Below are 72,089 nucleotides of genomic sequence, written 5' to 3'. Positions count from 1 at the left end.
AGAAAAGGAAATAAAAGGAATCCAAATTGGAAAAGAAGAAGTAAAGCTGTCACTGTTTGCAGATGACATGATACTATATATATAGAATCCTAAAGATGCTACCAGAAAACTACTAGAGCTAATCAATGAATTTGGTAAAGTAGCAGGATACAAAATTAATGCACAGAAATCTCTTGCATTCCTATACACTAATGATGAAAAATCTGAAACTGAAATCAAGAAAACACTCTCATTTACCACTGCAACAAAAAGAATAAAATATCTAGGAATAAACCTACCTAAGGAGACAAAAGGCCTGTATGCAGAAAATTATAAGACACTGATAAAAGAAATTAAAGATGATATAAATAGATAGAGAGATATACCATGTTCTTGGATTGGAAGAATCAACATTGTGAAAATGACTGTACTACCCAAAGCAATCTACACAGTCAATGCAATCCCTATCAAACTACCACTGGCATTTTTCACAGAACTAGAACAAAAAATTTCACAATTTGTATGGAAACACAAAAGACCCCAAAGAGCCAAAGCAATCTTGAGAACGAAAAATGGAGCTGGAGGAATCAGGCTCCCTGACTTCAGACTATACTACAAAGCAACAGTAATCAAGACAGTACGGTACTGGCACAAAAACAGAAAGATAGATCAATGGAACAGGTTAGAAAGCCCAGAGATAAACCCATGCACATATGGTCACCTTATCTTTGTTAAAGGAGGCAGGAATGTACAGTGGAGAAAGGACAGCCTCTTCAATAAGTGGTGCTGGGAAAACTGGACAGGTACATGTAAAAGTATGAGATTAGATCACTCCCTAACACAATACATAAAAATAAGCTCAAAATGGATTAAAGACCTAAATGCAAGGCCAGAAACTATCAAACTCTTAGAGGAAAACATAGGCAGAACACTCTGTGACATAAATCACAGCAAGATCCTTTTTGACCCACCTCCTAGAGAAATGGAAATAAAAACAAAAATAAACAAATGGGACCTAATGAAACTTCAAAGCTTTTGCACAGCAAAGGAAACCATAAACAAGATCAAAAGACAACCCTCAGAATGGGAGAAAATATTTGCAAATGAAGCAACTGACAAAGGATTAATCTCCAAAATTTATAAGGAGCTCATGCAGCTCAATAACAGAAAAACAAACAACCCAATCCAAAAATGGGCAGAAGACCTAACTAGACATTTCTCCAAAGAAGATATACAGACTGCCAACAAACACATGAAAGAATGCTCAACATCATTAATCATTAGAGAAATGCAAATCAAAACTACAATGAGATATAATCTCACACCAGTCACAATGGCCATCATCAAGAAACCTAGAAACAATAAATGCTGGAGAGGGTGTGGAGAAAAGGGAACACTCTTGCACTGTTGGTGGGAATGTAAATTGATACAGCCACTGTGGAGAACAGTATGGAGGTTCCTTAAAAAACTACAAATAGAACTACCATATGACCCAGCAATCCCACTACTGGGCATATACCCTGAGAAAATCATAATTCAAAAAGAGTCATGTACCAAAATGTTCATTGCAGCTCTATTTACAATAGCCCGGAGATGGAAACAACCTAAGTGTCCATCATCGGATGAATGGATAAAGAAGATGTGGCACATATATACAATGGAATATTACTCAGCCATAAAAAGAAACGAAATTGAGCTATTTGTAATGAGGTGGATAGACCTAGAGTCTGTCATACAGAGTGAAGTAAGTCAGAAAGAGAAAGACAAATACCGTATGCTAACACATATATATGGAATTTAAGAAAAAGAAAATGTCATGAAGAACCTAGGGATAAGACAGGAATAAAGACACAGACCTACTAAAGAATGGACTTGAGGATATGGGGAGGGGGAAGGGTAAGCTGTGACAAAGCGAGAGAGAGGCATGGACTTATATACACTACCAAACGTAAAATAGATAGCTCGTGGGAAGCAGCCGCATAGCACAGGGAGATCAGCTCGGTGCTTTGTGACCGCCTGGAGGGGTGGGATAGGGAGGGTGGGAGGGAGGGAGACGCAAGAGGGAAGAGATATGGGAACATATGTATATGTATAACTGATTCACTTTGTTATAAAGCAGAAACTAACACACCATTGTAAAGCAATTATATTCCAATAAAGATGTTTAAAAAAAAGACAAAAAAAACACAATACTTTAAAATTCTGATGAAAAAGAAAAAAGAATCTGCCTGCCAATGCAGGGGACACGGGTTCAATCCCTGGTCTGGGAAGATCCCACATGCTGTGGAGCAACTAAAGCCACGAGCCACGTGTACTGAGCCCGCATGCCACAACTACTGAAGCCCATCTGCCTAGAGCCCATGCTCCGCAACAAGAAAAGCCACGGCAATGAGAAGCCCGCGTGCCGCAACGAAGAGTAGGCCCCGCTCCCCGCAACTAGCGAAAGCCCGTGTGCAGCAACGAAGACCCAACACAGACAATAATAAATAAATAAATAAATAATAAATTTATTTTAAAAAATCCTCATCTGTAAAATGGGCATGATAATCATACTTATATAATCATATAGTCCGTGAGTGCTTGGCATAAAGTCAGCATTCAATCAAAGTTAGGTATCATCATTCTTGTGGGTCAAGCAATTTCCTAAGTGTTTTCCACACATTATCTCATTTGATTTTCACAAAAGCCTTATGAAGTTGCTATTGTTATTCCCATTTTACAGATGAGAAAACAGTCTCAGGGAGGTTATACAATTTCCCAAAGACGAGCAAAGACAGTTATTAGCAGAGTTCACAGCTCCTAGTCATTGGGTTAAACTGCTTCCTCTTTATAATTTGAAGATAGATTTGATTTTTATAAATGGCCATAATCAAAATAACAGGAATAATAATAATCCCTTAAAATTATGTAAGACTTTACATCTTACAAGGTGTTTTCTCACTTGAGCCTTCTGACAGAATGTTGTAATGTGTATTTGTTGTTTGGTTTGAAAATACTCAATTCTGCAACAGAGAAAAAGAAAAAAATTAGATATGTGAAATTCATAAAATATGTTAGAAAATATGGCATGTGTGTATTTAACATAGAAAGGGATGGAACGATCAAGAGATACCTAATATTTATAAGGCACTAAATATTCATGAGGCACTTATATATTACATAGAAGTGATATATAAATATGCGTGAGTCCTATGAGGAGCTAATATTCTGGGTGTGCTACATATACATGAGCAATCAATATTCATGAGACCATAATTCAGCCACACACTGATTGACACCCATGCTGGCTCATGCGTCCTCTGCAAGCTCATGGCTGAAACTCATGGCTGCTTAGCAGGTGAGCTGCAAGCTACAGCTATTAGCCTGGTGTACTTGTCCTGTCTCTCCAATAGTTTAAGTGTGTCTTCTTGGCCAGGGCACTTTCCGTTTGCGAGCCCCTTAGCTCAAATCTCAACTCTGGTCCTGTAACCAAACCACCAGCGGGGAAGGCTGATGTGGCAGAGAAAGAGACAGGGCAAATGAACACTGCCTACCCCAGGATTCGGTGTGTCCTTCCACCCTGATCACACCCTACCTCAGAGTGCTCATCTCTTTCCTCTTGCCTCCACTATGTGTTTTACATTGATTTTATAGTCCACGTGATTCGACATCCTAATTCGCTTAGTGAGCCTTTCTGTTCCATGACCTCTGGTAGGGTGTACCAGTTTGCCTGGTAGTGACCTTAGAGGCTACCACTGCATCATGGTAATTTCCCACGTGATGAATGATGGGAGATAGGTAAGGATCATGCTTCCCACTTTATGGATAAGGAAATCAAGAAATATAGAGGATGTGTGACTTATCCAAGGACACACAGCTAATAAGTAGATTAACTGGAATTAATAACACAGGTTTCTCCAACTCCAAATCTAGTTCTTTTTATTCTAAACAAGTCCACATGCCAAAAAAAAAAAAAAAATCAGAAGGTACTATAAAAAATGAAATAGATTTTCCTTGTGGGCCTCTAAAGAAAGTTTGCAAAGAAAAATTCCAAGGCTGTTCTGAGCAGTGGTTCCTGGGCAGAACAAGACATCGCTCTAGCAAAGCCCTTATTTTGATGACGCCACACTCACACTCATGCTTGTACTGGGAGCAACCTTAAAAGGGGCCTGTTGTTTAGATTTACAGCCACCCTTCCTCTGTTCCTCATTGATTCTGTAAACACAGCCTCCTTATGTGCAAGACCCCCAGCCAACAGGCGCATGGAGGCTCTGATGCTATGAGGAATTATGTCCAGAAAGAAAGGAGGCTTGAGCCAGAAAGAGTTCAGTCGTCTTCAGGTCCTTCCCAAAGCTGGATCCCTTGCCAGACAGTATCACCCTCAGAGATTTGACCTGTTTGCTCTGGCTCTTTTAACTGTTGACTTTTGAATCAACCCTAGGTTGGCTCGGGTATGAAACTTGCTTTCCTCAAATTAATAGTTACTTGAATAAGCACTTTTGTTCTTCCTTCCATTCCCTTCCTCACTACCTTTGAAGCCATGTGTAAATAAAGGTTGCTGGCCAAAAGGATTTGGGGGCTGTGACTAAGGCTCTTGGGTAAGGACCATCTATGTCAATTCCCAAGCTTTTGTGGGAGACATCAGTCTTCTCAGGGGAGAAAATGGGTAAGCCACAGTGAAACCTTGCAAATAATTTTCAGCAGTCATTAGGCACCCCAAATGTGTAATTTTTTCTGCAAATCTGCGCTGGCTTTGCTCTTGTTTCCATTTCATCATAACCATGTTACCTCCTTCAATTGCTTTCAAATCCCTAGGTTAGAAAAACATCACAACCGCTATTCATGGATATGAAGAACTCAAGGTACTAACAAGGAAAATGGACACAATACAGTCCTGTATTTTTTCAATCATGTTTTTGTGCATGTGTTTGAATGTGTGCAGGCACACATAGAGACAGCAAGAAAAACATGTGGAAGGAGAAATAACAAAATGCTTAAGTGTACTTACGGAGGAATTATAGGTAATTTGTACTTGATTTTTTAAAATAACTCTCCATATTGCTTAAATTCTTATAATCATCTTTCATTGCTTTTACCATTTAAAAAAAAGCTTGTCTATTTCCTTTCTGAATAGAAATAACAATACTTAACAAGGTCTTTATTGTTATCAAGGAGTTTTTTAAAGCTAAACAATCTCAGCTGAATTTCATAACATCCCTGGGAAGTCAGTATCATCTTTATATCCATTTTATAGATGGCTCAGACACCCTGTTGTATCCAAGGTTACACAGCTACTAAATAGCAAACTTGAGAGGCAAAGACATATTTTTGACGTCAAAGCCCATGTAATTTCCACTCTGCCATAGCTGCTCTCTGTAAGTACTTTCAGCCATGTGTCCCCAGTTTCAATCAACAATTGTTCTCTGGAATGGCACTCTGGAGGGGTGCAAAGATAAAAATTCTGCCCCTCCAGGAATTCACGGTCCAGAGCAGGGGTTCTCAGCCCCAGTTGCTCACTAGATTCACCCTGGGCCAATTTTAAAACTCTTGATGCCTGGGCCAACCTCAGATGGTCTTTAAAACTCCTCAGAAGATTCCAAGGTGCAGCCAAGGTGAGACCAACTGGTCTACCAGGGAGCTGGCACATCCGTAAGTGCACAGATCCACCAGAGACAATATATATACTCAATTATGATAATTCACTGTCTTGTTTCCAGTAATTGCTTCCTTCCTGGCATTTTATGGGTACTTGGCACATGGATCTCCTTGCATGGATGTCACAACAATTGAAGACTATAAATGTAAGGCTATGTACTATAAACAGGTTTTAGTGTTTATCCTTGAAATTAGTCAGAAATAGCTTTTACACTCTCTTACTGCAGTGTAGTTGGGCAATGTCGTGTAGCAAAGAGAATTCTAGATGTGGGGCTCTGAAGACAGGTTTAGTCTTGTCTCAGGCTGTAAAAACTGTGATTTGGGACAAGTCACTTCTCCTCTATGGGACAAGTGTCTTCCTCTATAAAATAAAAGGGTTGAACCTAGGGGCAGGACAGGAATAAAGATGCAGAAGTAGAGACTGGACTTGAGGACACGGGGAGGGGCAATGGTAAGCTGGGACGAAGTGAGAGAGTGGCATGGACTTATATATACTACCAAATGTAAAACAGATAGCTAGTGGGAAGCAGCTGCATAGCACAGGGAGATCAGCTCAGTGCTTTGTGACCACCTAGAGGGGTGGGATAGGAAGGGTGGGAGGGAGACGCAAGAAGGAGGGGATATGGGGATATATGTATACGTATAGCTGATTCACTTTGTTATAGAGCAGAAACTTGCCCACCACTGTAAAGCAATTATACTCCAACGAATCTCTTTAATTAATTAATTTTTCAAAAAGACACAGGACAAAAGCAGCAAGGCCATAGCAAAATGCAAGAAAATTCGTCTGAAAACCTTAATTAAAGAAACATTGTTTTTTCAGACATTATCAAAGCCTGACTATATCATTCACAGATTACATAAAATGTCAAAAAACAACATATTCAAGTGATGATCAATATGCCTTGTTTGTAATTTATAAATAATAACATAAAAAAAATAAAAGGGTTTAATTAGATGCTGTCTGCCATTCCTCTAGCTCAAATTTCCCATCATTCCCTATCATGTAACCCTAGATTGCCAAAAAGCAGGGAGTCCAAGATAGACAATGAATTTAAAACCTACCTATTTTGGTTACATATTGCTACATTATAAATCACCTCAAAATCTAGTGGCTTACAACAATGGTTTCTTATTTCTGATTCGGTGGATTGACTGGGAGGTCCTCCTGGTTTCACCTGGGCTCACAGGTGCAGCTGCAGGCAGGGGGAGCCAGCTGAAGCTGGAACATCCAAAAGGGTTTACTCAACTGCCAACTGGGCTGGCTGTGGGCTGGAGAGCCTTCGTTCTGCTCCACATGACCTCTCATGCTCCAGGAAGATAGCCTGCACTTTCTCCTAACATGGCGGTCTCAAAATTCCAAGAGGGTAAGAGTGATACGAGTGTAAGCTGCAAAGCCTCCTGAGGTCTAGGCTCTGGAACTCCCACAGTGTCACTTCAGCCATAATTATTGGTCAAAGCAAGTCACAGGATTAGCCCAGATTTTAAAAGAAAAATTTTAAAAAAGGTGGAGCAATAGATTCCACCTCTTGATGAGAGAGGCAACAATGAAGTTGCAAAGTGGTGTGGACACATGAAGTATGATTCATGGGTGGCCGTTACCATAATAACCCTCTGTGGTATTTTTGCCTGGAGGTGCCATATCATGTAGTGGTTAAAGGCACCGTCTTTGGACTCAAACAATATGGTTTCATATCCTGCTGCTTCCACTGACTTGTGATATAGGTCAAGAGACTTAAATCTCTCTGTGCCTGTTTCCTCGCTGGTAATTTGACAAGGATAATAACCATGCCCACCTCGTGAGGCAACTGTGGTAAATAAATGTGATTATGTCTGTAAAGCCTAAAATGTGTCCTAAAAGCTCTCTGTTCTTGCTACTGCTCCTGGTTTTCTACAGGAGGTGAGGGAGCTGCTGCATCCCTCAGGTTAAGGCAGCAACCCTTATTCCCCTCTTTCCCAACATCACATGGGTTAGACTGACTGTAGTCACTTGTTGCAAACCTGAGGGGTTAAAATGCGTTTGGTACTGGTTATCACTGAGCTCATTCACATACAGCATCTCTTCTGGGAAAGGTCCAGCTCCGAGTACTGATCTTAAAACAAGGAATGTGACTTTTGGCCTCAGCGGGAGGCGTGTGTTTCTGGCATGAACAGCTCTTGTTCTCCCATAGCCCCTGACTCCTGACTACCTGGCTGAGTGCAATTCCAGGTGAGAGAGCCCTCTGTCCCTGGGAACCTCAGCCCCACCTGCACAAAGCATGCCACCACTTGCTGACCTTGGCTCTCACTTGGAGGGCTGAAAGGGCCTTCAAGCCACTGGTGTGGGCCAGCCTGCCGTGAGGTGCACAGGCTCCCTAAGTCAAGATTTACCTGTGACTTGTTCTCTGGGATATATGACCTAAGTTTTCTCCAAGGCAGTTTAACTATACTCAGCAGTCTGACTCGGGGCTTTGGAGTCAGACAAACCTGGGTTCAAATCCCTATACTGATACCTACTAGCATCATGACTCAGGGCAAGTGGGATAACCTCACTCAGCCTCAGTTTTTTCCTTTGTAAAATCATCTACCTTACAAGGTTGCTGTAAAGATTAGAAATATGTATATAAAGCACTCAGCTCAGACTCTGGATATTAGTAGGATTAAAGTAGATAATTTGTTCAAAGTGCCTAAGAGCTCAGGGTACACAACAGGTCCTCAGAAAAAAATTCTTTTTTCTTCGCTTTCAGTATCAGGGTGAATCTAAGCCTGAAGATATTCATTTATTAATTTACTCAACAAACCACTGCAAATGCTGTGAAGAATACAAAAAGAGAATACAAAAGTATATCAAATTCCAAACTGGAAGCCCCATGAAAGCAGGGGTCCCACCTTTTTGTCACTCGTTGTCTAAAAGGTATCTAGGACAGTGCCTGAAACACAGTAGGTATAAAATAAATGCTTCTTGAAAGAAAGATAATCTAGTCTCTGCCATCCCTGAGTTTGGATTTAAAGAGAAGATGAGGAATATACATAAATAACTGCATTTTCAGGTTGACTGATTCAAGTGATCGGAGAGGAGCAATGGTTGTGGAAGAAATTCCACCCTCCTGAGGGTTAAGGTAAGGCTTCAAGGGAGAGGTGCATTTAGAATGAGCTTTGAAGAATGGGAGGATTTCAAAGTGCAATATGGGAAAGAAGACTGAGAATAAAAAGGAAGACCACGTTTAACCTATGGCTGAAATTTAGAATTGAAGTTGTAAGTGTTTATATGTCTGTAATTCAGAAAGGCCTCAGAAAACCTCTCATTATCTGATTGTGTTGTATTTTCCCATCTCTGGGTGGTATTCCCAAACTATATTATAAAATATCTTAAAGGAGTTCATTGTATTCTGACTGGCTTAGAGACAAAAAAGCTCATTACATAAATTGAATATTCCTAAAATTCTCAGGAATAAAGGAAAGTGAGCCTGAAATACTTTCAATGTGGAAAAGAAAAGGTATTCTTATAGAAAAAAACTCAGAATTTTTTTAAAAATTCAAGTTCTCAAGATGTAGGTGAATCTTTGGCAAACAAGACTAGGTCAGTAATTTCAGTTTAATAAAATAGCTCTGTTTTCTCTGAGTTAAAGTTAAGCATGATACAAACATACGTTCTTTACTTTACATAAATATCTTCTTCCTAAGCTTATCCAGAGTTACTGATAGAGCAGGTTAGCATTACTTCTACTAAATATATAGAATTTTTCTAAATTTAAAATTTTGTTTAACCATATCGGATCATTATTCTGACAAACTTTATTTCAACAGTAATTGAAATTACATCAGCTTGAAGATAATTTCCAAGATCTTTAGGTAACTTAAAACCTTGGACTGATACTAAACTGAGTTAATTAATAGATATTCATTAGATACTAAGATCATTTCTAAGAAGATACAATACTGAAAAAGTGTCACTAAGTATAATTTAAGATTGTATACTTTTGCTTCCTATTTTTATATGCTATGGAGAGGGTATATGTACATATTTGGGTCTGTTAATGAATGTGTTTCTGTTTTTATCACTTTGAGAAGTTGTGATAAAGGGGGTGCAACAGATATAGAAAATCGTAGAAGGTTCCTGAAAGGCGATTTAATTGCGGTCAGAGCTGGCTACATTTGTTGGGTTTATTTATGAGATTTTCATTGTCTTTGAGCTATTTTACACCTCTCTATAAATTGTAGATGATGAATATGCAAACTCTGTCTTGTCAGGTAGAGATTAATTGACTTCCTTCTTCTGCTTAGAGAAACCAGTTTTGGTACCTTACCTGCAAACTGAACCAGATCCTGTTTCCTTGCCCAAACTGTCAATTTTCCCCAATTTCTCAGTCTTCCAGATTCCTTCAATATCTGGCTACAACCTTCCAAACTAACTTTTCCAATTTATCTGGCTTCTGCCTGGTGGCATTACTGAGAACTATAGCCTGACTGTCCATATCCTTCCTGGGACTCTGTTGCCTTGCAGCTGGCCATTTTCCCCAGGACCTGAAGAAGGCCTGGAAGCTGAAGCTCTATGGCTTGATATAAAGCTCGAAGGACTCACCATTGCAGTAGACCATGCATGAGCCCGAATTCTCTCTGGACAAGCCACTGTCTGGATTACTAAGTAAGGCCGATGAAATACTTGGGTCACGCATGCCCTTATATGAGGGGTAACCTTGACTGTGGAAAATACCACCACCAAGAGCATTGACATCCTAGCTCAAGAGCTTCAAGAAACTCAAGGAGCTGTGCTGCATAACTGGATGTTTTCCTCCACTGGCCTGTTGGAATCCACTGGACTGGTTACCCTTAGAGTTCAACTCCTGGTTCTTTACTTTAATACAACCTTTTATGTTACTGTTTCCCTTTTTTCATTTTAAGCATACTTCTCTTAAGATGCCTGATCTCCAGGACTCTAAAATAACCAACTTTTGCCACCACTTCTCTGCAGATGGTTGAACTGGTTTTGCAGGACTAGAGGCAAAAAAACGTCCTCGAGAGACTATTTCTCAGACCCTGCTTCACTCCATTCAGGGGTTTATAAATTACCTCTGAGTTGTTCAGTGACAAGTGATATTCATTCATTTTGAACAAAAGGGCAGACTGACAAATGTTGAACTTTACCTGAGCCCTGTGCTCTCAGAAAGCAGAGCTGGCTAAGAAATTCCCCTACACCTTTGTTCTCTGAAATCCCTCCTCTCTTTTGTGTTCCAAGAAACAGCTACCAGCAATGCTCTCCCATGTACTAAAAGAAGACCCATCTCTATCCTTCTTCGTGACTCTTGTAAGACTGTGGATGACCCCCTTGTTGACCTGCCTTTATTAAAATCCCAGACCCCCTTCCCTTTCTTAGAGAACTTTCTCATTCATGAACATTCTCCCTATTGCAATAGCTTGAATAGAATCATCTCCTTATTTGACAAACTGTTTTGTCTGTTACACTTTCCAATTTAAAAAATAAATAAAGATATAGGAGGCTTTTTTCCTGCCTTTGGAACAGTTGTGTGAGAAGCTGATGTCTGAGACAGTGACAGCCACCTCCAACCATGGCACAAGCCTGAGGATAGCCGTCCACATGCTGAGGATGACAGAGGGAGAAGTGGAAAGTACCTGGGTCCTTGATTATTTTGTTACGTTGCTGAAATAGTCAATCCTTTTACTCCCTGTCACTTCCGGACTTCTTGTTATGGTAAGTAACATACAGTCTTATGTTTTAAGTTATTCTCTGTTGGGTGTTCTGTTCTGAAGCCCCAAATACCCCAATAGGATGCTTGTTGGCTTCAGGAATAAAGAAAACTTGTGCCCAGAAATCTTGAAAGGTGTTTGTTTGAGAAGAAATGACTGCTTGTTATGTGTAGGCTGTAGAAAGACTCAGTTTCCTGTGTCCTTCTGTGGCACTGGAGTTGTAGAATCATTCCTGAGAGGCCAAGACTGCCACAGACCCAAAAGAAGCTTTCAAGTGTGAATGAAGAATGATTCAAAGGCAACCTGTGTGGATAGATGATTGAGAACCCAAAGAGCTGTTGGACACCTCAGCAGATGCCAGCACAGGTACATAACCTCACGGATCAAATGCACTCTGTACTTCCCCTATAGCACATACAAGTGTTTCCAGGGAAAAGTGGGAATGTTCAAATGGACTGAGATGAACTTTTATCCACATGCAATTGCCAGACTCATGAGGCAAGGGCTTTGAAGATGACTATCTAGAAGGGTGGCCTTCATACTGAACCCCTTCAATCTCTAGAGTTCCCAAGAGGAAACTTGGAGTATTGGCATGAGTTGGGGAAAGGGGCAGCAACATAAGGGATGGCATCCCGACCCCCTGTTGCAATTCAACCAGAGCAATCTAATTTTATGTTTTCTATTTTGGGGTTGAAAGTAAAATTTTACTCAGAACAGAATTCCAATGCTAGAAAAAATTATTTTGAAACCTCTGAGCTAGAGGATGCATCTCAACATCCTTCTCCCATCCCCATCCTCAGGCAGACCTTGAGGCAGCAGGTATATGGCTGGGGTTGAAGGTGGGTGTTGGGCACACAAGTTTCCAGAACTTCACTGACATGAAGGCCTATCTTTACTATGGGTCAGAAATAGGAGGGAGCCTGGCCCAGCTGTAGCAACCATATTTTGATAAAGAAGTTTACTGTTATGTTCTCCCAATAAAATAAAACTCAAATCCTCCAAAATTTAGCCTGGAAAGAGAATCTCCAGGTGGAGGATGGGAGTTGAACCTAGAAACTCTTCTTCTGTCCCTCTGGGTTCCAAGCATTCTCTTACTCTTTGGATTTTCTCAGTTTGCTTGCTGCCGCCATTCTTTTTTTTTTTTTTTTTAATTATTTGTTTTTATTTTTGGCTGTGTTGGGTCTTCGTTGCTGTGCGCGGGCTTTCTCTAGTTGTGGCGAGCGAGGGCTACTCTTCATTGCAGTGCATGGCTTATTGTCATGGCTTCTCTTGTTGCGGAGCACGGGCTCTAGGCGCGGGGGCTTCAGTAGTTGTAGCATGCGGGCTCAGTAGATGTGGCTCACGGGCTCTAGAGCACAGGCTCAGTAGTTGTGGCACACAGGCTTTGTTGCTCTGTGGCACGTGGGATCTTCCCGGACCAGGGCTCGAACCCGTGTCCCCTGCATTGGCAGGCGGATTCTTAACCACTGCACCACCAGGGAAGCCCACTGCCTCCATTCTTCACTGGCTCCCCACCTTCCTGGGCAGGAAAGGTGCTGCTCTCCCAACATCTTTCTATCTTTCTTCAAACATCTTTCTATTTTCCCGTTAAAATGGCAATGAGTCACTTTCACAGATTCTTCAGCTAAGACTGGAACTTTCAAAAAAAACTGAATGTTATGGAAGAGTAAAAGGGGTAAACAGAGAGTATAAATCATTTAAATGATGCAACTTCCAAAGCACAGGCTCTGATTCCACTTGAACTGGATAGGTCTCAGGGATTTTACCTCTTCCCATTTCACACAGGTTCCATGAATGGCAATGAGCTAGTTATCCAAAGGGCTGACATCACTTCCCAGAGCCTTTGCCTAAGTCCTCACTTCAAAGCTCCCACCTGTTGCCCATGGGTGATGCCGTATTGATGGCCACCACCTAGGATCTTCTCTTAAACATCTCGACTCTTTCCGTTGACAAGATCAAAAGAGATTCTCTCCCCCTACCTATCTAAGCTTGGTTCTGACACATATTTTTCCCCCCCAGGATTGACGGGATGATTCATTCTTCAAGGGAGATTGCCCAGTACAAACAATGGTATAGCTTTACACTTTTGGATCAAAGAGTCTACTGTTATCTTAATCCTTTTATAACCAGATAGGAAAAATTATGCACCAGGATTTCTCTTATGAAGAACATTGTATTTTGGCCTGAAGGTTGTGGGATATGGGGTGGAAAAGCTTTTATAAATACTTGGGGCTTGAAATTTATCTTAATCCCTGGATCTGAGTCCAGGTCTGTTCCTGGACTGGGGTAACAGATGCACTTTTCAGTAATAGAAGAATGTGAAGTTTCAACAGGTAATCCAGGAAATGAGGAAAGGTGCCTTGGGCTGGTGACTGCATGAAGGAGGAATTTGGAGAGAACAAGAATGTCTAAAAGTGGACTTTGGTGTGACTGCTGTAAATTCTTCCTCTAACTCCTCTTAGAAATCTCTAGTAAAATCTACAATGCTCATTTGTGCTTTGGTGTGAGTGAATTCTTTTGGATATTGACTTGCGTGTCTGGTTGGGGTCATCCTTGGTGCAACACAGGGTTGGAGGAAGACAAAATCTAGAGACAAATGGGCCATGAGAGAATAAGTCCTCGGGGAACAAGTGCTGGGAGAGACAGGCTGTGAAATTGGAGTTGTGAGGCGAGTTTAGCTGGATCTTGTAGGTCAAGGAGGCCCTGGGTGACTTCAGAGCCACAGTGTGATAAATGAGCATTGTAATCCTTCACTGATCCCCAATATCTAAAGTCCATACTCCTTGGTGGGAGAGGGGCTACTCCTCCAAATACGTCTCTTTCTTCAGCTATCTTTCCATTTTCCTTCTAAAATGGCAACAAATCTCTTCCACAGAGATATTTTTAGCTAAGACTGGAATTTTCAAAACAACTAAGTATTAGGGGACTATAAATCAATTAAATGATGCAAGTCCCAGACCACAGGGCTCTAAGTCTTTGTATGGATGATACACAAAGCCCATTAAAATCTGACCTCCCCCGGGGGCTCCCTAGTGGCGCAGTGGTTGAGAAGTCCGCCTGCCGATGCAGGGGACATGGGTTCGTGCCCCGGTCCGGGAAGATCCCACGTGCCGCGGAGCGGCTGGGCCCATAAGCCATGGCCGCTGAGCCTGCACGTCCAGAGTCTGCGCTTCGCAACGGGAGAGGCCACAACAGTGAGAGGCCCACGTGCCGCAAAAAAAACCCAAAAAAATCTGGCCTCCCCAACTCTCCAATGTCATCTCTCCAGCACTCCTACTTGTCACTGACCCTGCAGCATTACCACCTTTAAGAAACCTAAATGACCACTCTCTCACTCCATCAGGTAGAACTGACCACTCTTCACTCCATGTCTCATTGGAGAATAGTGTCCAAAACGCCTTGTGTAGATATTTATTCACATGATTTTCACTTCCAATAGATTGTGAGCTTCTAACCCCAGAACCTAACAAGTGCTTATAAAGTAGTAGAATCTCAATAAACAATGTGTTGAATGGAAAGGATTCCAAAGCAGGATACAAAACCAGAAAAAGAGCAGATAGACTAGGTTGAAATGACAGTTCTGCCACTTATCAGCCAGAAGACTTTGGACAGGTTCCTGAATCTCTCAGAGTGTCAACTGCCTCATCCATTAACAACAGCTACTTTGTAGAGAGAAGTTGAAAGCAGGGGTCCCCAACCCCCTGTTAGGAACGGGGCCGCACAGCAGGAGGTGAGTGGCCGGTGAGCAAGTGAAGCTTCATCTGCCGCTCCCCATTGCTCCCCATGGCTCCCCATCGCTGGCATTACCGCCTGAACCAGACCCCCCATCCATGGAAAAATTGTCTTCCACGAAACCGGTCCCTGGTGCCAAAAAGGTTGGGGACCTCTGGTTTAAAGTATGTAAAGGACTGGCCCATAGTAGGTGTATAGTAAGTAAGTGGACACTATTAGTGAGTAGGCTGGTGGTTTTCAAGATATTTCTTCCCTAGCAGCGTAACCCTTTAAAAAATGAAATGGTTCACAGCCCTGAATAAGAGCAGAGCTGCTCTAACTTACGTGTGCAGCCTCAGAGCTCTACCTGCTTAGCTACTTCCCCATACGGACACAGTCACTCTCCACCCCAGAAGAGCCCAGGGCTCCCTGAGTAGGGAGTAAAATCTACTGCCTTAGACCAGCATGCGAGATACACAACGGGTAGTATGTGAGATGATTTTTAAGTGGCTTAAAGATATAGCATTAAATAACACTGATACTTTTTAAAAAGTTAGTCCCCATTCAATTAAAACAAATTTTCTGATTCTTTAGGGGAAAAGTCTGAGTTTGGGGATAATATGTTTTTAACTTTTCTCTTACTTTTCCTAAGACTCCAATATTCAAAGAGGGCAGACTGCAGCCTCAGAACCTTCTAGCAGTACCTAGCTGGAATTTAACACTATGGATTTGTTCAGTTCCAATCTCTACCTATATAGTGCTCTTTAAGTTTGGGAAAATTATTTGACAACAAACTTCACTTTCTTTATTTGTAAAGCAAAGGTAATAACGCTTACTTCATTTGTGAGTATCAGCATGTATTTACTCTAAATACATTTAATGAGAGATTTCTGTGTGCTGGGTGGCCTGGTGGAATACAGTGGTAGACCAGACAAATGAGACCTTTGCCCTCATGGCTCTTCCAATCTAGAGGTAGATATAGATCAACAAAGAGAGGATTCATTTATATAGCACGGTAAGCCCACTGGAGGCATCCAGGATGCTTGGGAAACACTTAAGAAGGACACCTAACTTGACTTGGGGGTAGGGGTAGTCAAAGAAGATTTCTTGGGAAAAAAATGGCAGCTCAACTGAGTTCTGAAGACCTATTTAGTCCAGAAAGAGAGGAGGGAACAGCATGTGTAAAGATCTAAGAGGCAAGGGGCACTGAAATAAAATATGCTGAGTCCTTAGTATAATGTCTCGAACACAGACATTTTTCAAAATGGCCAGCAGCCTTTAGAACTGTTATGTGCTTGGCCTCAAGAATATTAGATTTATCTCTGTACCTCAGCATGAAGGCGGTTTCTGCCACACAGTGGATGCCCAGTAAGTGCTGAAAAGTGAATGATTGAATAAACAAATAAATGAGTAAATAAATGAATGAATAAATAATCGTTAGTTATTTCTATCTGCTCCTAGAGACCAGTCCATATCACGAGGCATATTCTTACTCAGCCCTTGCCTAGAATAGTCCGATTCCCAGCACTGTAGAGACAGTAATCCCGCAGCCTGGTTTGGACTTGGGACTTGGGAGATTTTTGCTGGATTCATCTGGCTTCACATGGCCTCCCTTACCTCTAACCCAGGAGGGGCTGTGCTTTTTCCTCCTATGACACTGATGCTACTAACTGAGACCCACATAGCTGCTTTCCTTCGAAAGGCATTGTGTCTGAACAGCTCTATTTGTCATCCCACAGAACTAGGCAACTTGTCATATTGTAAAAACAACATGGCTGCCTTATCTTCTGGGACCACACCTGATTGTGGCTCATGGGCCAATGGAGCAGCTTAGCAGGTGAGAGGGCATTGAAAAGGAGTTAAGGCAAGTCAAGCTAACAATAATAGTAAGGAGAAACATTTATTGATCACCCTTGGAAATGGATACTGATATTATCCACATTTTACAGATGAGAAGACTGAGGCTTGGAGAGTGATGTGATGGTGTTTAGTCAGAGGTAGCTGGGATCAAACCCCATTAGTGCAACAGAAGAGCAGGTACTCTTAACCTCAACCATGTTAACACAAGCAAACAAAGCAAAACAATACTTGCACACGCTGCCCACACCTGTCAACACCAACAAAATCAGGGACATGCCAATAAAATCTATGCCAAACTTTGTTTTTGTTGACTTTGAGAACCTACTAGGACACTGAGTACACATTTATTTAGGGAAATGGGGAAACGATAACAAACAGATTGAACCAACCAATCCCAGTCATGCAATCATTTTTTCTATTTTGAACCACATCACCTCAGATTGCACTTGATCAGTTTAATATTTCTTAACTTGCAGTCACTGCAGCAAAAGGCTCAGACTCTGATAGCAGAGTTAGTTCTGCCTCTGGAATTATAACATGGCCTCCGAATTCTCGATTTTTCCTTTCTTTGTAGAACTAGATCTTCTTTCCAGATCTCAACACCCATGCTGGAGAGCAATATACAAACTACTAAGAAACTCTTTGCTTTAGACATCTGCCTTCCAGTCCCCCCTTCCCCCACTCCCCGCACTGTAGGTATTTGGCCTTGAGACCCATTGCTGCCCCGACCCAGGATTTTGTCCCTTTGACATCAGTTAGGCCCTGAATATGTTCCTCAAGATTCACCTCGAACATGGATAATTTTCACCATTTGTTTAGGGCCTTTACTAGCCAGGCCCTGAGCAGTGCATCGTCCATGCGTGACCTCATGCACTTTCTGCAGCCCACACAAGTCCTGAGCTCCTCTCCAACGCCCCTTCCATGTGACCTCCTTTTTCTATCTCCACCATTTTCCTCACTCCCCATTTTCAGCAGATCGCCATGCTGCATACTTCATAAAGACGATAGAGGCGATTAGACAAGATCAGCTCTCCTTGCCCCTCCTACCCAAACCCACCCCCTCCCATCTCGAGGGCTCTATGCAATTTATCTTTTCTTTCTTAAAATGTAAACCTGTCCCTCGCCTGACAGCCTCTATGTTAGAATCTTTCCCTTCCTTAAACACACATACTCTCTCTTGAAATTCTGATCCATTCTTGCTTTTATCTTTTTTTCTTTTCTAGTGAGCCAAAGTTTTCAGATTCTCTTTTTACTTTCTCCCTTACCTTCCAGCCCTCTGTGGTCTGTCTTCAGTTCTCACTGCCCCATCAAAACTTATTTGGCGGGCTTCCCTGGTGGCGCAGTGGTTGAGAGTCCGCCTGCCGATGCAGGGGACGTGGGTTCGTGCCCCGGTCCGGGAAGATCCCACATGCCGCGGAGCAGCTGGGTCCGTGAGCCATGGCTGCTGAGCCTGTGCTCCGCAACGGGAGAGGCCACAACAGTGAGAGGCCCGCGTAAAGTTGTGATAAAGCCTGTTGAATAAAAAGAAATTCATTAAAAAAAAAAAAACTTATTTGGCAAAAGTCACATGGGACCTCCTAATTGCCAAGTCTGTTGGTGAGATTTTTGAAATTGTCTCATTGGGCATCTTTAGGATACCCAACACTGTCAACCATTCTTTTTTCTAATAACCTCCTGGCTAACCTGACTTAGGAGACTGTACTCTCTCCTTTTGCTCTTTATTTCTCTGATCCTGTTCTCTCAAGCTCCTTCAGAGGCCTCTTTTCCTCTGGGTGAGGTCCTGGCCCACCCCTCCAGCCCCACCTCCCACCAGGCCCTCTGTTCTACTTGACCCTGTAAAGACACTCACTCGCCTGTGTCTGTTTATACATACCACATAGCCTCAGGCCTCCATGCCTTTGCTCCTGCAGTTCCCCCTTTCTGGGACGCCCTTCCCCCGTACTTTGCCTGGCTCACTCTTACTCATCCTGTAAAGGTGACCTGGACTGTACCTCTGGTTTGGAAACTAGCCTGTCCCCTCTGGCTTTCTCTCCTCAGCTCACCCCCTCCTTTGCTCCCAACAGCGCAATGGCACCATATGTCTACGTCCTTTGTCACACTCTTATGGTTTTTGTTTTTGTTTTGGCCTCAGATACTCTCAGTGGAGCTCCTGGATTCATCTCTATGAGGCCTGAGAGATCCATGACAACCGCATGGTGGCACAAGGGGCACAGGGCAGAGCAGTGCAGTGGATTCCTAATCAATTAACTGAATTAGGAAGCTCAGTTGGAGTCCCTGAGGTCCGATGGGGAACCCTGGACCCCATAATCTGAAGCCGCCCATGCAGCCAAGCCCTCTCTTTTCTCTCTGCTGGCTTTGCTCTCTGTTCCCAGGTTGCTCCATGTCACAGGAAAAAGTCAGGCCACTGCCATGATTAGCATGACTACAAGCCCCATTATCTAATCTCTGTGGCACTGAGGCCACTCAGAAAGCCTCACTGATGCTGGCTGATTCCCATCACGTTCCTCAGACCACATTTTCTTCCAACTGCTTCCATTTTTCTTAAGCCCCCGCACCCCACTCCAGCCCCCTTGCCCATGGCTCCTTCTTTGCTTGGAAGACTGAGGTCCTTGACTTCCTTCTTCTCCCATTAAAAACCTCCATGTTTCTTCCCGGCCTCTCCTCCCTCCTCCCGGCCTCTCAGGGACACCCGCGCCCTGGGCTTGAGGAGGTACTCCTCCCCCTACCAGTCCTAGAGATCCGACTCCCCAAGATCTTCTCCTGGTTCCCGCATCTTCTTCTTCAGCTCCCCCAGGCCCATCACCTCAGCTTAAAAAGAGGCTCCAGTGCTCCCCACACAAATACATACATAAATGGATAAACGAGCAACTTTTTTTTTTCTATGTGCTTCATTCAAAACACCTTCCCACCTTTCTCTTTAATGGCTGCTTCCTCTCCTTCACCTCTTATGGCTTTGAATTACATAAGTAATCCATGTTCATGGCAGAATAGTTAGAAACTGTATGTAAGCAAAAAGGAAAAAAAAAAAAATCTACTATCACAACACCTTGGAAATAACTCTATTATTATCTGGAGTACATCTTCCAAACTTTTTTCTCTGCACCTACGTAAGTAAAGTTAAACAGATTTTAAAGATAAAATCATATTCTATGTTGTGTTCTGTAACTTGCTTCTCTTATTTCACAGTGTACTTGGAGCGCCTTTTCACTGAGCTCGCCCAGATAATCCAGGATCATCTCCCATCTCAAGATTCTTAACTTAATTACACCTGCTAAATCCTTTTTGCCATATAAGGTAACATATTCGCAGGCTCCAGGGATTAGTGCTTGGACTTCTTTGGGGGAGGGAGGCACTATTCTACCCACCCCAAGTAGTCAGTAGCCCAGAGACATGGGAAGGGTTGGAGTGATAGGTGGGGGGATTCCCGGCACAGGGAACAGCAGAGCTCTGATGAAACCTCAGTCTTTCCCCATCACCCGAAGCCTCCATGCCCATAAAGGTAGATCTACACAGTCTTTTTTAAAAAAACAAGTTCACAATTATAATGGTACCTCTTTTCTGGTCAATTCCATCTTCCTTCCTTTTGGAAGACACCTTTCCCCCACAGCAAGTGATTCTGGTGGGTTTGTCAAGGAAGGTACATGTGCTCCGGGCTGACCAATCACAGTACTCCACGCCTCTGCGCACAGCAGCTGAAGGATGGGCAAGCGATGCAAATGGCGTTGGTAAGATTCTTGGGGGAGGGGCCTGGCCTGGATGCGGAGACCAGGAAATTTTCTCTCTTGTGGAGACGGTGAGCTCTAGAAATGCTGGAACCGCAGGAGGCCATCCTTCTCATCATGGAGATCCTGTGTAAAAATGAAGCCATTCCAGAGGAAGGGAGAGAAACATGGTGTTGTGGGGCATGGAGTGGAGAGAGAGAGAGATCTTAAAATCAGAGGACATCATCTGAGCATTTCGTTCCAGACCTGCCTAGGGCCAGGCAATTTCTGGACTCTTCAATTGCATGAGCCAATAAATTCCTCTTACCTTTCTTTGCATGAACTTTGAACTAGTCTGATTCAGGTTTCTGTTACTTAAAATAAAGAATCCTCACTAATATAATATTATTCCACCATATAGATGCATTAAAATCAAATTAACCAAATTCATTAATATTTGGCCTTTAGATAGTTTCCAATTTGTACTAGTACTATTTTAATAAGACCATAGTTAACATCCTTGTACATCTATCCCTATGCATATGACTGATTATTTAGAAAACTTTCAAGGAAATACAGTTAGAATACATTTGAATGTATTCTTTAGAATACCGTCAAAGAAACCCATCAACTTAACCAGCTGTGATCTGGCTACAACCCCACAGCTCTCCTTAAACTGCCCTCTCCTAGGTCACCAAACATTTAATTGCCTATTCCAATAATCCTTTTCTCCATCCTCGTCCTATTCAGCCTTTACTCACTCCTTCCACCTGGAAAATCCTCTTAGACTTCAATGAGCCTTTCTCCTTAGCTTCTTTTCTCATTTCCAGTATTGAACTCGGATGCCAATTCAGAAAAATTGGTGAAAAATTGGGAGAACTAGGTTGAGGTGGGGTTTGTTAGTTTGTTTGTTTTGGTCAGGAAGAGGTGATGTATTTCACATATAATGGAAAATAATATAAAAATAAGTGGAAGCGTCTTTTAGGAAAATCACTTGACTTCTTGTGACTATTGAATAAATATACATTTATTTCTAAGAGAGTGCTTTCTTCTTTCCCATTTTATTGAGAAATAATTGACATACATCACTGTATGAGATTAAGACATACAGCATGATGGTTTAATTCACATTTATTACCACATGAAATGGTTACCACAATATGTTTAGCTAACTACAGCCAGGATCTGCAGGAGAATGTGTGATCAATTAGCGATGTTTACCAATTCACTAAGGCACTGCGGGGGAGGGCCGGGGGCTGAAGTGGGAGGTGGTAAAGACTGTAGCAGGCGTCAAGCATTTGCCATTGCTATAACCAGAGGTTCTTAACCTGGAGGATACAGATCAGGAGATTCCCTGGGGGTTCCAAAGTGACCCAGGGGCTTCATAAAGCCCCTGGAGTTGTATGCAAATGTTTGTCTGATTGCGCATTTTTCTAGGAATAAAAAACCATAGCTTTTATCAAATTTTAAGACTCCCAAAAGAGATTAACAGCCATCTCTGGGATGGTTTCCTATCCTGTGTTTTCCTCAAGTGACCTTATGGCACTCAAGGTTTGGAGAAGGAGAATCAAGTGACCCAGTAATTACCATCCAACCTAACACATGCAATGACTTCATGAAGTTATGGGAGGCCCTGAGAGATTCTTCAGGGAGAAACACAGAGGCCACTTAACACTGCCCTTTGGGCCAGCCCAGAATAACTTAACTGAAGGGGAGGGTGGGCAGACAAGTTAGGAGGAAGTGCAGCTGCTCTTTGTGACACATACTCATCCCTTTTCTAACCTGTTCTCCCAACCCTCTCCCAGCCTGCTCTGCCTCTGCTTCTCCCAAACTACTCCTAGCTCTCTGGTACCCAGGAAGCCAGCTCAGTGCATGACCAGGGGCCTCCCTCCAGCTGTGCCCCCAAAGCACAGAAGTTTGTGACATTTGGAATTTTGCACGTTTGGGAAACAGTTTTCAAGACGGCTACCATATTTCACTTTCAATATAATTTCCTGTCTCCCCTTTCTGTCTATTGTAGGCCTCTTAAATCATGGGGGCTCCATCCAGACCTCCTTATCTTAGTGACTATCTATGTTTTGCATTCCTTTCTTCCTCTGCCCACACCCCCATCCACGTTTAATGGGAAATGTTTCCTGTCAACTTTTCTTCTGTCCTTTCTGGTGACTGTAACTCCAGCCATTTTGTTATCTTCGGTGAATTTCATTAAAAAAGGATGAAGAGCCCATGTTCCAGGATCACTAGTGTAGATATTAAGTGAACTAAGATTGACCCTCAGGCTTCATCGCATCCTTTGGAGACCTCCCAGAATCCAGCCTAATAACTGTTTGTGTTTTTATGTAGTCCATGGTCATAGTTCCATACTGTGCCTTGACAGACCACATTGGATTCCTTCCAAGAACACAATTTTTTGAGACCAAGACAATGTCCCATTAAAATTTTAATCTGCCTCCTGTTACTCATAAGTATTCGTAAGCCAGGCTTTCCAAATACCACTTGATCTTCCGCAGAGAATTTATATTTTACATATTTTCTCCTCACATGATTACGTGGAGCATTGCTGCACACAAAAAAGGCCCATGCATCTCAAGGCATTTGTCCTCTACAGGAGTAAGCTCTGAACTCAGAGGACCTACATTCAAATTCCGCCTCTTATATTTCCTAACTGTGTGACTTTGGGCAAGCTGATTAGCATCTGTGAGTCTCAGTTTCCTTATAGATTGACTGACAGAAATAAACTGCATAGAGTTATTGAGGTAATTCAATGAGATAATACATGGAAAGCATTTAGCAAAGTACCTGGCCCATGAAAGTATAGCTTTAGGGAGAATACCCACACCAAAACTGTCCACATCCTAATGCCTGGAACCTGAGAAGGAAATGGGGAGATTATCCTGAATTATCGGGGTGGACCAAATTTAATTTCATGAGGCTTCAAAAGCAGAGGCCTTTCTCTGGCTAGAGGCAGAAGAGAGGCAGCAGAAGGAGAAATCGGAGATTGGATTGGAGCTTTTTTGTGTCAGGCCCTATGCACATTAATTATTGAATTTAATTCTTCTAAGAACACGATGGGGTAGATAGATGTATACCTTTTTATAGGTGTCTCAGTGAAACAAACTTGCCCAAAGTCCAACAGCTGCAAAGAAGGAAAGCTATGATTTGACTTTCGGTGAATTCAGGTCTGCCTGATTTTAAATTTATGTCGCTTTCCACTGCCTTATGATGTTTTGCATAAATACCACTTTTGCATCATCACAGCGGATATCCCTACAGCCCTGTAAAAGCAGTTAATGCTCACAGCCACACTTTGAGGCAGGTTTTATTATCCTCATTGTAAAGATGAGAAAATTAAAGCCCAGGGAGCTGAAATGCTTGAGTGCACACAGTCCCTGAGAGACACAGTTAGATTTAAGCTCAGGATCCCTGACTGCAGAAACACTTCAAGTGTTCTTTCCACCACACCACAGTTAGTTCCAGTCAATGCTGACGAATTCAATGCTGTGTAGTCTCAGGCTTGCTCTCTGTTTTCTAAAATTACTGCAAGGCAGTTATTTCTAGCACCTCTGAGTCAGATTTCGGTTGCTTCTCTGTCTTGATTATACGTGCCACACCTCCCAGTGCTGAGTCAGCTGCAAATTACATCTGTGTCACTCTGACTTCTCCAGAACACACACACAGATGAGGAGTGAAACAGATTCTGACGCCAGCTCCTGAAGTCTCTGGGAGCCACCTTCTCTCCCAACACAGGCAAACTGGCTCACGCTCCCTTTTGTTTAAGGTCTTTTGGTCAATTTTTAGTCAGCATGACTTTTTTATTTATTTATTTTTTATTTATTTATTTTTGGCTGCGTTGGGCCTTCACTGCTGCACGCAGGCTTTCTCTAGTTGCGGCAAGCAGGGGCTACTCTTCATTGTGGTGTGCGGGCTTCTCATTGCGGTGGTTTCTCTTGTTGCAGAACATGGGCTCTAGGCACACAGGCTTCAGTAGTTGTGGCACGTGGGCTCATTAGTTGTGGCTTGCGGGCTCTAGAGCGCAGGCTCAGTAGTTGTGTGGCACACGGGCTTAGTTGCTCCGTGGCATCTTCCTGGACCAGGGCTCAAACCCGTGTCCCCTGCATTGGCTGGCAGATTCTTAACCACTGCGCAACCAGGGAAGTCCAAGCATGACTTTTTATAAGTGAATTTTTATTTACTTTTTTGTCTCAAAAATAACACAACAACTGTTAAAAAAGAAATTGAACATCACATTTAATCCCATCACCCAGAAAACCAAAGGACTTTTATATTGAAATGCTCCTAAAGGTAGCTTATGGATTCTATACCTAATACTGTAACAACAGATACATGAAATAATGTCTTCCTTTGCTTATTTAGGAACATAGTATTTTAAAAGCAAGTTCTTTGGTGTGATACACTTTCTTTCAAAAAAGCAAAAGAAACTTTATTGAATTTTGTTGATTATTATGTTTTTTCCTTAAGGTCTCTGGGTTTACCTTCTAAATTTCATAGTTGTTTCATTAATTTTTACTACTTGATGAAAGAGGAGCTACATTCCACCTTGAATATAAATCACCTTTCTGATTCTGACCTCTAGAACTATCTTAGTTTTTCTTTACACACATTAATGCAAATACCCACTTCTAATACCCCTGGGAACATGCATCTAGCTCTGCAGATTCTGCGGAGTTCCTGTTTGCTAAGGGCTCCCAGCCTGCTTTCCATCAAAAGTTATAACAGTGTTTTTATTACCTCCTAATTCTCCTTGGCTCTGGGCTCCTTGTGAACGGAAGCAAATAATAATCTGTGTAATGGTGCTTTCCATTATTTTGGCTATTTCTTCATCTATAGAATTTGACTTAATGCAGCATTTTCTGTTTCCATAATTCTATATAATAAACATTTTCTCAAAGCCCTCAGCCTCATGCTACGGACTCCCTCAGTTTTCAGCAATCCCTGACCTTATTTCAGGATGCTTCAACTTAGGTTACTAGGTTTTTTTCACATTTCTCCTTTTCATAAAGAGACAGCATTGTTTTTTTATGCTAATTTCACTCATATGGTCCTGTTTTAATTACCTGAAAAGTGAAGCATTTAATCAGATTTTATTTGTAGAGGGTATGCCTATGTGTTTAGCCACAATGGAGTTTATTAAATAGACCATTTGATATTTATTGGTGGTCCAGCCTGAGTTATTTATCATTTATTAAAGTATTCCATGTATATGAACTACATGCCTAGTAATAATAACAACATTTTCTTTTTTAAAATTAATTAATTAATTAATTATTGGCTGCATTGGGTCTTCGTTGCTGCTCACGGGCTTTCTCTGGTTGCGGCGAGCGGGGGCTACTCTTTGTAGCAGTGCGCAGGCCTCTCACTGCGGTGTCTTCTCTTGTTGCGGAGCATGGGCTCTAGGCACGCAGCTCAGTAGTTGTGGCTCGTGGGCTCCAGAGTGCAGGCTCAGTAGCTGTGGCGCACGGGCTTAGTTGCTCCGTGGCATGTGTGATCTTCCCGGACCAGGGCTTGAACCCATGTCCCCTGCATTGGCAGGTGGATTCTTAACCTCTGTGCCATCAGGGAAGCCCAACAACAACATTTTCTGAGTGCTTACTACGTACCAGGCATTACTCTAAGCATTTTACACATATTAACTTACTCATCAAAACAAATATGTGATAAGTTAACAGTCTTCATTTTACAGACAAGGACACTAAAGTACAGAAATATTAAGTATTTTGTCCAGGGTTACACAGCTAGTAAGGGACCCAGCTACAGTTGGTACCCAGGCAATCTGGATGTTATGTTAGGTGTTAGTTCACAAGACATGTCAGTGGCTGTCTAGGAAGATGCATGAATTTTCAAATAAGTATTTATTATTTCAAGAATTAATTGGAGAATGTATTCATTTTTTCAAAAAGCACCTACTAAATATTGACTCTCTGCCTCCACTAGAGTAGATACTATGGAGAAGAGAATTAGCAAACTGGTCCATATATACTGAGGGAATTTAAACCTAGCTGAGGAGATCTGGGATACAGATACGACACAACTAAATAGTATTGAATAGAATCAACATCTGAGTAACAGATGACATAGAACAGTTTATCTGTGACAATGGAAATTATAAAATGGGGACATTAATTGTGGATCCATTGTGTCAAAGTAGTGCAATGGGCTAGCACTACAGTGTGAGTAAATTAAAAGGCGTAAAAGGAAAATCTTGATGCTGTGAATTCAGTCAATTAATTCAAACAATATTTATTGGGAACCTACTATGTGTCAGGTAGTATATAGCTATTGAGCATTAAACCAAGGCATGAATTACTGAGAGAAATTATAAAATTACTTTCTCCTGGGGCACTTTAAAAAGTAGGACAGTCTATATTTAGCTATGCCCAGAGGCAGGGAGATGAACTGGGTGATGATAACTGTACCTAATAATACCAGGTTGACCTAAAACAGGGTCGCCTTCATGTCTCTCTCTTGCTGCCCCACTGCGGTAGACCGGGAGAAGTGTCTTCAGGTCATCTCAGGAGCTCACAGACGTTCAAGACTCCTGCTGCATATTTTTCATCATCCAATCCAATCCTTCACCCCTCAGTTTCCTCCCAAACCCTTTTCTAGAGCCCTCTGGAAAGACACCTGTGATCAACAAACTTCCTTGTGTCCTCATTGCTCTTGGAACAGAAGGAAAGGGGGTAGGACACAACCTTTACAGGAATGACATAGCCATAGGACATGATAAAAACTGGTTAGAATCAACTAGGTCCAAGATGACAGAAAATGTGACTTCCAGTGGACCTTGAGCCTCATTATATGCTCATTGTAATACATTAGCATGCTAAGTGACACACCCACCAGCACCATGACAGTTCCAAGGCCGACCATCAAAGATCAAAAAGTAGGCGGTGGCCCAATTCCTGGAAATCTCCGCCCCTTTCCCCAAATAGTTGGAATAATTTTCCCACTCATTAGCCTATAAAATTACCCAGTCCATAAAAACTAACCACCCCATATTTCAGGGCCTCTCGCCTTCTGAGATGGCCCACACTCTGACTGTAGAGTGTGTTTCTCTCTAAATAAATCCACTTCTTACCTATCACTTTGTCTCTCACTGAATTCATTCTGTGAGGAGACATCAAGAACCTGAGCTTCAGTAAGTCCTGAGACCAAGTGTGTGATCTCAATTAAAAGTCCCCATCTGGGTTGCACAGTTTCACTCTGACCACTCTCTCATCTCCTGGCCTTGAAACCTGGCTTTTCCCCCAGACACTGCTTCCCCTACAGCCTCTCAAGGCCCTGTTCTCCCTCACCAACTGCATCTCAGTGCTCGGCGGTGGGGTGAGCATCCTCTTTGCACATGCTCCAGTTTGGACCATTTCTTCCGCTTCCTCTCAGAAACTGCAGCTCCTTTAAAGTTCCTGCCTTCAGCTCACACAAATGCCTTGTAGCTGTCAGCTGTCTGCCCCTGCAGTCACCAGTCACTCACCCCCCTTCTTTAACTGAAGGCTTTGGTTATGGGTTCTAGGTCTTATTCTACCTCTGTCATCTTCTGGATGCTCTCAACATGCCTATAAATGGACTGGCCAAATCCCTGGCCTCTCTGTTCCTTGCTTTTCTCACCTTCTCAACCACAAACATCCACTCCCACGGTCACACCCTAGACCTTGCCATCAGTGGTAGCTCCACCCTGATTTCAAATAGCCCACTCCCTGACAACACTTTATCAAAACTTGCAGTCTACTGACCCCATCACTTTCTTTCTATCCTTCTCTCTATCACATTCTTCTTACCCAGTTTAAACAGCCACTCCCTGGCAACAGTCACCCTCAACTCCTTTGCTCAAGTCTACTCCTTCTCTCTCCGCCTCTCTCTCTCTCCATCATACTCACCTATAAACCTCAGCAGTCAGTGAACCAAGTTCTCAGCTATTCTGTGCCTGCACCCAAACAGGTGAATCTCACTGCTGTGGCCTCTCCCATTGTGGAGCACAGGCTCCGGACGCGGAGGCCCAGAGGCCATGATTCACGGGCCCAGCCACTCCGCAGCACGTGGGATCCTCCCGGACCGGGGCACGAACCCGTGTCCCCTGCATCGGCAGGCGGACTCTCAACCACTGCGCCACCAGGGAAACCCCAATCTGTTTCTTTTTAAATTCATGCTCACAAGCCTCAAATGAGCACTGTCTGGAAAACTTACTGTGCTTCTCCAGCAAATCCACTTCCCACTCTCCAAGTCAACTAGCTCACGCCTTTTTCATTCTCCTTAAACTTCCCATATCCATTCTTACCACTTTTCCCTCTCAGCTGAAGACCTTGATTTATACTTCACTGAGAAAATACATGTTATCAGAGAGGAACTGCCTCAAATCACTTCTAATAAAATGCATACCAAAACCATTAAAAAAAAAAAAGAAAGAAAGAAAAGACAACCTACACAATGGGAGAAAATGTTTGCAAATGATGCGACCGAGAAGGGCTTAATTTCCAAAATATACAAACAGCTCATACAACTCAACAACAAAAAAACAAACAACCCAATCGAAAAACAGGCAGAAGGCCTAAAAAGATGTTTCTCCAAAGAAGACATACAGATGGCCAACAGGCACATGAAAAGATGCTCAACATGGCAAATTATTAGAGAAATGCAAATCAAAACTACAATGAGGGGACTTCCCTGGTGGCACAGTGGTTAAGAATCCGCCTGCCAATGCAGGGGACATGGGTTCGAGCCCTGGTCCGGGAAGATCCCACATGCCGCAAAGCAACTAAGCCCGTGAGCCACAACTACTGAAGCCTGCGCGCCCTAGGGCCCATGCTCCACAACAAAGAGAAGCCACGGCGATAAGAAGCCCGCGCACCACAACGAAGACCCAATGCAGCCAAAAATAAGTAAATTAAAAAAAAAAGAAAAACTACAATGAGGTACCACCTCACACTGGTCAGAATGGCCATCACTAAAAAGTCTACAAATAACAAATGCTGGAGAAAGTATGGAGAAAAGGGAACCCTCCTACACTGCTGATGGGAATGTAAGTTGGTGCAGCCACTATGGAAAACAGTATGGAGGTTCCTTAGAAAACTAAAAGTAGAATTACCATATGATCCAGCAATCCCACTCCTAGGCATATGTCTGGACAAAACTATAATTTTAAAATATACATGCACCCCTATGTTCATAGCAGCACTATTCACAATTGCTAAGACAGGGAAGCAACTTAAACGTCCATTGAGAGATGAATGGATAAAGAATGGATAAAGAGATGAATGGATATATACATTATATTCATAATGTACATTTATGGATATACAATAAAAAAGAATGAAAGAATGCCATTTGCAGCAATATGGATGCAACTAGAGATTATCATACTAAGTAAGTCAGAAAGAGAAAGACAAATACCATATGATATCACTTATATGTGGAATCTAAAATATGACACAAATGAACCTATCTACAAAACAGAAACAGACTCACAGACATAGAGAACAGACTTGTGGTTACCAAGGGAGAACCTTGGTAACCACAGAGCGTGGGGTTAGTAGATGCAAACTATTATATACAGAATGGATAAACAACAAGGTCCTACTGTATAGCACAGGGAACTATATTCAATATCCTGGGATAAAGCATAATGGAAAAGAATATAAAAAAGAATATATATATGCATATAACTAAGTCCCTCTGCTGCATAGCAGAAATAGGCACAGCACTATAAATCAACTATACCTCAATTTAAAAAATCTAAAAAAAATGTATACCAATCTTCTTGCCTCCTCACTTATGAAAATGGAAGAACTGTCACTTTCCTGTCAATGTTCAACCCCGCATTCCCTCTGGTCCTCTGAAGGACTGCACTCCTGTTGTCCCCTACATCAGCAGTTCTCAAAGTGTAATCTGCCAACCTCTGGCGAATCGCTGAGACTCCAAACCTGGTCTTTCCCCAGTCTTCCTCCCACCTACCCACCAGCTAACAGCACCAAGCAAAAACCCACTAGTAATCCTTTGTTCCTCCCTTTTCCCCACCCTGCTTCAAGCCTATCATGAATACTTGCCAATTCTACCATCGTAATCTGGCATCTGAACTCTCCTCTCCATCTCTAATCTAAGTCACTATCATCTCTACCCTGAACTGGTTTAACAGTCACCCAACAAGCTTCACTGCTTCTGCTCATAACCCTTGTAATCCATTCTCTACACACCAGCCAGAGTTATGTCTCCAAAACACCCGTATCAGAACATGTCATTCCCCCAAATGAATCAGTTCATAGCAATTCATTACTCATAGAAAAAAACACGAGGTGTTGCAAACTCTGGCCCCTGCCTGTCTCCACAATCCCAGGGCATTTTATTCACAGAGCACAGCCACTTTGCCTTCCTTTCTTTGCAGCATTCTGCCCTTTCCTCCCCCTGGCTTTTGCACTTGTTTTCATTGCCTGGAATGCTTGTCCACCAGCTCCTCAGATGATTGGCACATTCTCATTCTTTTGGTCTCAACTCAAACATCTTATTCAGAGAGAACTTCCCTGACATCCATATCTTAGGTGGCCTCCTCAGATTGCTTTCTATCTTATTCCCTGATTATTTCCTTCATGACATTTATTACAACCCACAATTATCTTAATTGTTTCCTCATTTATCACCTGTCTCCCCAACTAGAGTGTGAGCTTCATGAGTGCAGGGACCTTATTTCTCTTGGTCATTCCTGGACTTCCAGCACCTAGGACAATGCTTGGCAGAAAGCATGCACTCAATCAACATCTGTTAAATAAACAGGGTGAATGAATGAGTTTTTAACATTCATGTGCTGGTCCTTTGGCTATGTTCTTCGAATGCATTATCTCATTTAACCACCATAACAATCTTATGAGGTAGGATTACTATTATTTTCATTTGACAGATGAGGAAAAGGAGGTTCGGGAGAGTTATTTGCTCAGTCACATAGCTAGTAGCAGCTGTATGAGTCAGCTTGGGCTGCCATAACAAAATATCATAGACTGGGTGGCTGAACACTCAACGGAAATTTATTCCAGCTGATTCGGTTTCTAGTGAGGCATCTCTTCCTGGCTTGCAGACAGCTGCCTTCTTATTATGTCCTCGCATGGCCCTTCTCCTATATGTGCATGGAGAGAGGGAATGAGCTCTTTGGTGTCTATTCTAAAGACACTAATCCTATTAGATCAGGGCCCCATCTTTATGACTTCGTTTAATCTTAATTACTTCCTTAGAGGCCCCATCTCCAAATAAAACCATACTGGAGGTTGGGGCATCAACATATGAACTTGGAGGGGGGAGGGATACAAACATTCAGTCCATAAAACTGACAAAGCCAGGATTCAAACCCAGACTTGTCCAATTCCAAAGCTCATACTCTTAATTGCTGAATTATATTGCCATGTTGCTTCCAGGTCCTTAGCTCTGTCCTTTTCCTGAACCTCTTCATGCCTGGCTTCATACATGGCCAGGGATTGCTTGTCTGGTTCTCTTGTGGTACACACCTGACTTGGAGTTGAGAGCCAAGATGCAAAGCCTGGCTTTACTCTTCACTACCTTTGTGATCTGGAGCCAATAGCTTAATGACTCTGGCTGTGCCTCAGTTTTCCCATCAATGAAATATGGACAGTAACAGAAAGTACTTCTAGGAACTTCCTTCAGGTGGTGAGGGAGAGAAGGAAACAGTACTTATGGGAGTCCAGTGAAGGTCTTGGAGCAAATACACTGCATGATCTTGTTGTTGTAAATATTTCCCTGAGTAACGTTAACAGGTGCATAGACAGGTGTGCAAGAAAGCGGCCTCCACTCCGGCGTGGTGATGTAGCCTGTGGGAAGGGCCCTTACATGGCTGTGACCAGTATTTTTCCTTTCCTCCTCATGTTCAGTCATCATTGTGCTTTTGTTTTGTTTGAATTGAGTATTTTTCTATTTTGCTTATTTGCTCTCCAGGCTGGGAGGGACTGCCTCAAGGGGATCATGCCAGAAGGCAGCCTGATCCCACTGAGATGGGTGTCACCCTGTCTGCAGGTTCTCAGGAATGTAATTTACCTACTTGAGATTTGATGGTAGATGAAATAATAACAACAAGGATCATAGAACAACATTTATACGGCACTAACTGTATACCAGGCACTGATCTGAGAACTACACAGATATGAATTTATTTACTCTCCACAATAACCACACCTAGAAGTAGATGATAGAACTAGTTAGATACTATAGTAATCACTCCCACAACTAGTAAACACCTGGGCTGGGATTTGAACCAAGGGACTCTGGCTCTACACCCCATGCTCTAAACCATACTAATACTCTATAAGGCCTCTCCTGGCACCTATTATTTCTCCCTGCCTGGCCTGTAGTCCCAAGTGCTGGGAGGTGGATCCATTCCCCAGGACAGGGAAAGTAAGCCTCCCCTATGGGAGGGGAGGATATCAGGGAGCATCCTTCTAGGACTGTCTGGGTACAGTTGCCAACTAGTGGGATATGGTTGATGGCTCTGAGGGCTCCCAGATCACCCTGTGCTTTCCCTCTCTCTAGCACTAACCAGCCTGCATCCTAACTATTGGCCCATTATCTCCTCTAGGAGGCTGGGAGTTCCGCCAGGGATGATGTCTAGGTGAGCTCAGCAGTTCCTCAGCAGCATGAGGGCAGGAACATTGTCCATCACTGAACTGTTGTGATCCTGGGCCTGACACAATGCGTTATGGAATAGATACTCATGAATGAGTAACGAAGTAGGCCCGCAAACACCACAACGAGCGCTGGTACAATGGTTTTCAATATTTGGAATCTTTTGTTTATTTCTGCTTAGTGCAAAGGCCCTGAAACTTGAGTCACCTGAGGAGTTTGGTAAGAATGCATATTCTCAGGCCTCGAACCTGAGATTCTGATTCATTTGGTTCAGGTGGTTTTTAAAAACATTTCTACCGGAATGTAATGTACAACCAGGAAAGTGTACATGAGTGTACAGCTTGCTGAATTTTCACAAACTGAATGTATCTATGCACCCTGCACCGAGGTCAAGAAAAAGAATATTATTAGAACAGTTTGGGGAGCTTTAAACATATAATCCTGATAATTCTCATGCAGTTCCCCTGAACAGCAAGAAACACTGTAGGAGTGATTAGCGCTAAAACTCTTAAAATGGAAACAGCCCATGTGTGCATCTTTGAGGATAATAAGGACAAGAGAACTGGGAAGCGTTGTTCGTTGGTCACCAGAACCCCTAGGGACACAGCGGGTGGCACTGCTCCTGGAGTTGGGAAGTGGAGAAGGCCCACTGAGTCACCAACTGGCTTTCTGGATATAAGAGAAGCACAGCTCATAAACTCCCAGCACCTGGTGAGAAGCCCTGATGACTCAACGGGAGAGAAGTCCATGGATGCCAGGGTCAGGCCTTCAGGTTATTAAGCCACTAAAGCAAACAAGCTTTCAGAGCAAAGACAGAGGGGCCTCATGGACAGTAATCATTGAGTCACCCATTTCCAAAAGGATGAGAGTCCCTTCTACAAGTTCTATCTGAACCAGAATGGATGAGGCCTTCAGAAATTCAATTTCAACTTCGATCTCTTTTACACACACACACACTCCCAACCAAGGCTTGCTTTGTAATGTTCTCCCCCATGCTTCCAATTAAGGTCTTTCACTATGGGTCAGGCTCATTCTCTGTCTTTTTCCTCCTATTTTTTCTTTCTTCAAAATTTTTTGATTCCTGATGTTCGGACTAGAAGTTATGAACCTGAACCTCCGTAAAAATAAAGACACTTGGTGATGGGAAAAGAAGAGAAGGCGTTATCCTGGTTATCTCTTGATTACCCACCAGCAGATTCGGGAGGTCTGAAATCAGCCTGAGTATTCCAAGCTGTATCTCGAGTTTTCCTCCAGCATTTAACATCGTCCAAAGCCTCGCCTTTTAACAGGTATAGACATAGATGGGGGCGGTTGGGGCGGGGGAGCACGGTCTTGTGCAGAGAAGGGAAGTCATTTTGGCATCAGACAGTTTCTCTAGTTTTCCGTTGTTAAGTCACTAACAATTTCCCTAACTTTAAATGTTTTTCGAGTGTTGTACATTCAACAGAGGGTTGGGCTTTTTTTGTTTGTTTGTTTACTGTATTTGGTTTCTGAATTCTTTTCCCAGAATTTATTTTCTGTGGGAAATAGAGTTTGAAACATTTCCAAATAAGTTTGGAAAGGAGTTGCCCGGATCCTGTAAAGATTTAAGATGAGTTCGTTTTCTGCATAACTCCTTGTCTCCCAGCCAATCAATAACCAAAAGGACAGTCTCCATCCTGGTCCTAAGGAAAGCTCAAGTGTAGCCCATTCCCAGAAAAGTCACAAAGAGGGAACTTTTCATAGTCTACTATTAATTCATCCAATCACTCATTCATCCACTCATTTTTTCAACAGATTGTCATTATTGAGTGTATACTATATGCCAGGAATTTGCGAAGTACAGATCACCAAATGCAAGCTCCCTTCTCTGGCCCCTCCTTTTATTCCTTGGTCAGGGGGAGGGTGGGGAAGCACTCAAATAAAAGCGGGGAATACAGGTCTCCTAAATCATCTTCTTTTTCCTCTAGCTGCCTCCAGGCTTCCCAATCCCCAGTTAGAAAGCTGCATAATTTAGGTAAAAGTGATTCTCTCCCCACCTGGGTCTCCTCTCAGTGTTGTCGTTAACACCTATGCTTGTTTCAGGATGGCTCTTAAGAGCCTAATAAGGGCCAAGAGGATCCCTGGGCTTTGCAAGTCCAGCTGCCATATTGCAGCAAGCCCTCAGCCTCGGAGGGCCTGTTGATGGCAGGATCTGTTGATCTCCTGCCAGACAACCAGCTCAGGCTAGACCAGTGCTCTGGTCTGCTTTGCGAAATCAGAAATCAAGTGTTCCACCCAGATTGTCTTTCCTAATTTTCAAACTTTTGATCTCATTCCAGACTACATGTTACGGCAATCTGCATCCGTGGGATGACGATCATTCTGGAAAGCTGAAAGAGCAGCTCAGCCATATGTCTGAAAATGTGTCACCAGCAGTGTGACTGTCAGTAACAACTTGATTCAGGCTGCATCTGAGCCTTTGACACTTTTCGAATTGATGCTTTCTCCTTCATAAAAACAGACCCCCAATGTAAAAGTCTTCTAATGGAATTTAAGATTTTTCCTTAATGCAGTTGACGTGCACGTACCTGGTTTTAAAGCAAATCCAGTACGTGAAAATGGATGTATACCCATCAAATCAAGGGGAAAGAGAGGCACTTTCAGATTGAGGGATTCACTTCACAGAATGATTCTTTTCTTCTCCAAAGGAATCTCCATACGGTTCTCTGAAAGGAGTTAGCTTTCCTAGGGTACTTAAACACTTTGTAAAATTCTAATTTAAAAACACTGTTTAGACATCACACATGCTGTGTAAAGAGAAGACTGCTCAGATCAGGCAGATGGCCTCATGCTATTTCTAGAGCCATTACCCCATTTCAAATGGAGTCCAAAGGACTTGTCAACATCTCCTTGGCATTCAGTGCCCTGCCTAGATGGCACTGAAGCAAAGCTTATACTTGCTACAAGACTTAGATCAATAGTCACTCCTTTGTCGAGCCCTCTCAAACAACGCTCACCTTTTCCCCAGAGGTGAAATCTTTCTGGCACCTATGTAGCATTTGCACTGCCCAATTTGAAGACTGCCCTAGAAATGGTCTAGGTTTTATTCATTTTATGAGTTCAGATAGGTGCCAGGTCCTCAAGAAACTTGCCTCAAAAAATTATTGCAGTTGATGTAATTGAATGAGAAGCAGCCATCACTCTTCTGAAGCAGTGTCTTTCAGTTAGCAAGGATTGCTCAGAGTGAGGTCTCATTTGGTCACAGGGAAATGTCTCATAGTGGCTTAGAGTTAGGTTGTCTTCGTGGACAAATTATCAAAATTACAATAGAAAATAAAAGACCGCATATAGGTCTAAGCCGGTCAGCAATCATCTCTTGCAGCCAGAGGGACTGCTTCAGAAATGTGCAATGGAAACCAGATCTGGGATGTTTGTTGGAACGGATGGGGAGACAAGCTCTCTCTTCTACTGGATTTAATCCTCCAAAAATATAAATTAGTAGCTTCTGGGGGTTGCCTTATCAACCAGCACAGAAGAAAAACTAAGTGGTAGAGAAGCCCAAGTCTTGATGATATCATTTGAGACCTAGGATCCAACAGCTCCTGAGGCTACACCTGTTTTCAGGACTTTCAGTTAAGTGAACAGGTAAATTTTACTTTTTTTTTAAACTTTTTATTTTATACTGGAGTATAGTTGATTAACAATGTTGTGTTAGTTTCTGGTGTACAGCAAAGTGATCCAGTTATACATATACATGTATCTAATCTTTTCCAAATTCTTTTCCATAAAAATTTGTTACATAATATTGAGCAGAGTTCCTTGTGCTATACAGTAGGTCCTTGATGGTTATCTCTTTTAAATATAACAGTGTGTACACGTCAATCCCAAATTCACTTCTTTATTTAGACAAGTTTGCACTGACATTTTGTCATCTTCAAATAAAAGACTCCTGACTCCCCCTTTCCCAACTGGTCTTTATATCAATTACCAAGACCTATGGTTTCTCCATCCAAAGTATCTCATATCTGTTGGCTTATCTCCAGGCCAATGCCCATAATCTAGTTCAAATTCTCATGACCTCTACCTTGAACATGCAAACTCTGAGTTTTGTCTCTCAGCCTCCACTTTCTCCCCTCCTGTCTAGCTTCCCAGAAGCTGCCCACTTAATCCTCATAAAGCACAGATATCATGAAGGCACTCACTCTACTGCTCCAAAACTTTCACTGACCCCCATTGCCCCCTGAATTAAAAAACCTACAGTCTTTCCCTCTTGTGTGTCTCCTTTACTACTCACAAAGAATACCTCACTTCTGGTCACCAAATATGTGGAGGGGTTTTCCCCACACCAAGGAATTTTCCATAATACCGGCTGGGTGTCCTACAGTTTAATTCAGTTCTGACACTATCTACCTGGAAATAGTGTCAGATCCCACACGTGTCAGTCCCACAAGACTGCCCCCCTCCCACTTCAGATGCCAATTGCAAGCAGGAGTTCCTCAGGTTACCCACAACTTCTGTCCAATTTAGCTACAAATTGGAGGGTCCCATGACCCTCTCCTTGGGTTCAATTAATTTGCTAGAGTGGCTCACAGAACTCAGGGGAGCACTTACTTATGTTTACCAGTTTATTAAAGGATACGGTAAAGGACACACATGAACAGCCAGATGAAGAGATACATAGGGTGAGGCCTGGGAGTGTCCTGAGCACAGGAGCGCCTGTTCTCCTGGAGGTGAGGTGTGTCAACCTCCCAGTACATGGATGTGTTCACCAATCTGGAAGCTCTATGAGCCCCACACTTTTGCAATTTTATGGAGGCTTCCTCATGTAGACAATGAACAATTATTAACTCTGTTTCCAGCCTTTCTCCCTTCAGAGAATGGGGGCAGGGCTGAAAACTCCAAGCTTCTAGTCCTGGCTTGTTGTCTCTGGTGACCAGCCCCCATCCACAAGTCATCCAGGACCCCAACCAAAGCCACCTCATTAGAACAGAAGACACTCCTAACACTCAGGAAATTATAAGAGTTCCGAAGCCCTGTGTCAGGAACCGGGATCAAAGACCAAATATTAGAACTAGATGCTCCTAGCGCTCTTATCACTTAGGAAATTACACGGGTTTTAGAAGCTCAGTGCCAGGAACCAGGGGCAGAGACCAACATACACATCTTTTCTATTATCTCACACCTACTGAATAAAGTTCAAATTCCTTAGACTGGTATTCCAACCCCTCTATAATCTAGCTAAAATCTCTACCTTTCCAACTACTATTTTCTGCTATATCTCTCATATAATTTATACTCGAGGATTATTGCATTCTGGTTGAGTATTCAAGTTCAGAGCAAGTTTGATGTAGCGCCAAGGTGAACTAGCTCTTCCCATGTCCAAATCTTCCAACTCCCAGGTCAAATGAAGCCTTGTCCTAATGCCTTCCCTACCCCCACAGCTGGGAACCTTCTGAATTCTTACAGCCCTTTATCTCTTCACACCTTGGGACTTTACCTATCACTTCCTCTTATCCTTCTATATTTTGTTATAGCTACTTGTGGATATGTTCTCTCTAGTCTGCTCTCTAGACTTCTTCCCTTGTAGGTAGTTACTCTCCTTCAGACAGAGTCTGTTTCGGATTCTCTGATGTGTGCATCCCACCCCCTCCCCCCATATAATTTTACTGAATTGATATAAAGGAAGGAATGAGAAAGGTTGTTTAATAGATTCTTAGGAAACTTGCTTTTTATGGGTATAAAAAATAACTTATAAACAACCTATCCATATATAAACAGATACTATTGGAGTTACGAGGATGCTTGGAATTGGCTCTCTTAAGTACTAAATTTCACACTTTCCCCCTATTTTTGCACTGTTAATTTTCTAACACAAAAGTAAAATTCAGATAATCTTTGGCAAAACTTTAAAAATTCTAAATTATCATCTTGATGATGATCAAGAACCACGAGTGTAATTGAAAAGGTATCTCACGACCAGAAGTTCTCTCTGAACCATATTAACAGAAGCCATAACATGGTTTTATATCATGTGGCACAGTTTACAAAATACTTCTACAGATATTACTTCATTCCTGTTTTACAACCCTGTGAGGTCAGTAGGACAGGAATTATCAGCCCTGTTCTACCAATAAGGAAAAGGTAAGGTCTAAGAGAGGCTAAGCAACTAGCAAGTTTCCACAACCAAGTAGATGACAGAATTAGGACTAAAACCCAAGGTTTCTGAGCCCTAGTCCAGAGCTCTTCCAATTATTCTGTGCTACTTACCATAGGCTAACAGATAACTTCTTCCCTTGCCTGTGACTGATTTAGCAAAGGACTTAATGACCATTGAATCCCCACCTCAGTGATATGAAGAGAGGTCTGGGAAGTGGTATTACTGTCTTGCTCCTGAGAGACATAGGAAGAGAAGCTCCTCTTTTTTTTTCCTCTGGATGTAATTGGATATGGTAATTGCAGAGCCAAGAGAAGCAGAGCTGGAGCCCTGAGTTCCCCTTACCTGTAATCACCCTACCCTTGAACTTCTTGACATGTGTGATAATCAACTTCCTTATTGTCATTTAAACCAGCGTAAGTCAGGGGTTTCCATTACTTGTATCTGAAACCATTCTAACAGGAACAATATGGGAAACTTTATGATACATGGATTTGGGGTAGAGAGTCCTGGGTTTGAATCCCCTCTCCAACATTTCAAACTGGGAATTTTACTTAACAATTTAGAGCCTTGCGTTCTTATCAGCAAAAGGAAGGATATGCGTTCCTACTGCTCAGAGCTATTTGGTCCAATACAATAAGCAGTGGGAAGTGTCTGGTACCTGGTAGATAATAAATAGCCATTATTGTGAAAATGAACTTTATACTAATGCTATAAATACTTGTACCAAAAAAACTTTTTAAACTCTAAATTTACACAAAACAATTTTATTGGTTCACTCATGCTTTCTACTCTAGTCAGGCAGGTCTTAGAGTAAATACAAAGGTTGATTCCTAACAAGCTCAGATCAAGAATACTCAAACTCTGAGTGAACTTCAATTCCTTGAAGATTTGGGATCATGGGGCAGGGATGAAAGTGTTGATAATAAAATTATGACTGGAGCTGAGATTGGAGGGCTGCCACCAGGACTGGAATTTGCCTTGAAGTCAGCAATCAACTTTTCAGAGTGGCCTAACAAATCAAAGACTTGTCATTTATTTGTTCTTAATTTTCCTGCAGAAAGGGTTTTAAGCATTAAATAGTTTGATTTTATTGCATTGTTTAAAAAAAAAAAAAGAGAGACATTGCCATCTCTTGTTCTGAAAGAGAAGATAGTTTGGATAACCTCACTTTACCAATATGCAATTTACACAACCATGAGGTCATAATGGTTTAGCACAGGGCTGGGCCTTCTGGGTCTTCCTGGATTGAAGCCAAGTGCCTTTTTCATTTCAACGTTAAAACAAAAAATATCATCTCGGTATGGTGTCACATTGCTAAGAAGAGCTAATTTTTTGCTTGTTTTTATTTTGCTTTATTTTGTTTTGCCCACAATTACAAAGAATATATTATATAGGTCAACTTTCAAATCTGTTTCTTGAGATTTATTATGTGACTATTTTATTTCTAAGATCTTCTTAATGGAAACTGTACTGTTAATTGTAGCAATTTGGAAACACTGTACCTTTCTTAAAATGTCTGTTTTAAAAAAATTTTTTAAAGTCTTTATTGAATTTGTTACAATATTGCTTCTGTTTTATGTTTTGGCTTTTTTGGCCACAAGGCCTGTGGGATCTTAACTCCCTGACCAGGGATCAAACCTGCACCCCCTACATTGGAAGACGAAGTCTTAACCACTGGACTGCAAGGGAAGTCTCTCTTCAAATTTTTATAGAAGACAATAATCACCTAAAAGGGCTTACCTGGTGGCGCAGTGATTGAGAGTCCGTCTTCCGATGCAGGCGACACGGGTTTGTGCCCTGGTCCGGGAAGATCCCACATGCCACGGAGCGGCTGAGCCTGTGAGCCATGGCCGCTGAGCCTGCGCGTCCGGAGCCTGTGTTCTGCAACGGGAGAGGCCACAACAGTAAGAAGCCCGCATACCGTAAAAATAATAATAATAATAATAATCACCTAAAGATGAGGGTCAGAAGCAGATTGGAGGGTGTCAGAGTTTTAAAGGAGCTAATTTTTATTGACGGCATAATCCCCAAACTACTCTGTTACCTATTACTCCTCTGTTTAATGGAGTGAACCTACTGCTTATGTGGCAAGTAAGGCCTTGCTCTGGCTGCACACAGTTGTCCAAACAGGCCCTCGGCCAGCCTTGAGTAAAAGAGATGAAACGCTCATGTGCTCTAGGAAAAGCCAGAGGACCCACGCTTGGGCCACGAGGGCAGCGTGAGGCTGGCGGGTGGAGAAGCTTCAGAGCCATTTCTTAACAGTTCTGGCTTGGGTCTTGATTTTTCAGGGACAGGGACAATAATGTGAGCAACTACTTACAGATCCCACAAGATCTGGGAGCTAAGTGTCCTCACTAATTTTAGTCTGCTGAAAACCCAGATAAAGTCACTCCTCCTTGAAGGGAGTCCCCACCTGCAGCTGCTGGTGTCAGTACGGGAATCTCCTCCCAGCGTGACCTTCATTGCTCTGTCACCCTGCGAACTCGCCCTTCCCCCAAGAGCACAAGCTGCAGTCACCAGCTCCGACACCCACTTGCCTCCATGTGGGTGAGTCCCCACCTCACACCTCACCCCACCCCCAGCTCCTGTGAAAGGACTTTCTCTTGAATCGGCCTTTCTGGTCTCAGGTGGAGTCAGTTGGCTTTCCAAGGCGTTCTGCAGGCTCTGAAGTGAAAAGAACACGTATGACTATTCTGTGGTTTCCCTAATCTGTGTACCAAGGGGAGCAGAAGCCAGTTGATCCTGTGTTTGAAATAAACCAGGTTACTGGTCTGAAAGAGCAGGAAGCAAATGGCTTCCATAGATACAAACCTGCCTGCATTAAACCCTGGGCTGGCCATCCTTACTTTGCTTTCAAAGTATGAGGAATCACTACCATTCCCAGGGATGGCTATGGAATGCCGGTCCTGGTGAACAGGCTTGTTTTTCAGTAACTCTCCCCTCTGCTGAGGTAAAGAAAGACTGGAGGCCTCGGACTAGGTCTACGAAGTGCCCAAAAAGTCTGCTGAAAACTAAAAATAAGTCTCAAATTTATCTCACTGTTGTCTGTTTTCAAGGTCAGATTGGCTGATGATGTCAGTCCAAACAGCCAAACAATCTTCCCTGTTACCCCTGTCCAAAAGGCCTCCCCAACTGGGAGACTGGGATTGACATATATACACTAATATGTATAAAATGGATAACTAATAAGAACGTGCTGTATAAAAAAATAAATCAAATAAAATTTAAAAATTAAAAAAAAAAAAAGGCCTCCCCCATCACCTACAAAATGCCATCTATTTTGGGCCATGCTACAGCAGTGTTTTGGGCTGGATGTGTAAGGGCTACAAAATAACCAACGCATGATACCTTCCCCAATTAGCTTTTACACTAGGAGTATCCAAAGAGTTGTTTTTGTAAATAATAAGTAGCTAATGAGTAGAATCAGGCACCACATATGTTGAGAAGTATTTTGATGCATTTCCTAATTTAATTCTCACTATAACCCTGGGAGAAGGGTACTGTCACTACCCTATCTTGCAGATGAGGAAAACGGAGCCTCTCCCAGTGTGCCAGTTATTCTCTGTCTGCCTCCCAGCAATTCTCCACCCTTCACTGCCCTGCCCTGTGCCAAGGAGGCTGAGTCTTACGGACAGCACAGCCCAGCTCCCTTGTGAGCTGACTTTGCCAGGCTCCAGAGATCAGAGGGTGGGAGAAGAGGTCAGGGTGTTTCTTTCCCACTCATCCCCTTTTTCCTGCAGCGGCTGCATTGCTCCATAGACACACGGCTCCTGGCAGCAGGCCCTGGACCTGGGCGCTCACTCCCCCAGCTCTGCTACAGCCTTCCCTCCCTCTACTTCCCATCCCAAGAGCAGTGATGGCTTCTGCCTGTTGCTAGACACTGGGTGCTCTGTCCTTGCTTGTTCCCTCCACCCTGTCCTCACCTCCACAAGTAGCCACTTCAATAAAATCTCCTCATCTGAACCAATCAAAGGCAAATTGGGTTTCTGTCAAGATCCGGACTGATACATCCAGCAAAAGAGATGCAGACCAGAGATTCAAACCCACAGTATTCAGTGGTAAGGGAGAAGAGAGGTAAACTGATAATAAAAGAAAGAAAATTATTAGAGCCGTGAGAACGTTGTAGAAAGTGTTATGGGAAATCAAAGGCCAATTAAAAAAATACTTTGTAGGGCTTCCCTGGTGGCGCAGTGGTTGAGAGTCCGCCTGCCGATGCAGGGGACACGTGTTCGTGCCCCGGTCTGGGAAGATCCCACATGCCGCGGAGCGGCTGGGCCCGTGAGCCATGGCCGCTGAGCCTGCGCGTCCGGAGCCTGCGCACCCGGAGCCTGTGCTCCGCAACGGGAGAGGCCACAACAGTGAGAGGCCCGCGTACCGCAAAAAAAAAAAAAAAAAAAACTTGGTAGAGGATGTGACACAGTGTTAGGCCTTTTAAAAATGTATAGAAGTAGATTTAGAAAACAAACTAGTGGTTACCAAAGGGGAGGGGGAAGGGAGGAGGGACAAATTAGGGGTATGGGATTAACAGGTACAATCTATTATACATAAAATAGATAAGCAACGAGGATTTACTACATAGCACATGGAATTACACCCATTATCTTGTATAACCTATAATGGAGTATAATCTGTAAAAATACCAAATCACTGTGCTGTACACCTAAAACTAACACAATATTGTAAATCGACTATACTTCAATTTTTTTAAAAAGTAGAATTGAGACAAGTGGATATGAAGGAAACAGTTTCAAATACAAGCAAAGGCAATGAGGCAAAAAAGCACAAACCACGTGTTGGGAACAGAGGTGGTTTACTCCTGGAAGTGGGGCTAAGCTTATGGATGGTTTTTCACAAACTGTATCCTACAGAACTCCACTGTTCTATGACATGTTACTACCATATTGAAAAACAGGGGCTTCCCTGGTGGTGCAGTGGTTAAGAAGCCACCCGCCAATGCAGGGGACATGGGTTCAAGCCCTGGTCCGGGAAGATCCCACATGCCATGGAGCAACTAAGCCCGTTCACCACAGCTACTGAGCGTGCGCTCTAGAGCCCTCAAGCCACAACTACTGAGCCCGCGAGCCACAACTACTGAAGCCTGCGCTCTAGAGCCCATGCTCCGCAACAAGAGAAGCCACCGCAATGAGAAGCCCACACACTGCAACGAAGAGTAGCCCCCGCTCAACAAAAGTAGAGAAAGCCCGTGTGCAGCAACGAAGACCCAACACAGCCAAAAATAAATTAATTAAATAAATTAAAAAAGCAAAAGACTTTTACTCATTCATCATTCAATCGTTTATTAAGTAAAAATTAATGGAGCCTTCATCCTGAGCCAGGCTCTGTTAGACTACAGAGGGAAACCATAGGGACTAGAAGAACAAGACAGAGTTCCCACTCATCAGAAAATCTGGACCGGGACTTCCCTGGTGGTCCAATGGTTAAGACTCCATGCTCCCAATGCAGGGGGCCCAGGTTCAATCCCTGGTCGGGGAACTAAGTTCCCAGATACCGCAACTAAGCGCGCAGGCCACAAGTAGAGAAGCCTGCGCACAGCAATGAAGAGCCCACAGAGCCGGAAGGAAGGAAGGAAGGAAGGGAGGGAGAGACGGAGGGAAGGAGGGGGGAAGGAGAAAGGGAGGGAGGGAGGGGGGAAGGAGGGAGAAAGGGAGGAAAGAAAGACTGTATAATGATTTTTAAGAAAAAAAAAAGCTCTGGACTGCTTGAGGTTGAACATGAAATGAAAATATATAGTTACAATGTAAGCTATAATTTCAATACAATTCTCTGAAAACAGAGAATGAACTCCTTATCTAGCAATGAAGGGTTTGGAAGCCTTCAGAAAAGAGCTGATGTTTAAGCTTAAAGGATGAGTAGAATTTGCCAGGAAAAAGGAGAAACCTCACGAAAAGACACGGAATTTGAATATCCAGTCCCCATACTTAACTGCATAAAAGATTACTCCTTATAAGACAGAAAAGAAAGAATCCAATATATATGGATAAATATGAACATAAATTAAAAACGAAAGGATTTTCCAAAAATGCCTTTTAAAGTTATAGAGATTTGGAAGAAATTTTAATAACGTAAATGTAAAGAGAATATCAAAAGGTTTTTAAAGTCTATTTCAAGGCCAGCAGCTCTGCTGCTTCTCCTTGACTTAAAGGAAGAAAAAAAAATCTTTTTTCTCTTTCGTTCTTGATCATGAGATCCAGTATGCAAGTTACAGTATATCAGAGAAGTCCAGCACTGGCCTCTGGAGACTTTCTGAATTTGAACAGAGAAAATGAGAAACACACAGTTATTTCAAAATGTTTCTAATTTTTCAGTCTAGAACACTGCCCACGGTATACAGGAAATTGCCAAAGCCTGTTTTTCTTCCTAATAATTTTAGATTGCTATATGTAGGATTAGAGTAAAGCTTTCCTTTGCCTTTTTTTTGTTTTTGTTTTTTTGAACAGCTTTTTTTTTGTTTTTTTTTCTTTTTAGGTTACCATATGTACCAATGTGACAATTTAACTCTACAACTACTTTATATTTTAAGGTTTTATATAACTTTACATATTTATATTCATAGTGTACTGATTACTTATATTTCCAAATACTTAAAAATGCGTAATCTATACGTAACAAAAACAGGAATTTTTTTTAAAGTTTTAAGTGCAATACAAATACATTTATTTTGTTTTATTAAGTGCTATAAAGATGATTTTTAGTGGCTCTTTTTGTTAGCTTTTTCTTTTTTTTTAAATTATAGGAGTTTGTTGTGGTTTTATTTTTTCACCATGCAAGGTTTTAAATCCCACCATCATGAGACAAAAATCTGGTTTTGCCCTTAAAACACTGACAAATATATAGACCGGAGATTGTTGGCGTTCAGTAGATGTTTGTTGAATAAATGAACTGATGATGCCATAGGGAGATTGGAAGAGGAGACAAAAATCTAACCCTGGCTCCCATTTGAATCTGTAACTCTTCCTAAATTCAGTACAGGCAGCCCTCTGTATCCATGTGCTCCAAAGATTCACCTAACCATGGATCAAAAACTATTTGAAAAAAAAAATCCATAAAGTTCCAAAAAGCAAAACTTGAATTTGCTACACCAGCAACTATTTACATAGCATTTATACTATACTAGGTATTATAAGTAACCTAGAGGTGATTTAAAGTATATGGAGGATGTTTGTAGGTTATATGCAAATACTATGCCATAAGGAAACTGAGCATCCTTGGACTTTGGTATCTGGCATCGGTCCTGGAACCAATCCTCCATGGATACCAACGGATGACTAGACTAGGAAACTCTTTGTTGCCTACAAACCAAACCTATGACAAAAGACTTGGGGTTGAACAAAAGTCTTAAGATAGTTTTTTTCTTGGAAAGCCTGGATTAAACTTTTTAGCATTGATACTATCACAATTTGATTGATTCATTCACTCATTCAACAAATTTAAAAACATTTATTAAGCACTTAGAGGAACAGTAGTAATAATAATAATAACAATAGGAAATACCAATTCAGAATTTATTTTGTGCTGGCCCTGTACTATGTGCTTTGTACTGATTATCTCACTGAGTCCTTACAACAGCCTGAAATAAGCTCCGCAGAAAGTCACATAACTTGCCCAGGATCACCCAGCAACTAAATGAATTCTAAATTGAGTCCAAGCCAGTCAGACTCCAGAGTTCCACATGCTTTGCTACCCTAGGACCACATGCTGGGTGCCCAAAGATCAAAATATATGTGGATCATCCTTCCATAAGAATTACAATGTTGTAGACTCAAAGACTGTAAGAGCAGGTCATCTAGGCTCTCTTTTTACAGATGAGAAATCCAGGTTAAGTGAGGTGATTTATCCAAAGTCACCCAGACAGGTTGAGAATGCCTCTCTCCCAACCCTGTGTTGTCTCTCACTCCATTTCTCTTTTCACTCACTACACGGAGCTAGAAACCTCCACTTACTGAGTGAACTCCTAGAGCCATATTATCACCACAGAAATAAGAAACCAGATGGAAAGGATTTTTAAATATGTAAATTTATCTCCTTAGAAATAATCCTCATTGATACCTTTCAAACTGGCAAATTGTTGAAGCTGCACGCGGATCTCGGCCTCGTGAAACATAAGCGCTAAGGGGAGGGATAAATTAGGAGTTTGGGATTAACATATACACGCTATTATATTTAATATATAAAATAGATAAACAACAAGGTCCTACTGTGTAGCACAGGAAACTATACTCAGTATCCTGTAATAACCTATAATGGAAAAGAATCTGAAAAAGTATAGATATATATGTATTACTGAACACTGCGCTGAACACCTGAAACTAACACAACGTTGTAAATCAACTATACTTCAAGTAAAAGAAAATCAGCACTAACATTGAGTTTAGCAGTTTATAGAGTTGGCGTTGGGTCTTCCCCCTCCCTGCCACACCCTAGGTTTCTAATTATCTTTCAGTCCCATCTTGTCTCCTGCACTGAGGCCATATAACAGGTCATTACTAAGTGATTGCATAACTGGAACAAAAGCAAGATAGAATCAAAAGGATATTTGGAGCTCAAGCGACAGCAGCCACTGATTCAACCTCCTGATCGTTAGCACAAGAAAAGGCAGGTCTGGGAAGCAATATAACACAGCGGAGCCTGCTGAAAGAGTAGGACAGACTGGGCAGAACTCACAGCCACGTTTCTTAGTGGTACAGCACTGGGTAACCCATTTAACCACTTTGAACCTCAGTCTCACATGTAATAAAGTATATTCCACACTACCTGGCACATAATATGCATTCAACAAACATAGCTATAATTATTACAATCCCATCCTAGTTTTGCCCTCTTCATTCACCCCCAGATTGCCCTCATTTACACAGTGGAGGAACCCAATGAGATGTTTGTTGCAGCTTTGCTCAAGTCTTCATCCTCTGAGTTGCAGCTCAAATTCAACCACCTCATGGGAGACCTTAGCACCTGCCGGAGTGGGAATTAATAATTCCCCCTTCCGTGCTCTCTAGCTGTAGCCTGATCCAGCCTACACCTCACTTTCTCCTGTATTTGCTTTTGTTTCGTTTCTATCCAAAGCATAAATTCCTTGAGATGAGGGATATCTGCTTTCTTTCTCACAGCCCCTGTACCTTATACAGAGTGAGCACTCGCTAAATGCGTGGGCCTTACCCTGAATGCGTTTTTAAGAACTCAGGTGCCATCCTCATGAAAAGTGTTTGAGAATTACGATTATAGAGTTGAATTGAGTTCTTAAGCAGTGAGGGTTCTGGTTTATCTGGTGGTTGTTTTGGTTTTTTTTTTTCAGGTAGCGGAGTGGGGCAAATACAAAAAAAATAGCAAATATCTAGGCTCAGCATGAGGACTCCTGCTACACAGGGCATTTCTCTTTGGCGTCAAAGTTCTCTACAGATCCTTTGTTGTTGCTGTCCTTATGGCCATCGCAGTGACAACCTTTGAGCCAGGTAGCATCCTCTCGTTTTACTACTGACAGCTCCAGGAAACAAGAGAAGTGGGTGGAGCTTGTTCAAACCCACAGTTCCACAGGTCATCTGTAGTTGGAGCTCCTGTCTGGGTAGGGGGCATTAGGCCTGAGGCTGGCTCTGGGAGTGGAGCTGGGAGAGGGCACAGGGGGCCCTTCTGTGCTTCAGTTGCTCTCTCTGAATGATGGGAATAAAATCATCTTGTTCTCCAAGATTCTACTTCCCTAAATTGGTGACACTAATTTCAGAAACCACCAGGACAAATGAGCAATGAATGTCAAAGTAGGTTGAGGTGCTCCTGAAGGATGGTGCTCCAAAGCAGAGAGAAGGCACGTTCTTTTTACATAACAGATGTAACAACAGCTAATATTTATTAAGGGCCTACTGTGTGTCAGGCCATGTGCTAAGCGTTTTATGTGTATTAATTCATTCAATTCTTCAAACATTGCTATGAAGTAGTCACCATTTTACTGAGGAGAAAACTGAGGCACAGAAAGGTCAAGCCAAAAGCTACACAACTAATAAGAGGCAGAGCCTGGAATAGTACTCACATAGTTGAATGCCACTGGCATACTCTTAATTATGTTGCTGGACTGTCTTCCTGTGGCCATCTCTTTATTTTGGTGCCTAACACAATGCTTTGCATGTAATAGGTGCTTTGGGAAGTCTCTCCCTTCTTCCCCTCCTTCTAATTCCAACCCCGCCTTCTCTATTAAGTTAGGTATTTGACTTTCAATGGTGTTTCTCCAAATGGAAGCTGGAGAGCCAAAATTTATTTTTTTCATAGTTATGATTAAAACAACGAATATGAACACATTCTGGATCATTGGGATAACCATCTGATACCAAGTACTGCCTTGTGACCTCAGTGCCTGTGTGAGCTATGCCTTGCCACCAACACTTACCACTTTACTCGTTATGCTAATAAGAAAGGAATAGCACAAATTTAATCTCTAATTATGTATCAGAGTCAAATGAAAGCCAACTATTACAATAATATAGAGTGTGAGCAGAGGAGGTGTGGTACCTGGAAGGGAGGAAAGAGATGAGAAAATCGAGTCAATACAGGGCCCTTCCCACACCATAAGAGTTGCAGAGCCACGCAGAGCTCAAATGTACTCACACCTGGGCAGTCAGTACCACAAGTTGCTAGTAGTAGTTGAGTAAACATTAGTAATTTAAATTTTACAGCTCTGGGAGGAGAATTTTATATTTAACTTATAAATTTGTTTTGGTTTTATTCCAGAGTTGTTCAAAAGCTATGACACAAGTTTATATCTCATTTTATGTTTATAGTAATGCAACGTTTTAAAAGAAAATAATTTAAGCCAGAAGTGGGTTGGTTTAAGAAAATTTTGCCCTTAAAATAGTGCCCTCGTATTTGAGAATCACCACAGAGCGACACGTGTTGGGGCTTTCCTATTTAAAATCGGTGGCAAACACAAGCACCTTGGTCTGTCATTAACACGTTGGTGTGAAACAGCCTGTTAAGTCCTCTCTTTTTGAGAGCAGACTTTGGTGGGAGACGGGCAGGCTAAAGGGCTTCACAGAAAAAAAACGCGGCCTCAGTGCATTGGGGCAAGTCATTAAGCCCTGAAAAACCTCCTCCCCTGCCTTACCTGTCAAAGAGGGGTAATCTGTACCTTCTTTGCCCGTTCTGTGGGCCGCTTGCCCACTGGGTGAGGAGGTGGCTCCACCCGCTGGTGCCCGGATAGAGAGAGCTGAGGCCTGTGGGCTCCCTACCCAGCCGGTTACTGGAAGCTGCCAAGCCCCTGCCCTGCTCCGGGCCCCAAGCACCGCACTGGGCGCTACTGCAGGGGATGCAAAGCATTGGCGGTCCTGCCACCGGATCGCGGGTTTCCGCCCCTTTGAGGCCCCCGAGAGACTGGGTGAAGGGGGAAGGAACTCGGGCATCACCTCAAAACTTTGAAAACTCTCAAAGCGCATGTGGGGTGGGAAGCGCACAGGTTTCTCTCCAACTCTTCAAACTTGCGGAGGGGCTCTTCGCGCACCAGGTGTGGCCCGCGGCCCCAGATCTCGGCTGTCGACTTTAGGGGCCCTTGGTCTTTGCGAGCAGGCGGCGGACCGCAGGCAGAGAAGGCCCCAGGCTCGCTCAGGAAGGGTTGCGCGGGTCCCCGGCCAGGGCGGGCCCTTCCCCGAGAGCCGGCGCGGGCTGGCACGGAGAGGCCGGGACAGGCGAGCTGCGCCGGGCCACCTGCGCGGGGCCGCAAGGCCGCGCGTCCTCCCGCCTGCGCGCCCGGCTCGGACCGGTTGCGGGCGGCGAGGGGCGGGGGCGCGGGCCGCGGGCCGCGGGCGGGGGTCGGGGGGGGCGGGCGGGTGGCGGCCGAGCGGCTTCCCCGAGAGCGGAGGCGGGGCGGGCGGGCTCCGGAGGCGCGGGGGGCGGACCCGGCAGCCGCCGGCACTGCTTGCCCGCCCGCCCGCTAGCACTCAGTCGCGCCGCCAAGCCGGCATGGGAGCTGCGCGCGCCCTCCCGGCCCCCACACCTGTCTGAGCGGCGCGGCGAGCCGGGGTCCGGGCGGGCGACCCGGCGCGGGTGAGTGAGGGCGCCGGCCCGGCGGGGGCCGTGGAACAAAGGGCCGGTGGGCGCGAGGCGGGGGGACCGCGGGCTGCGTGGCTGGGGGGACGGCACCGGAGACCTCGCCTCGGCTACCCTCGGGGCTCGAGGGGTGCGACCGGCGGCCTGGGGGAGCTCCGCGGAGACTCAGGAGCTGCAGGGCATTTGGATCACGCAGTGTCACCCGTGGATCGGGTAGGGAAGGAAAGTTTTGCAACTACCATCTCGGATGCTGGGTGGGAGTAAAGAAAGAGCCCGCTCTGGGCACGCTGTCCTCCGGCTGGAAGATGACAACACCGGCGCCTCTTACGTGCACACACAGACACACACACACGCATACCCTCACTTTTTCCCTTGAGTTTTGCACATACGTATTCCAACAAGATCTGAACATTAATTTTTAAGTCCTGGGCATGTGATTGTGAACAAACCTTAGCAAGCAAGGAGACTGCAGCAAAGAGGCTCTTTTCTCTGGTGCCTTGATTGATAACCCTGCGCATCCCTAGAAACTACTGTCCGTGAACTATCAACAGTTGCTGGAAGCAAATATTTCTTCCTGAGCCTGTGGACATTCATCACTAGTTAACGTTTAAAAAAACACTTTGAAAAAAGTTTCAAAAATGTTTTAAAAGAGGAGGGAGAAAAATTATTTAGATAAAGGAAAACTACCACTCCCCTCCGGAATACAAATTAGGTTTGCTTTCGAACATCTCATGAGAAAGCGGCTGATAAAAAGCCTGTTTGTTTAATTCCCTTTTGGGTGACATCCATGAGACTTCAGAAACAGCCCCTGGCCGATGGAAAGCTCCTGGTTGTTCAGGATCAGTGTTGGCTCAGGGTTGCCTTCTCTTGGCTTCTGAAACGGAACTTGAGGGGTCCCTCTGCCATCCTTAGGAGCAGGTAGGCCAATGCCAGAATCGTTTTTGACGAGGCCCTGTGGTAAGGAGTTGAATTTATGGTTTGAAGTCAGTTGTGGCCAAAAGCTGAATTCCAAATTAATATTAGGCTATTTATTGCACTTGTTTCAGAATCATACCTGTCCATAAGAGGCATTTAAAATAGACCTTATAACTGCATCTCTTAAGAAGTCTGTCAGACAGGAGTGGATTGGAGGTGGAGTGGGCAAAAGGAGCTTAGGAACTGCCACGAAAGCCACTATCTGTACTTGTGAAAGTGTTTGTGATCATATGTACACCGTCTGCATTTGAATAGATTGTTTCACTTGTATTTTTGCCACTTAAAGTCAAGAGATAACTCGTCATCCTTTCCATTGCCTGAACTGGAAAGGAAGCATTTTTCCAAGGTAACTAATATGGATCTCATTTTTGTAACAGTGACAATTTATTCAGGTGGATGGTGAATGTGGGTGCATTTTTCTGTCTGTAGTATAAGTGCCAAAGTGCCCATTAGTGGGTCTGAGAACACTTCTGGCCCCTGTCTGCAGTGTTTAAGAGTCTCAGGTTCTCCTGCACATCTTTTCTCATAGATCCCTTAGGATTTAATCCACCAGCCATTATTCATGCCTAACTCCCCTCCCCCGCCCCCAACTCCAGGGAATTCGTTTCTCATGGTCTCACCATTGACAGTTTTATACTCTGCTCTTGTTCTGCTGCCAGGTTTGTCCCAGGCTCACTAGGGTAGTTCATTTTGCCTAAAATCTGATAGAGAAGAAGTTAAACTTCGTTTGACCACAAGATTATGTTTAGGGTAGCTGGGCTTGTAAATACCCTGCATTTCTTTCCTGTACAAGACTGTAATTCTTAAACCATTATGTGATTAGGTTTGTTTCCCTTTAACAGGTTCTGTGCCTCAGGAAAATGAGAGCATGCCTGGCTGCAGAGTATTCCCAGAGCTTTGTTCATTTTTAGCTATTTGCTTTAGGAATTAGCATGGTTTCACTGTTCAGTATCTCTGGGCAGAGAGTCCATGGAAAAACCCTTGGCCATCCTTCCAGATGGTGTCCAAAACTTTTATCCTCACAAACTTCCCTGCTGTTTCTTCCTGTCATTACCGTTTATAGTGGTCACAGGAATTCAGATGTTGTACAACAGAGAACTTATATCCTGAGGATTAGATTTTCCCTGCCAGCACTTCTTTGCTATAGGAGTTAAACCATTATCCCAAACACTTGCCCTCTTGAGGAGACCTGTGTTGTTGCAGTTTTCAAGGTGTAGAACTGGCAGAGGGCCATCTCAGTGCCACGGTCTCCAAGCAGTGATTGTTGTCTGCACATCTGCTAATGTGCAATGTCCCTTCACTGTAAGGTTATTAGTGGGCTTATGAAGTGGCAGCATCTTCATAAGGTATAAATATTTTCAGACAGTGGACAGAGGGACAGCGGCTCATGTTGAGTGTTGGGACATGGAAAGTGTAACCCTCTTGTGAGTCAGATATACAGAGCTGGAAAAGGAATACTGTTTCCATATTACTAAGCATGGCGAGAAAATATTTGCTTACCTTCATTTTCCATTCTTTGTCATTTAGGTGAAGTGATGCATGAAAATACTTAGTTGGGAATTTTAAAAGATAATTATGTATCTAAGGACTCCTTATCCAGTAAAGGCTTATTCCTAGAAATAAAATGTTGTAGACCTGAATTATTTTGTCCAGATTTTTTAAAATTAATTCATTTATTTTTTAACTTTTTATTTGATATTGGAGTATAGTCGATTAACAATGTTGTGATAGTTTCAGGTGTACAGCAAAGTGATTCAGTTATACATATGCATGTATCCATTCTTTTTCAAATTCTTTTCCCATTTAGGTTGTTACATAATATTGAGCAGAGTTCCCTGTGCTATACAGTAGGTCCTTGTTGGTTAATAATAAGGATAAGATTTGGAAATGTTCACTCCTTTTTTAAGGTGTGAGTTTTCCAGACAGTTCTATAAGGATAAAATGATTCATTTAAAGGCAGGAGAGAATTAAAAATTATGTGACCCATTAGTTACTTTTCCAGTAGTGAGATTATGACTGTTTTCATCCTAGAATGTTTATGTTTAAATAAACTTATATGGGCATAGCTAAGGCTTACCAAGAGTTTATAAAAATGGAAACAATAATTGTCTCCTGGGGAATTATCCTAGTATCAGGTGAATTGGGAAATTAATGCAAAGCCACCAACCTAATTTTAAGGTGTTTTATTAATGGGGAAGGGGTCAGGGCAAGGTGTGAATGCCTTAGGAAAGGCCCTGAGTTGAAGTAGGGTGTGCCCCCCCCCCACCCCAAGACTTTGCTAAGAGCTTTCTCACCTAGCCATCCTCCACTCCATTCTTGAAAGCTGCCCTCTGCTGGAGGCCTTTGTTTCCTTTGCAAACAGATAAGGGAAACCTTGCCGTCCAGACAGGCAAGAGATGAGCATGATAAATTTTCCTTTTCCTTTCCTCTTGTGCCTCCGCCTTCCACAATTCTTTGAGTAAAAGCTACTGAGCAGTAAATGACAGTGCAGACGCTGTCTATAAACAACATAATGCCTGACCTGGCCTTTTGTGTCCCTGGAAAATTATAAAATGAGAGAATCTTGGACCTGGAAAGACCAGAGCTAGAAGACTAAGAGATCATTGTTCATAACAATTTCTAAATCACCCTAAACACACAATCGGTAAAGGAGTGAGTAACTGATGAAGCTTGTAACTTTAATACAGTTGTCAGTTTAAACCCAGGTGGGGACCTGAGAACATACAACTTTCTCTTCCAACTTCTGATCAGGTATTTAAAAACCAAATCAATTTGGAATAATTTGACCTGCATTAATTTCTAAATCTGAATTAAAGTTTTTTTTTAAATACAGTTTTGTAGCTTTCAGAGTTAGATAGAAACTTTATTGATTTTAAATTTATTTAACTTATTTATTTCTTTTTGGCAGTGTTAGGTCTTTGCTGCTACGCGTGGGCTTTCTCTAGTTGCAGCGAGCGGGGGCTACTCTTCTTTGAGGTGTGCGGGCTTCTCATTGTGGTGGCTTCTCTTGTTGTGGATCATGGACTGCAGGCGTGCGGACTTCAGTAGTTGTGGTGCACGGGCTTAGCTACTCCACGGCATGTGGAATCTTCCCGGACCACAGCTCGAACCCGTGCCCCCTGCATTGACAGGCAAATTGTTAACTACAGCACCACCAGGGAAACCCTAGAAACTTTAATGAAGATATAAAATGTTCTCAGAATAAGGTCTTACCACACAAAATAATGAATAGAGTTGAAATAATAATATAGGGAACTTGTAAGCGATGCTTCAAACTAAGAGAATTAGTGTTTTTGACGTATCTGAAAAGTTTATTTTTAAGGGATTAGAGCTTTACCCTGCCCTGTTGTTTTAGCAGTTTTACTTATAGATGGCTGGCTTCTCCTAAACTGGTTGACTGCCCAGAGTTTCTGTTGTGAAGGCTCTGGATTAGATTAGATGCTATTCGTCTAGAGTCTTAATATTCTAGCCACAGTCTGCAGTAGGCTCTTTAGTGCCCTCTAACAGCATCCTGTGATCTGTAAGCGGTCCGGGAGGCCCTTGGCAGAGTCAGCCCTCATTTTGCTGAAGAACAAATTCGATTCTGTGTGTTGAGAGGCTGGAGTGAAGCTGTGGCCAGTGAGAGCCAACACGCATACCCCAGAAAAAGACTTGTTCCTGTGTCTCCACACCCACTAAGTGGTTTCTAAAAACAGTGTTTACTTTTTGAAAGGCAGACATTTTTCAAAAAGGTATGCCCTGGTGACACATTTGAAATGAGGCATGCTTCAAGGCCTTGGAAAGCATTTTTTAAACAGGGCTTTACTATACAGGGCAAGCACTGGGAAAGGTGAAATTAGAATCAATTTTGCCTGAGAGGGGGTTAATTCATTAAGACAAGGTTCCTAGATGGATGTGGGGTTTTTTTGCAATTTTAGTACATTAACAATGTTATTTATTTATTTATTTATTTTTGGTTGCATTGGGTCTCCGTTGCTGCACACGGGCTCTCTCTAGTTGCAGGGAGCGGGGGCTACCCTTCGTTACAGTGCGCAGGCTTCTCACCGCAGTGGCTTCTCTTGTTGCGGGGCGCAGGCTCTCGGCGTGCGGGCTCAGTACTTGTGGCACACAGGCTCTCGATGCAGGCTCAGTACTTGTGGCGCACGGGCTTAGCTGCTCTGCGGCATGTTGGATCTTCCCAGACCAGGGCTCGAACCCATGTCCCCTGCATTGGCAGGAAGATTCTTAACCACTGCACCACCAGGGAAGTCCCTACTTCAGCTTATCTTAAGAAAGAACACACAGAATCCAGAGGTCCAAGCTGCCAAGTATTCCTGTTTTCAAAATATTATTCTTGGGAGAGAGAGAGGAGGAGATGAGATAGTATGATCTTATATATTATCATAAGTTGTAGATATTTTCAAGGGGCAGGAAGAACATGACAGTTAAAATATGCTCATATTATCAACTAGAACATGCCTTTTGAAATCCTAAATCTGAAATTTGTATGTTAATTGGATCCTAGGAGTACAGAGTGCAAATTACTTACGGCAGTAAAGAATTCACACTCTGTAGGACTGTGCCAATGGCACGTGTCTTTAGCTTTATCCATTCGTCCAACCGTTGACATTGTCTATTGGCTGGGGTGTCAGGGAAGAGAATGGTAGGAACGAGTCTGAAACTAGTTCAAATACACTTTTAAAAATCCATCTAGGGGGCTTTCCTGGTGGCGCAGTGGTTAAGAATCTGCCTGCCAATGCAGGAGACATGGGTTCGAGCCCTGGTCTGGGAAGATCCCACGTGCTGCGGAGCAACTAAGCCCGTGCACCACAACTACTGAGCCTACGTTCTAGAGCCCGTGCTCTGCAGCAAGAGAAGCCACCGCAATGAGAAGCCCGTGCACCATAACAAAGAGTAGCCCCCCGATCTCTGCGACTAGAGAAAGCCCGCGGGCAGCAACGAAGACCCAACGCAGCCAGAAATATATAAATAAATTTATAAGGAAAAAAAAGAGAAGCTGAAGTAAACTTGGCTTAACGCATCTGTTGCTCAGTGGTAACAGGCATTAATGTTCTCCATGTTATAGTCAAAGTGAGGAGGGGGTGGTATGTAGGGGTCCAAGATGAAGCCCTGTGGGAAATACAGGATTCCTCCTAGTACATATCACAGTTGGCAGGGATTCTGGTGTGGGGGGCATTTCGTCACCTACACAGCAACTTATACAAGCCCTAGGTATGTCCAAGGTCTGGGTCCTCGTCTAGGAGATGGGAATAATCAGAGAGAACCATCCCCTGAAGTCTCCTGAAGTGTTGTCCTCACCACACCTAACCCACCCCCAAAGTCCCCCTTAGGGAAGAGGGCTCTACCTGCGTTAGCATCCCCTCCGTCATCCATTTAGAACCTTTAGTTCTGGCAGTACCCTCAACCAGCACAAACACTTGTGTGCACATACACATGCCCCCCATGATTTCAAGGATTTAGAGAAATAATTAGATGTATTTCCTCCATGCCAAAGGGCCCAGGGACCCTTCCTATTTGGAAAAATGGAGAGAAACAGTTTCAAGGAATCAGGAAGTCCCAAGGAATTAGCTTTTCCAGGACTGCATTTCTTTCTTTTCTAGCCACGCACTTGACAGAAGTGAAATCAGAAAGAGTCAAGCAAAACAGACCCCCGAGGCAGGTGGGGCAAGCACATACTGGAAAACATGATGTGTGCATATTGGGAGTGGGGCTTGGCGTGCTCAGCTGGACGAGATCAGATCAATGGGATTTTCCAGTTTTATGTAAAAGAAAGCGAAAGGCACCCAGAAGTTGCTAGCAGCTCTGTATTCTCAAAGAGGAAGCGTGAGAAGAGTGAAACAGTTTCTTCCTGACTCCCACTCCCACTATGTCCCACTAGCTTCTTAAGACCTAACCCCTCCTTGTCCTTGTTTTGGGGTCCTTGATTGTGAATGAATTAACCTACCTGCTATTCAGCTTCTCTTGAACAGAAGGTTCGGAGCCAGTTTGAGCCAACTGATGCTTCAATATTTATAAGAGTACTTCCAATCATCTTTGTTGTTGTTCCTCTAGTGGGATGATTGTTCTGGGTCTTTAAACATACCTTTCAGGATAAAATCCAAACTCCTTCATCTAGTATACACAGCCCTGCATAACGTGGCTCTCGCCTGCTGCTTCCACCATGTCCTCTGTTCCACCCTTGCTGAGCTTAATGTGTTACTGAAGTGACTTGTACTGTTGCCTGTCTCCTTGCCCTTGCATAGACGGTTTTTCCCTCTTTCTAAGTGTCCCCTTCACTGTGTCTTAGCTAATTTCTGTTCAGCTTTAACACCCATCTCAAGCATCACCTCCCCCAGGATGCCTCCCGTGTTCTTCTCCCCACCACTGGATTCCACACCCCTTCTCTGAGCTACCGCATCATCCGTGCGCATCTCTGTCATTAGCACTCAGCATGCATCATTCAAAATATTTTTTCACAGATGTAGAGAACAAACGTATGAATACCAAGGGGGAGGGGGGTGGGATGAATTGGGAGATTGGGATTGACATATATACACTATTGATACTATGTATAAAATAGATAACTAATGAGAGCCTACTGTATAGCACAGGGAACTCTACTCAGTGCTCTGTGGTGACCTAAATGGGAAAGAAATCCAAAAAGGAGGGGATATATGTATATGTATAACTGATTCACTTTGCTGTACGGTAGAAACTAACACAACATTGTAAAGCAACTATACCCCAATTTAAAAAATGTATATTTTTTTGAGCCACACTAATCATTCATTCATTCACTCTTCATAAATACAAACTATCCATTCAATAAATCTTTGTTGAGTTGCTAGCATAGGCCCAAGTTCAAGGCATTTAACCTAGCTGGGAACACAGATGCACAGACCTGAAAAAGTAACCAATAGTTACTTGAAATAGGAATAGAAATAGTCACAGTGTGATACTTGATGCACTATTAGAGCTTTAGATCTTTGACAAGACCCTGGTAGTATACAACAAAATCCAAAGGATGAAGGAATATTGGGTTTGTCAGAGACCTGGTTACTCTGAAACTAAACTTATAATAGTTAAAGTTGTTCTAAATTCAAAGCAAAGCAAAACAAATAAAACAAAAAAAGTCTCATTCCCTCTTCTCAATCACTCACCATTTAAAAGCAATCAGAGTCCCAGTAAGTGTGACGCTGTGGACCCATCCCTCCCTGATGCCTTAGTCATTCAATAAACTGTGTAATTTAAATTTACCCTCGAGATGAGCAAGTTACTCTGAACATTTTCGAAGTACATCCTATAATGAGATTGAGAGGAAGGAAGGAAAGAAAGGCAGGGGGACCAGGAAGGTAGGAGAGGATGAAAGTATAGAATCAAGCACAAAGAAGGCTCAAAATTGTATGGATGTCAGGGCTGGTCAAGCAATTCATCTGTGAATTAATGACTCCATGCACCTGCCCTGCAGCAGGCCGCCCTTAGGGACACCTTAAACATCAAGGGGAATGAATACCCAATTTCATTTTGGGCACCCAGCCACAGGAACAAACAAGGTCAAGCCCTTGCGTTGTGAGTGAGACCCTTACCTAGGGATTCCTCTCCACACCCCCGATTAATGAGCAGGGTTCACAGTGTTAAAACAATGACAGGCATGCCCCCAGGCTGCCTCCCCAGCAAAGGAGAGCTCAGCCCCTTGCCCTCCTGACCTGCCTGTCTTTGTTCCTGCAGGGTGGTGCTCAGCATGGCGGGGACCCCAGGGCTTCTCCTCCTCTCCGTCCTCCTCTGTGCTGTTGGGCAGGTAAGCCCCTACAGCGCCCACTGGAAACCCACCTGGCCTGCCTACCGCCTCCCCGTGGTCTTACCCCAGTCCACCTTAAACTTGGCCAAGCCACACTTTGGGGCCGAAGCCAAATTGGAAGTGTCCTCCTCGTGTGGCCCCCAGTGTCATAAGGGAAGTCCACTGCCCACTTATGAAGAGGCCAAGCAGTACCTGTCCTATGAAACCCTCTATGCCAACGGCAGCCGCACCGAGACACAGGTGGGCATCTATGTCCTCAGAAGTGGTGAGGATGAGTCTTCGGGAAAGTCTCGAAGGAAGCGGCAGATTTATGGCTACGACAGCAGATTCAGCATTTTTGGGAAGGACTTCCTGCTCAACTACCCGTTCTCAACATCGGTGAAATTATCAACAGGCTGTACCGGCACCCTGGTGGCGGAGAAGCACGTCCTCACGGCTGCCCACTGCATACACGATGGGAAAACCTACGTGAAAGGAACCCAGAAACTGCGAGTGGGCTTCCTGAAGCCCAAGTTTAAAGATGGTGGTCGAAGGGCCAACGACTCGAGCTCAGCCGTGCCCGAGAAGATGAAATTTCAGTGGATCCGGGTGAAGCGCACCCATGTGCCCAAGGGTTGGATCAAGGGCAATGCCAATGACATTGGCATGGATTATGACTATGCCCTCCTGGAACTCAAAAAACCCCACAAAAGAAAGTTCATGAAGATCGGGGTAAGCCCTCCCGCCAAGCAACTGCCAGGGGGCAGAATCCACTTCTCCGGTTATGACAATGACCGACCGGGCAACTTGGTATACCGCTTCTGTGATGTCAAAGATGAGACCTATGACCTGCTGTACCAGCAGTGTGACGCCCAGCCCGGGGCCAGCGGGTCCGGGGTCTACGTGAGGATGTGGAAGAGACAGCAGCAGAAGTGGGAGCGAAAAATTATTGGCATCTTTTCCGGGCACCAGTGGGTAGACATGAACGGTTCTCCACAGGATTTCAACGTGGCTGTTAGAATCACCCCTCTCAAATATGCCCAGATTTGCTATTGGATTAAAGGAAACTACCTGGATTGTAGGGAGGGGTGACACGGTGTTCCTTTCTGGCCGTTCTTAATGGTCTTCTATTTTAGGAGAGGCCAAATTTTGTCATTGGTGTGTGTGTGTGTGTGTGTGTGTGTGTGTGTGTGTGTGTGTGTGTGTGTGTGTGTGTGTGTGTGTGTGTGTGAAATGTGTTATAATATCTTTTACCTAATTTTTTTAAATTGCAAGATGACTGGCTGTATTATTTGAAAACTGGTTTGTGTATCATATATCATTTAAGCAGTTTGAAGGCCTACTTTTGCATAGAAATAAACAACATACTGATGTTTGGGTCAATAGGGAAGATTTAGTGATTAAGTTAATCTTTCACCTTTTGAGAACTTTGATTTTTATTTCATCTGAACTTGTTTCCAAAGCTTATATTAAATACGTGGCATATGGGAGACATAAATTCTTACGTGTGTGTATTTTCTCCTGAGGTTCAACTTGCTTTGTTTTGTTTCTTTCAGTGCCTAATCATTCATGCTTCCAGGCAGTGTTCCCCACCACATACAACTCTTAGGAACTTTCACAGTACTTTTTAGACAGGCAGTTATAATATTTTGGATTTGGGGGCATTTGCACAGAAGTCCTAGATCAGTAAGATAATTTATTGATTACACTGGTACACGTATTAAACTGTATCCTACAGTAAGTATCCCAAGCATCTTTCAGTTTTGAAATAGTTTCTCTTCTGAAGACTCTTGCTGTACTTTCTGGGAAGCCTTGGCATGTGGCTCTGCCAGCGTTTGTAGTCACACCAGAGTAAGCAAGATTGTTTATGCCAATCCTTCCACTTAACAGGATTTCACTCACATTTCTTGAACTAGCTGTTTTCCAGGAGACAATAATCAGGGCCTAATTAGAACAGGCTGTATTGCTTCCCAGCTAACAGTTGTGGTCACACTAAAAACAATCATTGTATTTTACCCCTGGAGTGTAGCACATCTCATGTTTTATCATTTGGATGGAGTCATTTAAAATGAATTAAATTCCAGAGCACAATGGACACATTGCTTGGCAGATGTCACAACAGAATAACCACTTGTTTGGAGCCTGGCACAGTCATCCAGCCTAATCAAAATTATTCTGCATAGTTTTCAGTGCGCTTTCAGGGAGCTGTGGACTTGTGCAATTTGGAAACTTTTCTCTCTTACTTATTTTATAGTAAAAATATTTGGAAAATGCTTTAAGAAAAACCAATATGGCTTTTTTTTTTTTTTTTTACTAGTTAAAAGGGCCTCTTTTACTAGAATTCTCCAGGCTACAGACACCCATAATCAAGTACAAGAGTAAAAAATGAAAATTGGGAATGCAGAATGGATCAGAATCACCACTTCAATAAATGTCTTTATGAATGTTTTATCAATATGATCATCACAGTATATAAGGAAAAGATTTAGACTCGTTTTATGTTTTCATTCTATGCCTCTCAGCCCGAGCACTTCTTTCTAAATGTATCAGTAGAGACAAAAAAGCAAATGAATTACAAGGCAGATATGTGGTGTGCGTGCACCCCTGACATTTGCAGCCTGCACTGTGACTATTTATTTGTGAGGACATTGAACTACAGCAATGATGCTTAAACCTTCTCTGGGTGACTTTTGGCTTATGTTCCTCGAGCTTTTCAGAAGAATAATCCTGATAAAGCACTCAAGAAACTACAACCATAGTGCGTTCCTCAAATCACGTAAGAAATACTGTGCATAGCAGAGATGCAAGGCCACCAGGAATCTTTGGATTTACACTACGATATGCTTTGGAATCTAACAGGAATCTAGCCTGAGGAAGAAGAGAGGTCTCCATCTCTATGTCTGGTATTTGGGGGTTTTGTTTGTTTTTGCTCTTGCTTGGTGCTAAAGGAAGTTTGCTGGACACCTAGACCAGAACTGATTTTTTAAAAAAATATAGATAGGGCTTCCCTGGTGGCACAGTGGTTGAGAGTCCGCCTGCCGATGCAGGGGACATGGGTTCGTGCCCCGGTCCGGGAGGATCCTACATGCCGCGGAGCGGGTGGGCCCGTGAGCCATGGCCGCTGAGCCTGCGCGTCCGGATCCTGTGCTCCGCAACGAGAGAGGCCACAACAGTGAGAGGCCCGCGTACTGCAAAAAAATATATAGATAGATAGATAGATGCTCCTTTTATGAAGCACATTGATTTCTTGATTTTGATTTTTTGCAATGCTAAAACTCAACAAGGGTGGGCAATGGCACAAAGTCAAAATAGTACAATATTTAGTTCACAAGTAGATGTAATTTACTAAGAATATTACCCACAGTCTATATACAGCATAATTCATAGAATTGTAAAAGAAGACTGTATAATACTTCAACGTGTCCACCTTTTCAGTGGTAATAGACAGAAGCATCGTATTGAAATATCATGGAAGTTGAAATAAAGAAAAGCCTCTTGCAATATTATTAGTATAATTAGTGCTTTACATATATTAGTTGTACATTGTAAGGACATACTCCTAGTAAGGCTAGTAGAACAACGTTTCCTGAAGTGTGTGCCTTCAACGCTTATCCTTCCAGATTTTCTACCAAAAATAAAAATGGCACCTTCATCAAGGCGGAGGGGGTTGCCTCACAATATTCCCTCTCTTTATTGGGGATTCACTTGCATGTTTGCACATTAAAAGCTCTAAGAAGTCCTGTAATAAAGAGACATGTTTTAAAATCTGCATTTCAATAAGCACCTTTGATCACGGAAACCTTGTTTTCTCATATCATACCTACGAGTGATTTAATGTTCTAATGAACACATTTTGGGGATTGCTGTAACAGCCTACCGGTCTAGGTGGCGCTGCAGAAAGTATGAGTCCCGAGTGGTGTCAGGTACCGGTGCCTTTTGGGTTCACCGGAACCCCGCATCCAGATTTGGAAATGTTCAGAAGGTGAAACAGGAGACAGTAAACTTGAAACATCATTTGTTGTTGAGAATCAGAAGGTTGTGGCAGAACTGGGGACCCATATTTTCCATAGACTACAAAGTTTTGAATTTCAGAAAGGAGCCAGTCCCAAAAAAGCGGGGGGAAGGGAAATAGGGCTAAAAGAGATACAGAAATATGAACTGGCCAGTGGCAGAGTTGTACCTGTGTTCTCTCTTTACCCTTTTTGGACCAGAAAATGGATTTGTTAAAAAACCTGTTAAGTAAAGCGGAACCCCAAGATCATGCTCTTCACTCATTCTACCTGCTCAGTGGGAGGGCAAGCCCGCGATGACACCTGGGTCAATGTTTAATGATGTCTCTCTAACACCTCCGGGGGTCTTTAGTTTCGAACTAGTGAAGGATGACAAGCCTACACTGGGATAAAGACTCCGGTCTTTCCGCCCTGTGCTAGCTGAAGGGTAAGTGGCAGTCATCCAGTGTCCGAAACAATTTGGACAGCAGTCCTGAGCATTTCCTCTCTCACGGCTGGTCAGAGCTGGCGGCCAAGGAGGCTAGTGGACCGTGCCTGCACTAGCCTGGCTTTCCCTCCTGCTTTCTCTGAGATTTACTGCTCATGTCTGTCCTTTTTCTTTGAATCAGCTCAAGGGTGCCTTGAAATTGCCTCCCTCAACTGATTTTTATGAATATTTGGTAGAGTGGCCATTCAATTTATCATACTTTTTTGAGACTGACTGAAAGGGAATTCTATTAATAATGAGGCAAGGGCAGCAGGCACACCACCAGTAGGTACTGGGAAATCCAGCATGTCTGGTCACTTAAACTGGTAAGCCCTGCAAAGCACTGTATGGAATGCGGACCGACAGCATCTTCATGAACCTAGGAACACAGTGGGGCTGCACGCCTTCTTTGCCTAGATCAGCATTCTGAGGGCCTCTGATAGGGGAAGGGCATTTAAAAATCCTTCCAGTGGGATGGGGTCTAGAGTCCCTAGGTGGTAAACACAAACCATTTCTAGCAGATGAACAACCCATCTGTTTATAGTCTTCTGTTTCCCCAGAGAAGGGAATAAACCAGCTTCCAGAACAAGAGTAAATAAGACTGAGAGCTAGGGCAACAGACTGGTGTTGAGGGGGACGACGGCCTTGGAGTTGGGCGGACTGATTCCATAGTTGCCTGCTTCCTTTTGGTGAATAAATCTCAATGCACTTCAATTTATTGTGTTTTTTTTGCGGTACGCGGGCCTCTCACTGTTGCAGCCTCTCCCGGCGCACAGGCTCAGCGGCCATGGCTCACGGGCCCAGCCACTCCGCGGCACGTGGGATCTTCCCGGACCGGGGCATGAACCCGTGTCCCCTGCATCGGCAGGCGGACTCCCAACCACTGCGCCACCAGGGAAGCCCTCAATTTAAAACTTAAAACCCTCCTCTCTGATTTAAATATCCTCTCTCTCTGGGCTCCTACTCCTCCAGGGGGCTGGGGTAGAACAGAAGAAGAGGAAAAGGGCAAACATCTGGGTCCGCTCCTCAGTGGTTGCTGCTTCTTAGATAATACCAGCTGTTTCATCCTCCTTAGCTCTTCCCTCTGGTGATGTAACCCTCTGCCTCCTGCTGCCGGCACACTCTTACCTGGAAGACAGGCCTCTCAAGTGGTTAACCAGCCAAATATCCCAAGTCCAGCCATAGTCTTCCAGGCTGGCATTACCCATGAGAAACTCACAGGCTTGCTATACCCAACTGTGAGCTAGCTGCCCATTGAAGATCTGGGGAGAAAATATTCTAGGCTGAGGGAGCTGGAGTGCAAGGGCCCCTGGCAGGATCAAATTTGGTCTGTTCAGGAGGTGAAATGGGTGAAAGGGTTAAAAAGTATAAACTTTCACTCTAAAATAAATAAGTCACAGGGATGTTATGAGGAATATGGTGACTATAGTTAATAATACTATATTATATATTTGAAAGTTTCCAAGAGTAGATCTTAAAAATTTTTATCACAGGAAGAAATTTTTGTAACTATGTATGTGACGGATATTAACTAGACTTATTGTGATGATCGTTTCACAATATATAGAAATAGTCAATCATTATATTTTACATCTGAAACTAATATAATGTTATATGTCAATTATATGTGAATTTTTTTAAGAAAAAGAATGACACTTAGGTTTGGGGGCTGAGCATCCAGGTAGATTCCAGGTGCCATTTGCTGAGATGGGAAAGAGGATCAGGTTTGGGATCAAGAATTTTGTGTTCTGCTGGTGGGAATGTGAATTGGTACAGCCACCATGGAGAACAGTATGGTGGTTCCTTAAAGAACTACAAATAGAACTACCATACGACCCAGCAATCCCACTGCTGGGCACATACCCTGAGAAAACCATAATTCAAAAAGAGTCATGTACCAAAATGCTCATTGCAGCTCTATTTACAATAGCCAGGACATGGAAGCAACCTAAGTGTCCATCATCGGATGAATGGATAAAGAAGATGTGGCACATATATACAATGGAATATTACTCAGCCATAAAAGGAAACGAAATTGAGCTATTTGTAATGAGGTGGATAGACCTAGAGTCTGTCATACAGAGTGAAGTAAGTCAGAAAGAGAGAGACAAATACCGTACGCTAACACATATATATGGAATTTAAGAAAAAGACAATGTCATGAAGAACCTAGGGGTAAGACAGGAATAAAGACACAGACCTACTAGAGAATGGACTTGAGGATATGGGGAGGGGAAAGGGAAAGCTGTGACAAAGCGAGAGAGAGGAATGGACATATACACACTAACAAACGTAAGGTAGATAGCTAGTGGGAAGCAGCCACATAGCACAGGGAGATCAGCTCGGTGCTTTGTGACCGCCTGGAGGGGTGGGATAGAGAGGGTGGGAGGGAGGGAGACGCAAGAGGGAGGAGATATGGGAACATATGTATATGTATAACTAATTCACTTTGTTATAAAGCAGAAACTAACACACCATTGTAAAGCAATTATACCCCAATAAAGATGTTAAAAAAAAGAAACTAACACACAGAATTGTAAAGCAATTATCCTCCAATAAAGATGTAAAAAAAAAAAAAGAAAGAAAAGAATTTTGTGTTGGTCATGTTGTGTTTGAAATATCTAATGGACACCCAAGTGGTGATGTCAAGTGAGCGCTTGAATTGTTAAGTAAGGATCTCTGACAGTGAAGCTCAGTAGAAAGATCTTGAATTGGCATGTAGATGGCACGTAAAGCCACAGAGTGAGAGAGTATCACCTGGGGAGAGAAGGAGCGGAATGAGGCTTGAGGAGAGGGCCGAGGATGGGATCCTGGTCCACCATCATTTAGAGATGGGGCTCATAGAGGAAAAGGAGGAGGAAGAGGCAGCCAAGAGGCTGAGAAGAGGCCGCCAATGAGGGCAGAGGAAAACCAGGAAAGTGTGGCCTCCCAGAAGCCAAGAGAAAAAAAGTTCAAAGCCAAGTGGGGGAGGGAGGAGGGCAAAGGGGCAGGACAAGAAGAGGTTGTACCCAGAAATGTCCTTCTGGCTGGTGGGCAAGGCAAGAGGTGGTAGGCAGGGGCCCAGTAAGGAGCCACCTGGTCCTCCAAGCAGAACCTCGCCTCGTGCAGTTCTGTGCTCCCCACTGCGTGAGCACAGGCTCTGCTTCCTCGTTGCCTGTGATGACTGACTAACCGAATCCTCAGTGGAGCCCTCAGGAAGTGCAAGGATCCAGGGCCACGCGCTCCCTGGGGGAGTCCAAGGGCAACAAAAACAGGGGCTCAGGGAGGCCCACGGCCATCCCCTTCTGCCCAGCCTGATGTTCTCTGAGGATAGAAAGCGCAGCGTGACTCTTCGGTGTGGGGGGGGTGTGTGTGTGTGTATCAAGTGTGTAAAAATACCAAGTGCTCTCTTAGTCTTGATTTATCACTGTCTCTCATCTTCAGACTTTAAAAGGACTAAGACATGCTCTTTCATAAAGGGTGAGGACAGGTCTGAGAAGGTCGAGTTCCAATCCAGTGAAGCAAGACTGAGGTGTTTGCATTGGAGAGAATGAGGAGAATCTCGGAAAATGAAATAAACAGAGCGCGTGAGTGGAACCGGAGTAGCAGCCTTGGGAACCGCAGCTCAGCCTTGCCATCAACTGAGCTGTCTTCTCAGGAAGGCCTCCCCTGACCGTCTTCTCTGAAAGGTCAACTCTCCGCAGCCCCCGCCTCAGACAGGTCTGACTTCCCTTCCCTGCTTTAACGTCTCTGCTTAGCACTAATCAATATCTCACATACTCTATATTAATTTCTCTTGTTTGTCCCCCACTACTAGAATATAATTTTGTGAAGACAGGGATTTTTGTCTGTTGTATCCTCACACTTAGACCAGTGGCTGGCCCTTCCCCCATCTCTTCAATTATTCAGCCATTCAATTATTCATTCAGCAAGAAGCCCTTCTTGGTGCCATTCACTGTGCTGACACTGGAGTTGCAGAGACAGATGAGACACATCCCTGTGCTCAAGGTGTTCCTGTGTCTTCTCCTTTTGAGGTCACTGTAGTCCTGACTCTTGCTCTACTCCCCAGAGAGGTAAGGCTCAGTCACTACCCTGTCTACAAGAATATCTTGGTGTCAGAGAAATGGAATTGCCACTTTGTAAACTGAACGAATTGAATGTTCCTCTCACATTTTAATAAATCTTTTAGTTAGATCGTCCTGCCTGGTTAGTGCCTTTCTTTTCTGGGATTTTTTAATACTGCTCTGCATCCAGTTTCCTGATGGAAAATGCCATGTTTGGTAAACCAGTATAACTCAGGCATGACTAATATCTTCCATGGATAAGCCTCGCTTATAAGTGAGCTTTATAAGTGAGCTCTGGAGGCAGACTGCTAGGATATGAATCCCAATTTTAAGCTGAGCTCCAGAGCTCAGCTTATATATGGACATAAGGATATTGTCCTTTAGCATTGACACATTTAATCACTCCAGGATGTTTGCTAGACCAGATTTAGAGGATCACCATTTTTTTTTCTATCCTCATGGGGAAAATGTGTTTGTTGATTGACTCTAACATAATATCAGGAAGAATTCATTCAGTTCCCCCCCTTTTTTTGATCAGCTTCTTTATGCCTCATTAAGTTCTTCAAGTTGTTTAATGTCCCACATTCTCTTCATTTGCATTCATCTGAGGACTTAAAATGGTAAAATGTTATGGAGAATCACTCATAAAAAATAATTTGACTTGAAATCCAGTTATTTGTAATACTCACTGTGTGAAAGGATAAAACATAATTATGATTACACTTGAGTCTATACATCCAGACATGAACATTGTAATCAGATTTCTTTTCAGTCCATATTTTTTCAAATGGCTCATTTTTGTTGAAAATATAGCTCTTCGGAGTAAGAAAGAGCCTTTGATTTGATTTTTTTTTTATGACTTTCTTACTGTGAGCTCTGTTTCCCTAGACATTTTCTTTTTAATTTATAGTGTATTGAATTATGTTTTTCTTGACTCTGGAGCTCCATAACCCTTTTACATAGTGTTTGTTTTAGATGCCATTTTAAAAACCTTATCTTTTGAAATGTTATCAATCTGCCTAGAGAGTCAAGCTGGTGCTTTGGCAAATTTTAAGCTCTTTAGATGGTTACAATTGAAAAGATAAAAAACAAAGTAAGAAATCCTGTGATTGTAGATCAAACTTTTCTAAGTGGCTGGCCAGCATTTTTAAAACAAACTCTATACTTTTATTAAAGTGCCCTATATTTCTGGCTCACTGATTGTCACCATGTTGTACAGGTGAGACAAAGAGGCTTCTGTGGTAGACCTGAACATCAATTAGAGTTTCTTTTGTAGAGGGTATTCACCGTTCAACTCTCCTGTTTGCCATCGGCTTGTTGACTTTTTATAGCCAGTGAAAACCCATCCAAGGATCTTACAATTTCCCCATGAATTTGCTCTTATAAAGAATTTATATTGGATTGAGGCAAGTATCAGGCCATTCATTCATGAAATCAACAAGCATTTATTGAATACCTCCTATGTGTACACACTTTTCTAAGTGTTTCACATAGATTAATTCATTTACTTTCCACTACAAACCTATGAAAGAGGCATTGATTTTATCTCCATTTCAGAGATGGGAAAATCCAGGCACAGAGAAGTTAACTTGACCAAAAAAAACATTTAAAATTGGGATTCATATCCTAGCAGTCTGCCTCCAGAGCTCACGCTCTTGTTCTACTTATAGCAAGGTGTCATGGAACTACTGGGAATGTATCAACTTAGCATACCTCCCTGGTTGGGGGAGGAGGCTTCAGGGAATGCAGCACAGAGCAAAAGATGTTTGATCTTTGATGAAGCATCAATTTAGTCCCCATGAGCAACTGGTTAGCATATACTGAGTTATCTGGAAAGAAGATGCACTAGAAAAAGGATAAATGCATGTATCTGCAAAGCTGCATTACATACCTAAGAACGTGTAACAACAGTAAAAGTGTAATACAAATCATGCATGATTCCATTCATTTTATATGCGAATGAAGTATTCTAAGTTATTTTTACATGCTTGTCAAATTATATGTATAGCTTTCATTAAAATCTATTTAAAATGTCCAACATTCAGAAGTTTCTGAAATGCCTCAGAGAAGAGATTCAAATTTTTAAGATACACTGTGATTCTAATTCTGTTGTTTGTGATGATAACGTGATTCTTTCCTTTTTTTTTTTTTAGCATCTTTATTGGAGTATAATTGCTTTACAATGGTGTGTTAGTTTCTGCTGTATAACAAAGTAAATCAGCTATACATATACATATATCCCCGATAACATGATTCTGAACCACTCTTATTTAATAAATGTTTCTGACCATTTAGGAAGACCTTTCTCTCTAGCTCAAAAAAGAACCTCCCAAAATAAATGACAGTTTGAAATACAACCTTGGTCTGCAGATTCATACTAAACGATCTCAGATTTCTTCAAGCTTTGAAAAACATACTAAAAAAAATCCTCTCTCCCCAAGTGAACTTTCCCTGGCCAACTGGGCTGTTTGCTCATTCTTGGGTCGCCCCCTAGTGGTGTATTCAACTTACGACTATTTCTCACATACTAATAGGCCGCTTTGTGTATTTGTTTTTCATTTTGTCCCTTCCACATTTTTTGCTTTTGCCCAGAGAAACCTCCAAAGACAGAATCTTCAAATGAAAAATGTACAATGTGCAAAGTGTCCCAAGCACTCAGTGGTGATCAAGACACTACTGACGCTGATGGTGGTGAAATCCTGCCTTCAAGTTTGTACTCTTGCTTTTCCCCTTTGTACCATGGTACCATGTTTTTACTTGTCCACCCCTCACTCTCTTCCCTTTGCCAACATCCCAGTGGAGTGGTGCCAGGTAGCCTAAGGATATGACAATGACTTACAGGCAATGCTGTGCCTTGAAAATGCCAATGAAGCCCGCTGAATGCTGCTGGGTGGGAGGCCCCTCCTCTCACCCACATAAACAAGCCGGCCCTAGGGGCCTCAGTCAGTCCCAGACTTCTTGACTCCTGCTGGGCAACCGGGGCTGTGACTCGCTGGCTTAGCCACTTGACCACCATCCAAATAGCATGAGAAGGGTGAGGCCCGGCCCGTGTCATGGACCTGACCCTCTGCAGAACGCTGGGTCCTGGCCAATTAGTCCAGAACCAGGAAACTCAGTGCACACACATCATTACTTCAAACAACCTTCGTGAATAAGCAAAAAGCCAATAATTGGTTGGATTCAATAAGTCAGAGTACCAATGAATGTTTTAAAGTAAAATGGTTTTTAAAGATTTTGAAGAAAAAACCACACTCCGATTCATTTTAATGGAGCAAAGCTCACTCACAAAGCTACACTGAGAATTCAGAGCAGGGGGCTTTGGGGAAGGGAGGGTGAAGCTAAAGAGGACCCTTGTCCAAGAGAAAAGAGGGGAAATTGAGAACAGTGGGCCGGGGTGGGGGAAATATTAGCTCTGAAATTATGAAGGAACCCACTCTCTTCTCTGGAGTGCTTGAGCGCACAAGATGCCCTGAGCAATGGCA

General features: G+C 43.1%; 1 protein-coding gene across 1 annotated transcript; it reads left to right on the top strand.

Moving 5' to 3' along the window:
• Positions 1-51,214: 51,214 nt before the first annotated feature.
• PRSS23 (serine protease 23) lies at positions 51,215-61,580 on the top strand. The gene is made up of 2 exons (XM_060018133.1): positions 51,215-51,354; positions 60,040-61,580. Exon 2 carries the CDS (start codon positions 60,053-60,055, stop codon positions 61,178-61,180), a length of 1,128 nt encoding a protein of 375 aa, XP_059874116.1. The 5' UTR covers positions 51,215-51,354; positions 60,040-60,052; the 3' UTR covers positions 61,181-61,580.
• The last annotated feature ends 10,509 nt before the right edge of the window (positions 61,581-72,089 follow it).

The sequence above is a fragment of the Delphinus delphis genome, chromosome 8 (genome assembly GCF_949987515.2).
Source record: "Delphinus delphis chromosome 8, mDelDel1.2, whole genome shotgun sequence".
Lineage (NCBI taxonomy): Eukaryota > Metazoa > Chordata > Mammalia > Artiodactyla > Delphinidae > Delphinus > Delphinus delphis.
Note: the sequence above shows the minus strand (reverse complement) of the source record. Positions and strands in the feature narration are given on the sequence as shown.

Bases quoted from the DNA above. Each gene is read 5' to 3' on its own strand.
- PRSS23 (XM_060018133.1), top strand. From the start codon at position 60,053: ATGGCGGGGACCCCAGGGCTTCTCCTCCTCTCCGTCCTCCTCTGTGCT.